The 72,089-nt window shown below is 47.7% G+C and overlaps 1 protein-coding gene across 1 annotated transcript; it reads left to right on the top strand.

The window, feature by feature from the left end:
- Positions 1-16,453: 16,453 nt before the first annotated feature.
- Positions 16,454-60,111, top strand: klhl30 (kelch-like family member 30). The gene is made up of 8 exons (XM_070883328.1): positions 16,454-16,609; positions 17,854-18,683; positions 37,570-37,735; positions 43,961-44,047; positions 46,539-46,694; positions 47,452-47,640; positions 53,082-53,227; positions 56,828-60,111. The coding sequence occupies exons 2-8, from the start codon at positions 17,910-17,912 to the stop codon at positions 57,074-57,076; spliced, it is 1,767 nt and encodes a 588-aa protein (XP_070739429.1). The 5' UTR covers positions 16,454-16,609; positions 17,854-17,909; the 3' UTR covers positions 57,077-60,111.
- Positions 60,112-72,089: the final 11,978 nt, after the last annotated feature.

The raw sequence follows: 72,089 nt of genomic DNA, 5'->3' as shown, positions 1-72,089 counted from the left end.
GTTCATCTCGGCTAACCAGCTCCTCCCCAACAGTGCGGGACCATTGCCCAGGACAATCCAGAGCGGTAGCCGATTCACTACCCCATTGTGTGTGACAGTCAACATTGCACTGCCTAGCACCGGAATGATTTCTTTAGTGTAAGTCCATAATTGTGTCTCAACACGTGCTAATTTGGGTCTACTGGCTTTAAGTGGCCATAGCTTCTCAAATTGCTGAAAGCCCATGAGTGACTGGCTGGCCCCAGTGTCCAGCTCCATGTGTACAGGGATACCGTTTAATAAAACCATCATCATCATTGGTGGCGTTTTGGTGTCTGAACTGTTAACCCGCTGAACCTCGGTGTCCATCGATTTGCCCCAAAGGTCATCCTGCCTCAAAGAACCCTCTTCTGGTCCATCCTCCTCATATATTAATCTGGTTACAGACTTCCTGCACATTCGAGCTAAGTGGCCACTGAGATTGCAGTTCCTGCAGACAAACTGTTGAAATCTGCAAGATCTAGTTGAGTGTTTTCCCCCAAATCTCCAACATGAGTTAAAGTTTCCATTGTTGAGCACAAAGGTACTATGGCCAGGCATTCCATGCTGACTGTCCCTTTGACTGCTCTTAAGTACCTTATTAGTGGGTGTCAATGGCCCCATCCCAGGCAGCATTGTCCACTGTGATGGCTTGAATGTCCGTTCAGCCTGCCATTGCCTCTGTTGAAGTCCTGCTCTGGGGTCTATTGCTTCGGACTGCCCCTGCCTGCCTGCGGGGCTCTGAGTCACATTGATGATGCTGACTCCCTGATCCATCGCCGCGTTAGAGACAGAATTGCGCGCGTATATTATTTTTGTCTCTTCCTCCCCCGCCATGAAAGTTTGAGCCATCAACGCCGCCTCTTCCAAGGTCAAATCCTTGGTCTCAATTAATTTGCGGAAAATTCACGCATGACCGATGCCCTCGATAAAGAAGTCCCTTAGCATCTCCCCCCTGCAGGCATCTGTGAACTTACAGAGGCTGGCCAAACGCCGGAGGTCCGCTACGAAGTCCAGTATGCTCTGTCCTTCATGACGTCGGTGGGTGTAGAATCTGTGTAGGGCCATATGTATGCTACTTGCCGGTTTGAGGTGCTCCCCGATCAATTTGCTAAGTTCTTCAAAGGTTTTGTCTGCCGCCTTTTCGGGTGCTGGTAAGTCCCTCATGAGCACGTAAGTCTTTGGTCCGCAGCTGGTTAAAAGATGAGCCCTTCGCTTGTCGGCCGCTGCATCCCCCAGCCATTCTTTAGTAACGAAGCTTTGCTGAAGTCTCTCGACAAAATCGTCCCAGTCTTCCCCAACACAATACCGTTCCTCTGTGCTACCGCTGGCCATTCTCATGGGTCGTGAATTCTCATTTCTCGACGCCAATGTAAAGTCCTTACTCTACAGTATGAAACCACACGAGGCACATTCTGGGCACAAGGTCACTCTGTGACTCCAAAGACGATGACCCTACGTGGGACCTCCCTTTTTATACTTGTGTGGTCAAGGTGTGCATCTAGGTTGAGTGTATACAGTAATACAGTGGTGTTACATTGTCGTTACATACATGACAATAATCAGCTCGGGTAATGTCCCCTCCCCTAACCTGGTTGCAGTGCCTCCAATCGCTACCCCAGCTGAGGCCATCCAATACCAGCTAGCCATGCAGTCTGGGGACTTCCTGCTCGAAATGGTTCAGTTCCACACCCAGCAGCGCGTTTACCCACTGAGACACTGACCTCATTTAACACCAGTTGACAACTAGGCTACAACAAGATACCGGGGGGGGAGGGAAATTCCATCTGCGCCACCTCGGGTGGGTTGTACGATGGGTGGGCAATCCGCTTCGCCAGGTTTTCGGCCCCGATAGTGATCGATAGTGAAAAATACCCCCATTGTTCCACAGGCTAGAGAAGGAGAGAAGGAAGGAAGAGGAGAATCAGGAGATGAGGGAGCAGTCTGCAATACTCAAGCAGCTCGGATACGATGAAAACCAACTAACGCCATGGCAACGGCATGCCATCCTCATCAACTCCAACATCCTGAAATGGTGAAGATCCCAGGGACGATAATCTTCATCCGAGAGATATGGAACCTGGGAAGTGGACCAATCACTTCCTCATAATGCATTTGTGTTGAGGAAGGGAAATGCCTCCGGACTTTTCTGACTGTTTTTAGGGACCGCTTCCATCTCTATTCCCAGTCAAATCACTGCCAAATGCAGAGTGTCTAATCCAGCATCAGTTCTGATCTGATTGCTCTCTTCGTACTGCTTTCCTCACACTCGGCCTTCCTCACACTCATATCCTCACACTAGGCCTTTCACACAATCAAAGCATAAAATCATAGAATTTTACAGCACAGAAGGAGGTCATTCAGCCCATCGGTCCACACAAGGCCTTCCTAAAACTGCATTTTCACATGAGGCCTTTATTGCACTCATAGAAATCTTCCACTTATATCCTCCCACAATGCCTTCCTTGCACTCCTATCCTCACACCAGCCTTTCCTCACACTCATGTTCTCATGTGACCTTCCTTACACAAGGCCTTTATCACACACACATTCTCACACCGGGCCTTTCTCTCAGTCAGTCCAACAGAACGAATGTACATGAACAAAATATTCTTTGTCTCTCTTTGTCTCCCCTCCTCTCTGGTTCCGAGGGGAGCCTGAAGCCTGTTGGCGTTGCAGTGGTTAAACAATTGTTGTAGCCTTATGTAAATGTGCCAAATTGAGAGTCGCAGCATCTGAACTGAACACCTCTTACATTGTTGCTTGTTGATGAAACCCCAGTAGCATAGTTAATGATTATCATAATAATGCAGTGCTATCATTTTCATGCAAATAAATTAATTTTTGTGATAGCTGATTGTTTAGACAATTTGTTGAATCACATCTGCACCTACCTTGTCTCAATCTCACAGGAAATGCATCTCCCCATAGCACTAGAAGCCATGGAACAGATACATGATTTGTTCAGCAGTCTGTAAAGTGTCCATTTTGGTTCTGTGTGGAATAAGATTGTGTACGGGGGACGAGCCATAGATAATTCCCCAATGATGTAAGCATAGCGTGTCCCTTCCTTACTTGAACGAACAGGCAGCGCGATGGAAGCTGCAGTATTTGTTGAAACTGGGGTATCGTTCTGAAGCAAAGAATATCAGAAAGGAAGTTGGGGGTAATTTTGACTTTGGGTGATAGCTTAAAACGGGTGCTATCGATTCAGTTGCCCGTTATACATCGCTCCCGATTTTTATTTCCATTGGGGGGAGAAATTCGGTCGCGCCTCATTTGGGGCGGTAATCCCCAGGTGGAGCGGTAATTTTATCGCCTTGAAAAAGTTTGCGCCCTCCGCCCAGAAATTCATCAGAGTCGGGCGAGGAGCTGACAGGCGCTAAATCAGTCGTTGCATACCAGAGCTGAGGGGGGTGTGGTAACAAAAGTTTGGTCGGTAAATTTTGCGGACCCATTGCGCATGCGCGGAACTCCGAGTCAGACCCCGAGTCTTAAAGGCGCGGCCTAGTAATGCACCTATTAATGTTTTCAAAATCACTTTTTCTCAAACTGTACTGTTATGTCTGTCTGCCGTTGCAAACTGGGAGGCCCACGCACCGTGCTGTGTGTAAACGTTGCACTGACTGTGACCTCCGAGTAAAGCGCTTCCTCATCCCTTTAAGTAGCCGCCAGTTAATGACCCTGCAAGCCTGTACCGACTGTTTTTCCAGACGTTGTTCTTGGCGGGCGCTCAATGAGGCACACACACTGAATTTACCGACAGGGGCACAAGCGTGTGCGTTGCACCAGGACTGACGTCATGTTGGAGAGATTGTCAACAGCCAGGTGCTAATACTTTGCGCTCCCAGTGAACCTCTAATGAACTTTCGGTCGGGGTGCTAAACGCTGCGCTCCCAGTCGGTAACATCTGTCCCCTCTGGCTGCAAACTGGGACATTAGAAAACCGAAAATCCAGCCCATAGGTTTTCATTGACCTCAATGGAAATGAAAATATAGAGAGATGTATAACGAGTGGCTGAATCGATATTGCCCGTTTTACACTATCACACAAAGTCAAAAACCATTATAGCACCATCTCTGAGCTGTCATAGTCAAGCATGGCCAACCTTTGCAGTTCCCACTCTCGAGGCCTTACATAGTCCTCCTTAAGTGTTGGCACCAAAAAGTCCAAATCAAAAATGCTCAAAATCCTTCGCTCATAATCCACCATTGGAAGCGAAAGGAAGATCTGTTTGTCTGACTATAGTTAGAAGCAACATCACATTCAACACCGCACTGCAAGCTTACAGACTCCATCCTGCAACTAATTGACGCCAGTAGGTCAGGCAGCATCTGTGGAGAGAACACAAGTCAAGGTTTGGAATATTGAGATAATGGGAATGTTAAACATTCCTCAGAAACCCCTGTAGTTCTGGGGCAGGGCTCAATGGCCGAAACTTAGACTTGTGTTCGCTCTCACCCCGCTGAGTGTTTCAGCCTATTCTGGCATGGTTTTAAGCTGTAAAAATTAGCCCATTTCTGCTGTTGAAGGTTTGGAAAAGTACCTTGAAACTAATTTTTACTACAGAGAGAATTCAAGGACCTCAGTGAACGGGATGGCCGGGTATTTTCTCGGAGTCGATCCTGTTACTTCCCCTCATGGTGCAATGGAATCCCCACTCATGCACCGAAACAGGGTCATGGTAATGGAGCACGAGCAGCGCCAAGGAAACTCCAAGGCCTAAGACTTTACACTGTGCTTGAAAGATCACTGGAGCGAAAATACCCTGCTTCCCCTCCCAAAGTGATAGTGAGACTGCAGCCCGTTTTACATCTCTCCCGATTTATATTTTCTCAACGGACTCCCTTTCACCCAATTTACATCAATGCACAAAGCCAAGATCTTTCATTCACTCCTTCAGAAGCATGGCACTGTTGAGTGGCCTCGTGATTGGCTGAGGGAAGCACAGTGAGAGTTGCAGTCCAGTCTCGAATTGCAAACTATGTTTGAGGAGAAACAAAAACTTCAATTTAAGAAGGAACTATTGATCCGAATAAGCAAATCTGGAAAAACCCAATAGGTAGTTCCTTTGTCCTATAGGCGGATGATGTTACAGCATGTTCATGATGCATCCTGTGGCAGTCACAAGGAGATTCGAGCTACTTAAACAAGTAGCATGTTGGCCACAGATGTATCAAGATTTACAGGACTATACAAAAGGTTGCTTATTTTGTTGTAGATTCCAGTCTTCTTTTCCTAAACATAGAGCCCCATTGCACAGTAAGGGAATAGCGATGCCCTGGTCCGTCCTACAAATAGATTGGATAAGAGCAGTTGTCAGATCCTCAAGAGAGAGAGAGAGAGAGAGAACAAATATACGCTTTCAGTTGCGTGCTTATTCACTGAACAGATCGAATGTTAACCAGCACCTAATGACATGGCTGAAACCACTGCCATGCAATTACTGAACCACGTGCTCAGTCATTGGGGTCTGCCAATGAGAGTAGAATCTGATAGAGGTTCTTATTTTACTGGAAAGGTATTTGAGGATGTTCAGAACATACAGAGAGAGCTACATGCATCATATCACTCTCTGGACAAGTGGAACGCATAAACAAAACTATAATAAGTATCCTGAAGAAGCATGTCTTGGCATCTGGAAAAGATTGGGATGTAAAGCTCCCACTGGTCTGAATGGTTATTATAGCAACTCCTAATTGATCTACTGGTGCTACCCCTTTTGAAATGATGATGGATACATCTGCTGCATAAGAGTTATGATATAAATTTAGCAAGTGCTACAAATGCCTCTCAGTATGTAACACATTTAAGACAAACACCTGCAAGATATATTTGCTTTTGCCCAGAAACACAGTGGTAAAGGCCTGAAATCATATTGGGCTAGAACCTCTACTTTTTTTGCATGCTTAACGACCACTTAACGCCCATTTTACCGCTGAAATGATGTATAACGCCCATATATCACCCATTTTGGCACAAAATGGAAACTGGTGGGTATTTTTTGGAAACTTATCACCGAGTGTTACTTTCCCCATGTGTTTAACGCCAAGAAAAAATATTACCACCCGTCCACTTTTTTGGGGCAGAATCAGCAGAATGGACGAATTCAACGCCCATAATATCGCCCAGCGTTACTTTCCGCACGGAATTAATGCTGAGATTCAATATTAACGCCTGCCCACTGTTTTTTGTCGTAAAGAGCATATTTACCCAAACTAGCGGCATGGAGGTCGTCCATCTTCAATTTCACCACCTCGCACACATATCGCCCAGAATATCGCTCGATAAAAAAACCGCCCACAAAAAGTGGAACTAACCGTAACGAACGCCAGTGGTGTGGCTGGCATTTTTTAAATCCTACTCTTACGTGAGGAGCTGAAATCAGAAATATTTGCCTGAAAGAGCACTGATGTGAGGGACAACGCTCACACACTGCTATGTGTGTGCAGCTCAGACATCAATGGTGCCCATCACCTTGGTGCCAGGTAAAATTTACGTTGATTGATGTTAAGTTATATTTAACCCTTTCGTGGTAAGGAATCACCAGTGTGCAATGGCCCAGCTATCTGAGACAATGTGCAACAATGTTATGTTCAATAACAAAAATGTAATACCAACATTGGTCTGAAATCAGAAGTATCACAGCCAATAACACCCAACCCCCGCCCACACTCCACTTTTTCCACCATTGACATAAATCACATGGTCAACATGTCCAGCAACACAGAATACAAAGGCAAAGTAGGAGCGTAGTTCTCAGCCCCCATACATTGCAACAAATTGCATACACCCAGCTGGATCAGCCATCACCTGCGCACATGCACCTCACTCAGCTTCCCCCCTCCCCTTCTTCTCCCCACCTCTACCCCTTCCCCTCCTCGTTCCACGGTACCTGGCCGAGGAACTCCTCAGGCAGTGCCTCATTGGGGGGAGGGGGGGTGGTGACGGCCGAGGCGCTGCTTGGATGGATATGGGAGAGGACAATCCCGAGGTGGGAGCGTGCTCTGAGCCAGAAGCAAGATGTTGCTGCTGGCTCTCTCGTGTGGTTGGCAATGGGGGTGCGGCACCTTGGGGTGTAGTGCGGTGCTCTGGGACCACTGGGAGCCCTCTGCCACCAGTGTTCCTGGCTACCAGCTCCAGGGCCTCCTCTATCCCTTCCATGTTATATCTTATTTGTTGGACAAAAACCCGGTGCCAACTATGTTCTTGGTGCTTAGTAGGCTTTTTGCTACTGGTGAATCTCCGTCGTGCCTCCCACAACAGCCAGACAAGCACACACCACAGCCACACACACTTTCAGTGCCTCTGAGCTCCCTCTCTGTCTCCTCTTCTGCGCATGTCATGATGACCCATGACCCCCATCGCGGGAATCGAGCGTTGCCATGCCGTTGCTAAGGATGGCCACACTTTACGGCAGAAGGTCAAAAAAATTTAACGCTGCTGCCCATTTGATATCGCTTGCGATAATGCCCATTTTCAAAAATGGAAACTAGTTGTTTTGAGAAGCCAGCTATCAGAAAACCCTTTTTTAACGCCCACACCGGAAATAACGCCCATTTTTGGGCAATAAGCACAAAAGTGGAGGGTCTAGCCCACGATTTCAAAATGTTAACAGCAACAGAATATAAGATTAGAGAAAGAGCATTCTATTTCAATTGTAGTAAAAGTAATGAAAAAGTGAAGACCAGTGCACATATTGTAATGTATGCACCTGTGAGGATGCTCACAGGTTTGTAGAGCTGTTGATGGCTGCTCCTCAAATTCTGGTTGAACTTCAGTCCCACACTCCTGATCTTTGGGCACCCTGTGTGGAGGGGAGCAGGCAGGTCGAAAGGCCTTCTCGTAGGACTGCTCCTGGGCACGGCCAAGGGGGCCATCAGCCGGTCCAGGCAGTGGGTGGTAAAGGGGGTCGTTCAGCCCGACTGCCTGCCTCTCTTCCGTGGTCACATCCGAGCCAGGGTGTCCCTGGAGATGGAGCACGCAGTGTCCACCGGTACGCTCGTGACCTTCTGCGAGAGGTGGGCACCGGAGGGACTGGAGTGCAACATCACCCCCGGCAACCAAATTTTAATTTGAACCATGTCCACAGTTACATTTGTTTAAGTTTGTCGGTTTTAGTGCCCCTCCCCTTTTAGCCAGGGGGTATTTGTATAATTTGTGTTTTTAATGCCCTCAAAAAAAAACAAGGGGGCACTTGTTTGAAAGTGTTTGGAGTGTGCCCCCTTTAACCAGGCGGCACGTGATAGAAGTGCACAACTAAAATAGTTGTAGAGCTGTTGAAGGCAGTGGGCAGCCGTGGGGGTCATTCAGCCCGACTGCCTGTCTCTCCTCTGTGGCTACGTTCACGGCAGGGTGCCTGCTCATGGCCTTCCACAAGAGGTGGACACCTGAGGGACTGGAGTGCATCATCACCCCTGGAAACCAAATTTTAATTTGATCGTTTAAAGTTTCAAAAAGTTTTATTTGTTAATTTGTCTGTTCTAGTGCCCCTTTAATAAGGGGGCACTGATTGAAAAGTTTTACACAAAATAGTTGTAGAGCTGTTGAGTGGGAGTGGCTTAGCCAGTCACGTGATGTTCACAAGACTCAATAAAACCCCAGCCAGTTGAATTCGGGGAACCCACGATGTAGCAGGTGGTTGTGAGTCTGGTGGATGAACTGGTAATGTGTAGTGTGATTGTTAAACCTTTTGCTAATAAACCAACTAGTAAATACTTTACACATATCATTGCAGATAAAGTATCATCTGTGTCCTGTCAAATTAAATTCAAGAAACCCAAGGGGTGGGAGAGTTTTTCAATGGGTGCATATAAACCAATCATCTTCAGAGAGAAATCCTGGAGTGAACTGTTACCTGATGTTGTGACTTTTGTAACATTTTGATGTTGAACATTGGTGGAATGCAGCCCTATGTTGATTGTAAATTCCCTTCACTACCTTAATGCATAACCTACTAATGTAACTTGTTAAGTTTGGGATGAAGAGATAAACGCGTTTACCATTGCATCCTAAGAGAGGAATATGTAGTGAAAATTCCTATGTAAGAACATAAGAGCATAAGAATTAGGAACAGGAGTAGGCTATCTAGCCCCTCGAGCCTGCTCCGCCATTCAATAAGATCATGGCTGATCTGGCCGTGGACTCAGCTCCACTTACCTGCCTGCTCCCCATAACCCTTAATTCCCTTATTGGTTAAAAATCTATCTATCTGTGATTTGAATACATTCAATGAGCTAGCCTCAGCTGCTTCCTTGGGCAGAGAATTCCACAGATTCACAACCCTCTGGGAGAAGAAATTCCTTCTCAACTCGGTTTTAAATTGGCTCCCCCATATTTTGAGGCTGTGCCCCCTAGTTCTAGTCTCCCCGACCAGTGAATACAACCTCTCTGCCTCTATCTTGTCTATCCCTTTCATTATTTTAAATGTTTCTATAAAATCACCCCTCATCCTTCTGAACTCCAACGAGTAAAGACCCAGTCTACTCAATCTATCATCATAAGGTAACCCCCTCATCTCCGGAATCAGCCTAGTGAATCGTCTTTGTACCCCCTCCAAAGCTAGAATATCCTTCCTTGTGTAAGGTGACCAAAACTGCACGCAGTACTCCAGGTGCGGCCTCACCAATACCCTGTACAGTTGCAGCAGGACCTCCCTGCTTTTGTACTCCATCCCTCTCGCAATGAAGGCCAACATTCCATTCGCCTTTCTGATTACCTGCTGCACCTGCAAACTAACTTTTTGAGATTCATGCACAAGACCCCCAGGTCCCTCTGCACCGCAGCATGTTGTAATTTCTCCCCATTCAAATAATATTCCCTTTTACTGTTTTTTTTTCCAAGGTGGATGACCTCACATTTTCCGACATTGTATTCCATCTGCCAAACCTTAGCCCATTCGCTTAACCTATCTAAACCTCTTTGCAGCCTCTCTGTGTCCTCTACACAACCCGTTTTCCCACTAATCTTTGTGTCATCTGCAAATTTTGTTACACTACACTCTGTCCCCTCTTCCAGGTCATCTATGTATATTGTAAACAGTTGTGGTCCCAGCACCGATCCCTGTGGCACACCACTAACCACCGATTTCCAACCCGAAAAGGACCCATTTATCCCGACTCTCTGCTTTCTGTTAGCCAGCCAATTCTCGATCCATGCGAATACATTTCCTCTGACTCCGCATACCTTTATCTTCTGCAGTAACCTTTTGTGTGGCACCTTATCGAATGCCTTTTGGAAATCTAAATACACCACATCCATCGGTACACCTCTATCCACCATGCTCGTTATATCCTCAAAGAATTTCAGTAAATTAGTTAACATGATTTCCCCTTCATGAATCCATGTTGTGTCTGCTTGATTGCACTATTCCTATCTAGATGTCCCGCTATTTCTTCCTTAATGACAGCTTCAAGCATTTTCCCCACTACAGATGTTAAACTAACCGACCTATAGTTACCTGCCTTTTGTCTGCCCCCTTTTTTAAACAGAGGCGTTACATTAGCTGCTTTCCAATCTGCTGGTACTTCCCCAGAGTCCAGAAAATTTTGGTAGATTATAACGAATGCATCTGCTATAACTTCCGCCATATCTTTTAATACCCTGGGATGCATTTCATCAGGACCAGTGGACTTGTCTACCTTGAGTCCCATTAGCCTGTCCAGCACTACCCCCCGAGTGATAGTGATTATCTCAAGGTCCTCCCTTCCCACATTCCCGTGACCAGCAATTTTTGGCATGGTTTTTGTGTCTTCCACTGTGAAGACTGAAGCAAAATAATTGTTTAAGGTCTCAGCCATTTCCACATTTCCCATTATTAAATCCCCTTTCTCATCTTCTAAGGGACCAACATTTACTTTAGTCACTCTTTTCTGTTTTATATATCGGTAAAAGCTTTTACTATCTGTTTTTATGTTTTGCGCAAGTTTACTTTCGTAATCTATCTTTCCTTTCTTTATTGATTTCTTAGTCATTCTTTGCTGTCGTTTAAAATTTTCCCAATCTTCTAGTTTCCCACTAACCTTGGCCACCTTATATGCATTGGTTTTTAATTTGATACTCTCCTTTATTTCCTTGGTTATCCATGGCTGGTTATCCTTTCTCTTACCGCCCTTCTTTTTAACTGGAATATATTTTTGTTGAGCACGATGGAAAGAGCTCCTTAAAAGTCCCCCACTGTTCCTCAGTTCTGCCACCGTTTAGTCTGTGTTCCCAGTCTACGTTAGCCAACTCTGCCCTCATCCCACTGTAGTCCCCTTTGTTTAAGCATAGTACGTTCGTTTGAGACACTACTTCCTCACCCTCAATTTATATATTGACGAGAGCCTGATACTAAACCGGCACCAGCACTTAATGAAAAAAAAAGGGCTTTCAAAAGGCCGCTTGAACACCTGCCGACTTAACTTGGTCAATTTGTGGCCACAATGTAAAAGACCACGCAGCGAAGGGTAGGTCACCATAGCAACAAGAGCGGGTCTGGGCTGGCTGGATATCATTGTGAACACCTGCATATATTAGGTCATAGACACAGACAAAATAAGTGTGATAATCAATCTCGGGTGGTATATTTGTAGGAAACAATTGTTGATAAGTCACTGAGGTGTGGGCACAGGTTAAAAAGGACTTTTAAAAAAGCTAGAGAATTCAGAGTGAAAAGAGACCCAGCTCCATCACGACCACTCCAAACTTGTCTTTTGCTTCCCGGCAGTGCCACCTCACCAGGTACCCTCTTGGCTGCTCGCTGCCAACCTTCCCGGCAAGCTTGAGCCTACCATGAGTATATACATTTTGTTGTGAGGTTAGTCTAAGATAGACAAAGGTGCTGCATTTTGGAAATTCAGAATGTGTTTTTGTTAAAGCGACTCGAATTCGAGCATAATCCCAATATGTTGTTTGAATTCTAATGTTAATCTTCTAATGCATTAATAATAAATTATTGTTTCCTTTATGAAGCCACGGTTTATGCACGAAGTTTCTTTAGGAAAAAAAGCCCATTAAACTAAAAATAAACTGTATTGTATGGGGTTAATCACATACTGTTAATGATGATATTTAGACATTTACAGTGTGTCTCTGTCCCATGCCCCGTAGAATGTTGTTGCTATAGAGAGAGAGGAAAGCGACCTTGGGACGCACAACAGCTTGTTATGGGACGGTCGGCGCCTCGAGATCTCATGCTTTGTGGACAAGCAGCTGGGGTCTTACGGATTAGGAGTTGGCCATAAGCCACATGCACCCATGTTTTGTTCAATAGTATGTTTGTTCAATAGTATAAAGGAGTGGCACTGTCCTGTAGCTCTTTGAACTTTACCTTGGACCGTGATTCGCGAGCGGTGCCAGGACCCCCAAGGCTCCTGATCAGCCGTCGTTGTGGAGTTCCCGACGGGCTGAAGGCCGTGAGCTTTGTTGCATCTTATCATACTTCTCTTTTCTTCGTAAACTGTATTATTATATTTCTTTTCTCTCAGTAAACGGAATTTTATTCTTTACTTCATTTGTCTTGTCTCTTATTTAACATTCATCCAGACCCCGAACCTGGGTCTATTATTATTGATCCAAAACATAAACAAAATCATGTGGCGATAAAAAGGAGAATCCACAAATTAAAGTGTTAAGTCACTTTGCAACTTTTGGCTCCTACAGAGTGACCGTGACAGAAGAAAGCAAAATAACACAGGGATGATCCTGGAAGGAGCAGGAGGCTGTAGGTTTGCAATGAAGGGCATGTGCTGCAATGTCCATTGCAGGCAATTTTGACAAAAGGTCCTTCAGTCTGTTTCCAATTATAGCAGTAAGATAGCAACTGAAATACCGCACAGTCCAATGAAGACAGGGCCTTGCGAGGTGAAGAGGGGAGCACTGGAGGAGGGGGAGGGGTGAGGGAGACACTGTAAATGCACCGTTAGAGTTTCTGTCAGTCAGTGCGCCCTTTCCAAAGGCATGTGACATTGTTGACTAGCTAAACAAGGCCGAGATTTAACCAATTCCAAATATGTCACATGTGGAATGAACTGTGGGTTTATTACACTGAGCAGCTGTGAGAATGGAAAGGGCCTGGTTGCCCTGGTAGGCTGGCACACTGACCTTTCACCTCTGGGAGCAGACCTGCCAAATACTCTGGTGCTATTTTGGTGTCCTACTGTTAAAATTAAACCAGCCATTAGGGTCACAATTTCCTCCCCTTCCTGGCGCCATCTTCTGCATCAGGTGGCCATTCTCCGTGTGTGTCTGCAGGCTATGCGACCATGTGGACATCACAGGCAAACCTGATCCTATCCTCAGTCGACATGCTCACAGGCACACCTTCCAGCAGGAGCCACTGGGTAATGGTCAGGATTATAACACTGCAATTGATTTTTTTTACCCTTCATAGCACAGGAGAGGGTGAGCCAATTGGAACGCCCATTTCGGCAACATAGAAACATAGAAAACAGGTGCAGGAGCAGGCCATATGGCCCTTCGAGCCTGCACCACCATTCAATAAGATCATGGCTGATCATTCACCTCAGTACCCCTTTCCTGCTTTCTCTCCATACACCTTGATCCCTTTAGCCATAAGGGCCATATCTAACTCCCTCTTGAATATATCTAACGAACTGGCATCAACAACTCTCTGCGGTAGAGAATTCTACAGGTTAACGACTCTCTGAGTGAAGAAGTTTCTCCTCATCTCTTTCCTAAATGGCTTACCCCTTATCCTTAGACTGTGTCCCCTGGTTCTGGACTTCCCCAACATCGGGAACATTCTTCCTGCATCTAACCTGTCCAGTCCCGTCAGAATTTTATATGTTTCTATGAGATCCCCTCTCATCCTTCTAAACTCCAGTGAATACAGGCCCAGTCGATCCAGTCTCTCCTCAACCTGACAACCATCAACAAACTCAGCACAGAGAACCTGGTGCCTTTACTGACTTTATGTGGCTGAGCACCACACAGGGGCAGGGAACCCCTCGAGCCATCAGGGGAGCTGCCCCTTTTGAACAACGTCAGATGGAGCCCTAAAATGTGCGTTTCTCTGATGCCTTGACAGTTGCCAATTACAGATCATGCTGGAGAACACCTCCATCTTGATCTGATCTGCGGTGAACCCTGTCCGTGATCCCGGGTCCCACACCGGGAATTTCCTGCGGGGGGTGTTTCTCTCTAGCTCCGCTGTTGCAAATTTGCCGGAAGTCAGGGCGCGTTAAACAGGGGCACTAGGGGTCAAACCTGAGCATATTCCCAATCTCCCATTGACTCCAGGAGGAGCTACCTGCTGATGGCTGTCCTGCACACTGCCCGACATACTTCTGTTCTGTCTGGTCTTTGGAGTCATTTTCTTGAAGGGTGTTTAAAGGGTTTCCATTTATTTCTGCAGATCCTGACCCTCACACTCTTAATTCTCCATCACAGGCGATGGTTATCTCCATGATCTTCTCCCAAACAGGCAGACTCGTGCTCGGCTGTGGGTATCACGGGCACCAGATGCCCTCTGGTGCCTCACCTAATCGGCCTTTCTTCATCTGTGAACCCAGACAGTGAGTGTCAGCAGGCTATTCCATCATGGGGGATGTCACAGCTGAGCCCAATACTGATCTTACTCAGCATCCACACATTTGTGCGTCACAGCAGGAGTCACTGGGTAGTGATCAGGATCCTGAATTATTTTTCTTTAGCCCGGGAGCACTGAGTCTCATTGTAGCCCCAGATACTGCCCTGGCGGAGTTCAACTAACTTAGCACAGGCCGGGGATCGCGACTGCCACCTCAGTACCAAGCCGGGAGGTGTGCGGGGGAATCTACCGACTGAGAGACCCATGCGGTTTGATGTTTAAACTTCACTGCCAGGCCCGCTGCTAACAACAACAATGGGTCTTATACACGCCGATCACCAGGGCAACGGCAGTTTTAGTTATACTGCTTCAATGTGACCCAATATTATCATCATAACATTGTCCATCTCTGCCCCTGCTTCAGCCCATCTCCTGCTGAAACCCTCATCCCAGCCATTGTCGCATCCAGACTCGACTATTCCAATTCTCTCCTGGACGGCCTCCCATCCTTCTCAGCTTCAACTCATCCCAAACCCTGCTGCCCAGATCATCCCAACTCGCCCAGCACCCCCATCCTTATATTGGCTACTGCACCCCCCCTCCCCGATCCACCACCCTACCATCCCCCATCCCACCCCCACCCCACCACATCATCCCTCCCCCACCCCACCATTCCGCCCAACCCACCATCCCACCCCCACCCCTTCATCCCTCCCCCACCATCCATCCCCCACCCCACCCCACCATCCCTCCCCCACCATCCATCCCCCCACCCCACCATACCCCTCACCCCACCACCACCCCACCCACCCCACCATTCCCCCCATCACACCATCACCCTCACCCCACCATCCCTCCCCCACCCCACCTCACCATCCCTCCCCACCCCACCATTCCCCCCACCCACCATCCCTCCCCCACCCCACCATCCCACCCCAACCCCATCATCCCTCCCCCACCCCACCATCCCCCCCATCCCATCATCCCTCCCCCACCCCCACTATCCCTCCCCATCCTCCGCACCCCCATTCCCCCTCACTCCACCATCCATCCACCCCCCTCCCCAGTTCCTCCAATTTAAAATTCTCATCCTCATGTTTAATTCCCTTCATGGCCATGCCTGCCCCTCTCTCTGTAAGCTCCTCTAGCCCTACACCACCATTCCCCGAACTCCCCGTGCCTCTGACCCTGACTCTTTGTGAATCCCCCCTCCTTCTGGCTGACCAAAGCTGGCCGTGCCTACCGCCCTCTCGACCCCACACTCCGGAAATCCATCATTAAATCCCTCTTCCTCTCCCCACCTCCCTCAGGTCCTTGAAGAGCCTCTGTAACAGCCTCCTTTTCAACCAAACCTTTGGTCATTCCTCCGAAGATCTCCTCAAAAGCAAAATACTGCGGATGCTGGAAATCTGAATTAAAAACGGAAAATGCTAACATCTCCTCCATTGGCTCAGCGTTGGTTTGTTTCTGATTACTGTGAAGTGTCTACGCTAAGATGCCATACAAATGTAAGTTGTTGTTTGCTGATGATTGTCTGCCCTGAGTTAGTTGGTGTCCCAGGGCTCCTGTTACTCATGGCTATCCAGCGACAGGAGTGTATGAGTGTGAGTGTGGACTGAGCATAGATTAAGGTTGACTGTGATGCCCCCATTGTTGAATGCCATCACTGTCTGGCCTTGCACTGGCAGAATGGTCACTTCGATCCCCACTGCCTGCAGGACTGGAGCCCAAGCTGGCAAAGTAAAGCTATGTTTAGGTCTCTTCGCAATATGGATTTAAATGAGTGGCCTGGGGCTATTTGCTAGTGTTAAATGATATGCTTTGACTGCAGTGTTGCTTTAAGAACAGGTGGCAGGTCGGGAAGGCAGCTAGCCAGGGCAGTGCTCTGTCCCCAGAGAGGATAAATATAGCAGGAGCAGGAGCACCACAGTGTATGTGAAGACACACAGTACCCACGCCAGCCTCCACAGCTCCTCTACAAGTTGTTTTAAGTCAAGTCTCAAAGAGGAATTCATGCAAATGTGTTTTTAAAATTACAAGGAGCCAATCGAAGAGCTGGGGTAAGTTTGAGGCATTTATGCTCAGAGGGAGGGAGAGGGGAGGATTTGGAAAAGGTAAAAGCTGGACTCCTTCAACAGCTAGAGATCTCAAAGAAAAACACAGCTGACCATTACTGGAGCCGAGGATTTAGGAAGTGACGCTAGCCATTGCTGTAGTGTGATGATAGGTGCTGAGTGTGAGCAGCCGGTTATAGTCAGCGACCATCTAGGCCCAAGTGTTGTGCGGGGCGTTCCCCTTCCCCTGCCCTTCACGATCCACTTTCCATCGACTGTATTTGTTTTCTTTATAATATGCTGTCTATCATGCCGTTGCTGTGAGTTAGGACGGTCCGTGAGACAGGACGTTCCCTGAGACGGGACGTTCTGTGAGACAGGAATCTCCCTGAGACGGGACGTTCCCTGAGACGGGACGTTCCGTGAGCTAGCCTGCTACTGTGACAGGATACTCATTAGCCGGCCATTCTATAACAGGCAAATTTTTAAGTGCCACTCTGAAACATGCCATTGCAACTGGTCACTCTGGTGCCATCTACCTTCTAGTCCATCTGCACATGCCCATTCTTCATGTGTGGTCTCACACAGTTCATGGTTACAGTTATTTAACTGTGTGAAGCATCACATCTGTAGTCACCCAGCATGCATTGTCTAACTGGAGTCACTGGGCAGTTATCGTGAGCAGGAACCCTGGCTGATTTGCCTCTCCAGCTTGTGAATGTTGAGGCTAACTATAAAATAAAGACCTTTCTATCGTGCTTTTCATGACCTCAGGACATCCCAAACTGCTTTGCTGCCAATAAAAATGCTTTTGAAGTGTAGTCACTGTTGTAATGTAGTAAACGTAGCAGTAAATTTGCACACAGCAAGCTCCCACAAACAGCAATGTGATAACGACCAGATAAATCTGTTTTAATGATGTTAGTTGAGGCATAAATATGGGCCATATCCTTCGAAATAGTGCAATGGGATCTTTTTCACTGAAATGGAGTGTCAGCAAGGATTATGTGCTTAAGTACCTGTAGTGGGACTTGAACCAGCAACCTTCTGACCCAGAGGTGAGCGTGCTGTCCATAGCTGACACTACTGTAGTGCCCCAAATGCTGCTCCAGCTCAAATCAGCCAACTGAGGACAGACCAGAAATGGAGCCTGGTGCCTCTGCTCAGCTGCCCTACCAATAGCCCAATCTGGGAGCAGAGTCCCCATCCTGAATCTGTATAGTAACGTTCACTTCTCTGCTTTGGTTCAGGGTCAGCTTTGCAAACGTTGCAATGAATCGCTGAAAGCGTGGGACTTCCCAAGACCATGGTGCGGAACGTGGACGACCTTGACTTCTGCCTCCCCTCCCACCCCCAGAGCATGCTGGAGGGGCTGAGATCGCTGAGGTCCAACCCCAGGCTCTCCGACGTCACTCTCCTGGTGGGCGGCCGCGAATTCCCCTGTCACCGCAGCGTCCTGGCCCTTTGCAGCGTCTACTTCCACGCCATGTTCACCGGAGACTTCGTCGAGAGCATCGCGGCGCGGGTGGAGCTCAAGGAGGTTGAGCCCGCGGTGATGGAGACGCTGATAGACTTTGCTTACACGGGCAAGCTGACCATCAACCAGCAGAACGTGGAGTCCCTGACACAGACCTCCAACCTGCTGCAGTTCAGCAGCGTCCAGAAGGTGTGCAGTCGCTACCTCCAGCAACAGATCAACCCCTCCAACTGCCTGGGGATCTATGAGTTTGGAGAGCTGTACGGCTGCCCGGAGGTCATTGCCAAAGCCCGCTCCTTCCTCCTGGAGAACTTCGAAGCGGTGTCCCAAAGCGAGGAGTTCCTGCTGCTGGACAGCGAGCGGCTCCTGGGGTATCTTGGCGCGGAGCTGCTGCAGGTCCAGGAGGAGGAGAGCCTGGTCCAGGCCCTCCTGAGGTGGATCCGATACAATGAGGCAGAGAGGAGTTGCTTTCTTCCTGAGCTCTTTGAGCTGGTTCACCTGCCATTGCTGTCAGTGGAATATCTGAGAGACCAACTCTTGCCCGACAAACTCATCCAGGAGTGCGAACACTGCAGACAACGGATTGAGGGATTCCACAACAAGGTATGGGGGGTAGTGAGCATTGTGCCATTCGATCCAATTATCGATTGATTAATGCTGAATAACTGTTGATTAAACCTGAAAAGAGCAGCAGCTCCAAGACAGACTGCTTTAAATATAGAATAATGGACTATTCCAACGCTCTGCTGACCTGCCTGCCATATTCCACCCTCCATAAACTTAAGGTCATCTGAAACTTTACGACCCATATCCTAACTCGCACCAAGTCCCAGTCACCCATCACCCTGTGCTCGCTGACCTACATTGGCTACCGGTACAGCAATGTCTCAATTTTAAAATAATCATCCTTGTTTTCAAAGCCCTCCATGGCCTTGCTCCTCCCTATCTCTATAACCACCTCCAGCCCCACAACCCTCTGAGATAAGGACATATGTAAGATATAGGAGCAGGAGTAGGCCATTTGGCCCTGGAGCCTGCTCCACCATTCAATAAGATCCTGGCTGATCTGATCTTGGCTTCAACTCCACATTCCTGCCCACTCCCCATAACCCTTGTCTCCCCTATTGTTCAAAAATCAGTCTATCTCCACCTTAAATATATTCAATGACCCAGCCTCTACAGCTCCTGGAAGTAGAGAATTCCAAAGATTCCTGACCCTCTGAGAGAAGAAATTTCTCCTCTTCTCCGTTTTAAATGGGCAACGCCTTATTCCAAAACTATGCCTCCTAGTTTTAGATCCCCCCACGAGGGGAAACATCCTCTCTGCATTTATCTTGTTGAGCCCCCTCATAATCTTATACATTTCAATAAGATCACCTCTCATTCTTCTAACCTCCAATGAATATAGGCCCAACCTGCTCATCCTTTCTTCATAAGACAACCCCTTCATCTCAGGAATCAACCCAGTGAATCTTCTTTGAACTTCCTCCAATGCAAGTATATCCCTCTTTAAATAAGGAGACCAAAACTGTACGCAGTACTCCAGGTGTGACCTCACCAATACCCTGTACAGTTGTAGCAGGACTTCCCTACTTTTATACTCCACCCTCCTTGCAATAAAGGCCAACATTCCATTTGTCTTCCTAATTACTTGCTGTACCTGCATAATAACTTTTTGTGTTTCATGTACAAGGACCCCTAAATCCCTCTGCACTGCAGCATTTTGTAATCTCTCTCCATTTAAATAATAATTTGCTTTTTTATTTTTCCTCCAAAGTGAATAACCTCACATTTTCCCACATTATACTCCATCTGCCAAATTGTTGCCCATTCACTCAGCCTATCTACATCCCTTTGCAGATTCTTTGGGTTCTCTTCATAACTTACTTTCCCACATACCTTTGTATCATCAGAAAATTTGGCTACTTTACACTCGGTCCCTTCATCCAAGTCATTAATATAAATTGTAAATAGTTGAGGCCCCACCATTGATCCCTGTGGCACCCCACTAGTTAGTTTACCAACCTGAAAATGACTCATTTATCCCGACACTATTTTCTGTTAGTTAGCCAATCAACTATCCATGCTAATATATTACCCCCAACCCTGTGAACTTTTATCTTGTGCAGTAACCTTTTATGTGACAACTTATCGAATGCCTTCTGGAAATCCAAATACACCACATTCACTGATTCCCCCTCATCCACCCTGCTCGTTATATCCTCAAAGAATTCTAGCGAAGTTTTCAAACATGATTTCCCTTTCATAAAACCATGCTGACTCTGCCTGACTGTATTATGATTTTCCAAATGTCCTGCTACTACTACCTCAAAAATGGACTCCTGCATTTTCCCAATGATAAATGTTAGGCTAACTGGTCTATAGTTTCCTGCGTTTTGTCTCCCTCCTTTCTTAAGTAGGGGCATTATGTTTGTAGTTTTCCAATCCGCTGGGACCTCCCCAGAATCCAGGGAATTTTGGTAGATTACAACCAATGCATTCACTATCTCTGCAGCCACCTCTTTTAAGACCCTAGGATGCAGACCATCAGGTCCAGGGGACTTGTCCATCTTTAGTCCCATTAGTTTGCCTAGTACTTTTTCTCTAGTGTTAGTGATTGTTTAAAGTTCCCCCTTCCATATAGCCCCTTGATTATCTATTATTGGGATGCTTTTAGTGTCTTCTACCGTGAAGACCGATACAAAATATTTGTTCAAAGTCTCTGCCATTTCCCTGTTCCCCAGTATTAATTCCCCAGTCTCGTCCTCTAAGGGACCAATGTTTACTTTAGCTACTCTCTTCCTTTTTATATACCCGTAGAAGCTCTTGCTGTCAGTTTTTATATTTCATGCTAGTTTACTCTCATAATCTATCTTCTCTCTAATATTTTTTTAGTCGTTCTTTGCTGGTTTCTAAATATCTCCCACTCCTCCAGCCTACCACTAATCTTTGCAACATTGTGTGCCTTTGTTTTCAATTTGATACCATCCTTAACTTCCTTAGTTAGCCACGGGTGGTTCATCCTTCTCTTAAAGTCTTTCTTTCTCACTGGAATATATCTTTGCTGGGAGTTATGAAATATCTTCTTAAATGTCTGCCACTGCTTATCTACGATCTTACCCTTTAATATATTTTCCCAGTCCATTTTAGCCAACTCTGTTTTCATACCTTTGTAATTACCTTTATTTAAGTTCAGGAACTAATTTGAGACCTAAGCTTCTAACCCTCAAACTGAATTTGAAATTCTAACATGCTATGATCACTCTTCGCTAGAGGATCCTTTACTCTGAGATTATTAATTAATCCTGTCTCATTACACGTTACCCGATCTAAAATAACCTCTTCCTGGTTAGTTCCACAAACCATCCCGAATACACTTCCTCAAGACTACCTTTGCCAATTTGATTCGTCCAATCTATATGAAGATTAAAATCACCCATGAATATTGCAGTACCTTTCTTACAAGCCCTCATTATTTCTTGTTTTATACCCTGTCCGACAGTGTAGCTACTGTGACGGGGCCTATAGACCACTCCCACCAGTGACTTCTTTCCCTTATTATTTCTTATCTCCACCCAAACTGATTCTACATTTTGATCTTCTGAGCCAATATTATCTCACTGATCTCATCCTTTATCAACAGATCTGCCCCACCTCCTTTTCCTTTCTGTCTGTCCTTCCGAAATGTCAAATACTCCTGAATATTCAGTTCCCAACCTTGGTCACCTTGCAACCACGTCTCGTAATGGCTATTTACCCATTTATTTCTATTTGTGCCGTGAACTCATCTATCTTGTTATGAATGCTGCGTGCATTCAGATAAAGAGCTTTTAATTTTGTCTTTTAACCTTTGTTCTCTACTCTGACCCCACTTTTTGATGCACTCTGTCCCTTCCTGTCATACTCTGGTTATCATTACCCCCATCGCTACCCTGCACTATTGCCTTCTCCTTTCTCTTTGACTTTTAAAATTTCCGCTCACCTGCATCTCCACCCCACCACTATTTAGTTTAAAGCCCTGTCTACAGCCTTAGTTAGTCAATTCGCCAGGACCAAAGTCCCAGCATGGTTCAAGTGGAGCCCGTCCCAACAGAACAGCTCCCTCTTACTGGTGCCAGTGCCCCATGAATCGAAATCTCTGCGCTCCTCTAATTCTGGCCTCTTGCGCATCCCTGATTTTTATCTCTCCACCATTGGTGGTCGTGCCTTCAGCTGCCTAAGCCTTAAGCTTTGGAATTCCCTCCTCCAACCTCTCTGCCTCTCTCTCCTCCCCTAAGATGCTCCTTATAACCTACCTCATCTGCCCTAATATCTCTTTATGTGGTTCGGTGTCAAATTTTATTTTGATAACATTCCTGTGAAGTGCCTTGGGACGATTTACTACATTTAAGGTGCTATATAAATGCAAATCATTGTTGTTATTGGATCATCATCATCATAGGCAGTCCCTCAAAATCGAGGAAGACTTGCTTCCACTCTAAAAGTGAGTTCTCAGGTGGCTGTACTGTCCAATGTGGGAATTACAATCTCTGTCACAGGTGGGGCAGACAGTGGTTGAAGGAAAGGGTGGGTGGGGACCCTGGTTTGCCGCACACTCCTTCCGCTGCCTGTGCTTGGTTTCTGTATGCTCTCGGCGACGAGACTCGAGGTGCTCAGCGCCCTCCCAGATGCTCTTCCTCCACTTTGGGCGGTCTTGGGCCAGGGATACCCAGGTGCCGGTGGGGATGTCACACTTTATCAAGGAGGCTTTGAGGGTGTTCTTGAAGCGTTTCTTCTGCCCATAGGGGCTTGCCTGCCATGTAGGAATTCTGAGTGCTTGCTTTGGGAGTCTTGTGTCGGGCATGCGGACGATGTGGTCGAGTGTGGTCAGTGCTTCGATCCTGGGGATGTTGGCCTGAGCAAGAACACTGACGTTGGTGCGTCGATCCTCCCAGTGGATTTGCAGGATCTTGCGGAGGCAGTACTGGTGGTACTTCTCCAGCGCTTTGAGGTGTCTGCTGTATATAGTCCACGTCTCTGAGCCATATAGGAGGGCGGGTATCACTACTGTCCTGTAGCCCATAAGCTTGGTGCCAGATTTGAGGTCTTGGTCTTCAAACATTCTCTTCCTCAGGCGACCGAAGGCTGCACTGACCAACCACCTCCAGTGTTATTGGATACCTGGGAGTGAGTTATAAGCTGGAATCTAATCGAGGGCTTCAGATGGTTTATAGAATAATGGATATCCAGCAGTGAGTTATAGGCTATGAAATTAAATTGAGGGGTTCAGATGGTTTATGTAATACAGGTACCAACAGATACCTGGGAGTGAGTTGCAGGCTGGAATCTAACCAAAGCATGGATACTGGAGTTAGTTATGGCCTGGAATCTAATCAGTCTAATCGAGTCTTGATGGCAAAGCTAAGCTACTCAAGTTTTGCTCTGATAGCTTTTGATGTCACCTTAATGACAACATTTGATTTCTTCCTGCAATTACTCCCTGCTGTCTGTGCCTTTATATTATATGGTTTGAATTGATGAGTAACTTTATACTGTTTTGGATCTTTAGTGTCATATGAGAGGGAGGAAAGAACAGTTTGTGCTATTAAATTATAATGAATATTGTGTAACATGCTGGAGGTTTCTTGAAATCATATATGTGTGCACAACACATGACTGGCTGGAAGGTTATGTGGAAAAATCATTAGACTAATCTGGAGAGCACAGTGTAATACACATGCAACCACCAGCTCGAGCAAAACCATGCAAAAAGAGAGCTGGAGTTAGAGCCAGCTGTGACTCAGTGGGTAACACTCGCGCCTCTGAGTCAGAAGGCTGTGGGTTCAAGTTCTACTCCAGGGTCTTAAGCACATAAATCTAGGCTGACACTGCAGTGCTGAGGGAGCCCTGCACTGTTGGAGGTGCTGTCTTTTGGATGAGACATTCAACTGAGGCCCCATCTGCTCTCTCAGGTGGATGTAAAAGATCCCATGGCACTATTTTTTAGAAGAGCAGGGGAGTTATCCCCGGTGTCCTAACCAATATTTATCCCTCAATCAACATAACAAAAACAGATTATCTGGTCATTATCACATTGCTGTTTGTGGGAGTTTGCTCTGCATAAACTGGCTGCCGCGTTTCCTACATTACAACAGTGACTACACTCCAAAAGTACTTCATTGGTTGTAAAGCGCTTTGAGACGTCCGGTGGTCATGAAAGGCGCTATATAAATCCAAGTCTTTCTTTCTGTCGTGTATTCAACTGTTATTGTAATCCATGTATAAACTGACGGTGAGAACACTGACCACTAGGTGGTAAACTTGTGGGAGACACACCTAACCTGGATTTCAGGTATGAAAGGGGAAGCTCCACCCATCTTCTCCACTTCAGTGCTGGAATAAAGGTTACTGGTCACAGAGTGACCTTCTCTCTAGTATGGGCCTCGTGTGCATTTGTACTGTATAATAAGGACATATTACTTTCCATAAAGGCTGGATTTTCTGCCACTATTCAATTTTGGGTGGAATAGCCGTAGAGAAGAGACAAAATTGTGTGATACTCGCCACTACCTCAAAACCGCCTCACCCGCCTGACCTGAGATCCCCTCCTCCCATCTCTGCTGGAACCACCTGTCTGCTAGATGCAAATTGTAAAGTCCTGTCCCCTCAGTACAGATTCACACAAGGCATGTAGTGAAGTCAAGATCACTCTGGACCTGCACCTTTATTTCACAGCTCTGGAATGCTGCACTTGCCTGAGACCTGTGCTTATATACCTGTCTCTTGCAAGTGCACCCCTAGTGGTAAGGTATGCTGGTGGTTACAGGTCATATCTTATTACAGTCATGTATAGCATGTTGGGATACAGTTATATATAATAATGTAAGATACATGACATCACCTTCCCCCAAGGTCTTATTGTCCTTTTATAAGTTCAGTCTCTCAGGTGGTCTACGCTCTCGCGTGGAGCGTCTGAGTTGTGGTTCAGTTATTTGCCTTGGTGTCTGTTTTTCTTTGGGTGTGGTTGCTGGTATCTCGCCTGGGCTGTCTGTTTTGATTGGTGTGATTGTTGTTGACTCGCCTGGGCTGTCTGTTGGGATTGCCCTTAGGTTGTTCCCTCTGTCTGTCCACCAGGTGTGGTGCGAGTTCCACATTGTAGTCTGCCTCTGGTTCCGCAGTGCTGTTGGTAAATCTGCTTTTGACTTGGTCTACATGCCTCCGGCAGGTTTTGCCATTGTCCATTTGTACTACCAGTAGCCTGTTTTCTTCCTTGCCCGTTACTGTCCCTGCAAGCCATTTGGGACCCCTGCCATAGTTTAGGACAAACACTTTGTCCCCTATCTCATTCCATCTCCCCCTCGAATTTCTGTCATGGTACTCAGTCAGCTTACGGCGCTTTGCCTCAACGATTTTGTGCATGTCTGGGAGGATTAATGAGAGCCTTGTTTTTAAAGTCCTTTTCATCAACAGTTGCGCGGGGGGGATCCCAGTCAGTGAATGCAGACAAGATCTGTATGCCAACAGCAGTCGCGACAGGCGACCCTGCAGCGTGGGACCTTGGATTTTAAGCATGCCTTGTATAATGATTTGCACTGCTCTCTCCGCCTGGCCGTTGGAGGCCGGCTTGAACGGTGCCATCTTGACGTGATTTATGCCTTGGTCAATTATAACGTCTTGGAATTCTGCGCTGGTGAAGCACGGACCATTGTCACTGACTAATATGTCAGGGATTCCCTGTGTTGCAAACATGGTTGCGAGGCTCTCCACAGTGGTGGAGGTTGTGCTCGAGTTTAAAATGGTGCATTCGATCCACTTTGAAAATGCATCTACAACTACAAGAAACATTTTGCCCATGAATGGGCCTGCATAGTCTACGTGCACCCGCGACCACGGTTTGGTAGGCCAGAGCCAGGGGCTCAGTTGAGCCTCCCTGGGGGCATTGCTGAGTTGGGCACAAATGGTGCACCTTCAGACGCAGAGCTCCAATACCAGGCCACCAGACGTGGGATCTGGCTCTGGCCTTCATGAGAACGATCCCTAGGTGCTCGCGGTTGAGCTCCCGGACAAATGCCTCTCTGCCTCGCAGAGGCATGACTACTCGGCTGCCCCACATCAGGCAGTCTGCTTGTAGTGATAGCTCATGCATGCGCCTGTGAAAGGGTTTTAATTCCTCGGGGCAGGCATCGCGAGCCTCTGCCCAGTCACCGGTTAGGACACATCTTTCTACTAAGGAAAACGTGGGGTCGCTAGCCGTCCAGGCTCTGATTTGGCGAGCCGTCATGGGCGAACCTGTGGACTCAAAGGCATTGATTGCCATGACTATCTCACAGTCCTGTTCGTCAGACCCTTCCGTGGTCGCCAGGGGTAGCCTGCTGAGCGCGTCGGCACAGTTTTCTGTGCCTTATGGTATAGTCGTAGGACGCCAGCATGAGTGCCCACCGTTGAATTCGCGCCGAGGCATTGACGTTTATTGCCTTGCTCTCGGATAGGAGGGACGTGAGGGGCTTTTGGTCGGTTTCTAATGCGAACTTGGCCCCGAAAAGGTATTGGTGCATCTTTTTCACACCGTACACACATGCGAGCGCCTCCTTCTCTACCATTCCGTACCCGCGCTCCGCCCGCGAAAGTGACCTGGAGGTATAAGCTATGGGTTGTAATTTGCCCGCACTATTGACATGTTGCAACACGCACCCGGCCCCATACGCTGACGCATCGCATGTGAGAACTAGCTTTTTACCTGGATCAAAGAAAGTCAAAACACTGTTGGGACATAGAAGGTTGCGTGCCTTATTGAAGGCGCGTTCCTTTGCGTCCCCCCAAAACCAATCGCACCCCTTCCTGAGTAGCACGTGGAGAGACTCCAGCAGCGTGCTTAAGTTCTGCATAAAGTTCCCAAAGTAATTGAGTAGCCCGAGAAAGGCGCGCAGTTCTGAGACATTCCGGGGCCTGGCTGCCAGGCGAATTGCTTCTGTTTTGGACTCTGTTGGGCGGATTCCATCAGTGGCAATCCTTCTGCCCAAAAATTCAACCTCGGGTGCGAGAAACAGGCACTTGGATTTCTTGACTCGTAGGCCTACCCGATCCAACCGCTTTAGTACTTCCTCCAAATTACGGAGATGGGAGTCGGTATCCCTGCCCATGATAAGTATGTCGTCTTGAAATACAACCGTCCCCGGGATGGACTTGAGCAGACTTTCCATGTTGTGCTGGAATATGGCAGCTGCCGACCTGATGCCGAATGGGCATCGATTGTACATGAAAAGGCCTCAATGTGTGTTGATGGTGGTGAGTAGCTTGGATTCCTCGGTCAATTCTTGCGTCATATACGCAGATGTGAGGTCTAATTTTGAGAAAAGTTTATCTCCAGCCAGTGTGGCAAATAAGTCCTCCGCTCTGGGCAACGGGTACTGGTCCTGTCGGGAGACTCTGTTTATGGTAGATTTGTAGTCCCCACAGATTCATACGGATCCATCAGGCTTCATGACTGGGACGATGGGACTTGCCCAGTCGCTAAATTCCACAGGTGATATAATACCTTCCCGCAGAAGCCTGTCTAGTTTGTGTTCAATCTTTTCCCTCATCACATAGGGTACAGCTCTGGCCTTGTGATGGACCGGTCTAGCATCCTGTGTGATGTAGATGTTGACTTTGGCCGCTTTGAAAGTGCCCGCACCTGGCTGAAAGAGATGTTCAAATTACTTTATAACTGTTGAGCAGGAGGTCCGTTCCTCTAATGACATGGCATGGACATCATCCCATTTCCAGTTTAGTTTTGCCAGCCAGCTTCTCCCCAGCAGTGCTGGGCGGTCTCCAGGGACAATCCACAGGGGAAGTCGGTTCACTGTCCCTTTGTGTGTGACAGAGAGCATGGCGCTGCCGAGGACTGGTACGATTTCTTTGGTTTAGGTCCTTAGTTTGGTGTTGACCCTTGTGAGTTTTGGTCTGTCTCTTTTATGGCCACAGTTGTTCAAATTGTTGAGTGCCCATGACTCGCTCCTGTATCCAGCTCCATGTTGAGAGATATCCCGTTGAGTAGGACCCTCATCATTATTGGAGGCGTCCTGTCGTAGGAGCAGTGGCCATTGACCGTGTTGACCCGCTGTACATCGGTGTCCCGGGTACTGTCCCCACCGTCTTCTGGTCCGCTTTCCGACCCATCCGATTCGTATACCAGCCGAGCTGCTGTTTCTTTGCACATGCGGGCCAAATGCCCTGTATATTCACAGTTCCTGCAAACAGCTTGCTGAAATCGACATTCCCTTGATGAGTGCCCACCCCCACACCTCCAGCACAGACTGCTTGCAAAGAATGAGCTGCGTCTGGCTGATCTCTCTTGAGCTTCTCTCAGTTTGTAGTTGATTGCTCACATTGTGGGTTGATGAGGTGTGAACGGCCATTCCTGTGGCCCTTGATGGCTTCTGTTGCCACTGCTTGCTGTCGAAAGCCTGTTCTGCCGGGTTTGTCTGTGTGTGGGGGTAGCAGCTTTTCTAATGCTGTGAACTCCTTGTTCCATTATTTCGTTAGCTGTCGTACCTGCATTGTAAATGAATCTCGTTTCTTCTTCCCCTACCAAGAATGTCTGTGCAACCAGTGCTGCTGCCTCTATGATGAGGTTCTTGGTCTCTATGAGCTTTCGGAATATGCCTGCGTGGCCTATTCCTTCAATGAATAAGTCTCTCAGCATTTCTCTCCTCAGTTCATCGGAGAACTCACATAAACTAGCCAACCTCCGAAGTTCCGCCACGAAGTCGGGTATGCTCTGGCCCACACAGCGTCTGTAGTTGTAGAACTTGTGTCTGGCCATGTGTAGGCTGCTCACTGGCTTCAGGTGGTCTCTTACCAGTGTGCTCAATTCTTCAAATGACTTGCTTGCTGGTTTCTCAGGTGCCAACAGATCCTTCATTAAAGCGTATGTTTTCGAGCCACAGCTGGTCAAGAGATGGGCTCTTCTCTTGTCTGCCGTATCGTCACCTAACCAGTCTTTGGTTACAAAGCTTTGCTGGAGCCTTTCTATAAAGTCCTCCCAATTGTCTCCCGCATTGTACTTTTCATCTGATCCGTTGTTCGCTATTCTGTGGATTCTGTAATCCCGTAACACATCGCCACAGTAAAGTCCTGTCCCCTAAGTACAGATTCACACGAGGCATGTAGTGAAGTCAAGGTCACTCTGGACTTGCACCTTTATTTCACAGCTCTGGAATGCTGCACTTGCCTGAGACTTGTGCTTATATACCTGTCTCTTGCAAGTGCACCCCCGGTGGTAATGTATGCTGGTGGTTACAGGTCATATCTTATTACAGTCATGTATAGCATGTTGGGATACAGCTATATATAATAATGTAAGATACATGACACAAATGATGGGGGAAGGGGCCAGGTTACCGCAACATTTCCCTCCTGTCTGTCACTGATTCCTGGTCACTGGGACTGCCAGGTCAACCATGCCAGTAGGCCCGGAATAGTGGTGGGAAAAGACCCACATACACCAAATGGAGAGAGAGGGCTCAATAGGAGGCTCCTCACCCTCTGATTGCTTAACTGCTCAAGGCCTCAAGTCTTGGCTGAGACCTCAGTCATTGTGCTGGACCAATCTTTAGGAACCCTGTTGGCTCTTCAATGTTGCTTTCCACTTCTTCTAGTGGTACAGTCCTGTAATGATATATTTGATCATCGAGGATGTCACCCCAAAACCCAATACTGTCCCCAACTGATGTCCACTCACTTTCTAATAGGAGTCACTGGACAGCGATAGGAGCTCGAACCCTGGCCCTCCCTAACCCAAAGATACTTGATACAAATTGTAGAATCACGACTGCTGCCCAGCTGAATTCAACTAACTCAGCACAGACCAGTGCTGAAGCCTAGGGCCTTCAAGGCTGCACAGTTTACTACTACCCTGGGAGGTGGGGGCCATGGTGGTGGTGGTGCTTTCTACTACTAGACCATTGGTGGGGCCAAGGATTTTTCATTGAAGTATCTATAGAGGCCTGTATGTGTGGCATGAGCTTTCAGTAAGAAGCTTATTTTGCATTCTTTCAATTTTAGAAGAGTAAAAAGCAGTTAAAGAGCACGATAATATTCTAACTGGTTAAAGTGCTGATAAAATAAAGATAAAATAGTTGAAATATTGAGGAGGGGAAGATGAACCTGCTGTCCAGTTTTTGCTCTACACACGTGCCTGGAATTTTCCTTGGAGTCCAGTGGAAGATTGGCAGAAACTCCGGACAAATCACGTAAATGGAGTTTTTGCCAATCTTCGAAGTTACCGGGCCAGACAGGAGAACCCCTGAGGGAATTCCTGCTGCCAGTCTCCCAGAGAATTTTCAAATCAGTGCGCAACGTACTTGGTAAGTTAAGAGGACTGAGTATTTACCGATCTCCTAGTGTTCTCTTGTGTTTCCCCACTTCCTTCGCTCCACCATTGGCGGCCTTGCCTATAGCTGTGTAGGCTCCAGCTCTGGAATTCCCTCCCTAAACCTCTCCACCTCTCCACCTCTCTTCTTTTAAAATGCTCATTAAAACCTCCCTCTTTGACCAAGCTTTTGGTCACCTGTCCTAACGTCTCCTTCTTTGGCTCAGTGTCAATTTGTGAAGCGCCTTGGGATGTTCTACTGTGTTAAAATTGCTATATGAATGCAAGTTGTTTTTCTGAAGGAGACCAGAGATTAAATATTTGGGGCTAAAATTGCATGTCCGTTTCCAGTGTCACTACAACCTCGGGTTAATGGCCACTGAAAATGGTCGAAGCGTTAGAGGAAAAAAATTCATGCTGGAGACTAAGGATTTGTAGCCCAGCACTAACTCACCGTGCAACATCCTCCTGGTGGCGTTAGTCCCAGCACCAGAGGCAAGGTTGCTGTCCACAAGTGGTGCTCCATCTTCTAACAGCCTCTGGAGGCAATGAGTTCACTAGGCATTATGGGACATTAAATGGGTAATGCATTAAAAGGGCAACGCCTTCTGACCTAATAAAAATTCAGTTTTCATCCTCCTGTTCTGCACCCCCCGTTAGCACCTCCGGGGGGCACTAATGGAGCGCGAACGTGTTTTTGCCTGGGGAGGGGCACTACCGGCTCCCGCGGAAGATAGCGTGGCTGGAAAACAGTAGCGTTCCGTCCTCACCAGTAGCGCCCCGGACTACTTCGCCTCCACCGATGACGTCATCGCCGTGTGCGGCGACCCCTTTTCGCCCCGTGTGATCCCTTTCTGCCCACAGCGAAAATTCCCCAGCGAGTCGCATCCTGGGCCGGTCACCCACCATGGGGCGAACCTTAAAGGGGAGCTGTGCTGTGCCTCACGCCGCCATCTTTGTTTATCCCCCCATTACGGGGTGGGCCGTTCGTTGTTCCTTTTGCGGGGTCTGGGCCGTGATCGTGCAGCCCAGCATTCTGTCTCAGCACGGCATCCCCAAGCCCTGGTGGCCCAGTGGGGGCCTTCAAAGAGCCTGCAGAGTTTGCAGCGTCCCTCTCCTTTAATGGAAAGGGGAGGGGCATTGAAACACGTCAGCGCTGCGTAGCGCCCTCGAACCCACCCGCATAGCGCCCTCGAACCCGCCCGCGTAGCGCTCCTGAACCCGCCCGCGTAGCGCCCTCGAACCCGCCCGCGTAGCGCCCTCGAACCCGCCCGCATAGCGCTCCTGAATCCGCCCGCGTAGCGCCCTCGAACCCGCCCGCGTAGCGCTCCTGAACCCGCCTGTGTAGTGCCCTCGAACCCGCCTGTGTAGTGCCCTCGAACCCGCCCGCATAGCGCCCTCGAACCCGCCCGTGTAGCGCTCCGGAACCCGCCCGCGTAGCGCCTTCAAACCCGCCCGCGTAGCGCTCCTGAACCCGCCCGTGTAGTGCCCTCGAACCCGCCCACGTAGCGCCTCGAACCTGCCCCAAAGGGACGTGGAGTGTGGGACTTCAGTGCCCAGCGCAAGAAGTCTCACCTCACCTCGATTACCACCTCCAAACGGGCCGGAACCAAATTTCAACCGCACTGTCTTTTAAAAAAAATTAACATTAAAAAGAAATCGCAAATGGGAGTCTTCGGCTCTCTAGGCTGAATTCCCTTGCTCATAAAAAGCAGCCAGTATGGGTTTGATAAGCAACGATCCTGCTTCAAAAATCTTGAGGATGCTACAAGTAGACAGTGGAACTCAGAAGGTTATTGAGGATGCTCCACATGATAGACCACTAATCAAACCAAACGTAACTGGATTCTAGGGTAGAAAATAATCCTGAGTAAGGACTTGATCAAACATTGCAAAACAAAAGTCAGGAATTTCCGCGGAATTATCCCTGCTCCGCTACCGTAGCTTCACCGGGAGTGTAGCGAAAATCCCATTATGCGCATAACTTGGATTTCGGCCCAACTTTTGGTGAAGCTATGCTGCGAAAGCAGGAGCAGGACTAAGGAAGTTACTGGCAAAAGAGTATTTGTGAGCCATAGGCACCGCTATTTACAGGTAGGTGGGGAGGGAGCGGGGGAGCAATGTTTGCTGGAGGGAAATCCCAGGGATGCAGAGGTCCTGATGACTTTAACTGCAGGATCTCATTATCATTTTTTACTCCGTGTCCCATCCAGTAGCCGGCCAGATTGATAGGCTGACCGGTTGCCGGGCAGGAAAGCCAGCGGCAGAAGGCCACAGCTGGGGCCCATTGGGGTCTATCCCCAGCAACCAGGAGAGATCTGGGGCTGATGGGGAGAGGTCGGACCGGCAATTGGGAGGGAGGGAGGGGGGGGATTGGGAGAGAGCGCGGGTTTGGAGTGAGGGGTGGGGGGAGGAGGGGTGAGGCCTATCGCAGAAGAAGATTTGCTTCATGGGTCGGGGGGGGGGCACTCCTGCTCCTCCTGGGCCACAAACCGTGCTATAAAAAGTACTTACCTGCTGGCTCCGGCTAATTCTGCCTCTCCTTAAATGCTGCGTCTCCCGAACCCCGGGAAATCCGTGCAGGAGTGGAGCCTCATTTAAATACAGGCAATTCTTGATTATCCGTACACTAATCTAACGGAGAACCCGCTGCAACAGCATTTTTAAAAACTGTCGCGCATGTGAATATCTCGATAATCTCAATCACACATAAATTGACTCAGGCTTCCACATCTTTCCCACTTCGCAACTGACACAGGCATTAAATAACTGTGAAAATCTCCATCACTTCAACTAGCAAGCACATATAAATTGAAGCAGATGTGGACTACTTTCTCACTTTGCAACTTCACACATTGAAAGCAGTTTAAGCAGTCGGGTACGAAAGGTATTGTGCATTCAGCAGATGTTAGAAATTATAAAGAAGTATGAAGCTGGCAGGAGTGTGCGTATCTTGATGAAGGAATATGACGTTGGATCATCAACAATTTACGGTATCAAGAAGCAAAAGAAAGATCTTGAAAGATTCACCGATGCTTCTGAATCTCCCGTGAAGATAATGGCCCGCAAGAATTTGCGAAAGTCGAAGCTTGCCAAATTAGACCAAGTGCTTCATGAATGGTTTGCTTTGAAGCGGTCTGAAGGTGTGGCAACTTATCGGCATAGTCACCAATAAAGACAAATCTGACGAAGAGATGAGCGATTCAGACACTGAGATTGAAGAAAAAGAAAAAAAAGCTTGGACACATGCTGAAGAAGCAATGAAATTTGTCCTAGGTTCCTTTTGAGGAGAATTCTCATTTCACTTCTCACGAGTTTCTGCAAACTCATATCATCCACAACATTTTAATGAAGAAGAAAATGAATTCATTTAAACAAGTAGATATAAGATCGCTTTTAAAAAAAAAAATCAAGCACACTTTTAACACTTAACTCTTTTAACATAATATAATTTATAATTTTGAGACGATATGAATCCATTGTCATGTATTTTATTACGTTCACGCTATGATAACACGAACTAAGTCTTCGTGGTTGGTTCTATCACCGTCAAATTTCAGCTCTGAGACGTGCACGCGCCCTAGCGGCAAAATCATTTACCCGGAATAGCCTAATCCCCGAGGGACCCGGATAATCGAGAGTTGCCTGTATTATAATTGTGGGATCCACCGAGGAGGTGTTTGGGCAGGTCGGTGAGGAGGTCCTGAGGTAAGGGCAGTGGTGGCGAGGCGAACGGCGGCAAGGCGAGTCCCGTGATCGGTGGGTCCATACTCCGGAACATTTTACGGATTCCAGACGACCCTGCCACCGATCGGTCCGGATTCCGGAACTCTGGATTCTCAATGCTGCACCTGTACTGTATTTATAGTTTGAATATATGTCTGCAATGAATGGAACTGAATTATGACAGAGATATGTGGAAAATGACCAGGAAGTTATAATAGTCTCCTCACTGTCAGTGTCTGGACAATGTGGAGAAGCAATTGAAATGCTAATGGAATACTGGAATATAGAAGCAGAACAGTGCAGTGTAGATCTACAGAGACTATGCTGCAGCTTTATAATGGATGTGTTTATTTGTAACACCTAAATGCTCTGATTGGGTCCCCTTGATCACATGACTGATTGCTGATTGGTCCCCTTGGAAGATAGACCGACCCAACAGTTTCTCTGGAATGTGTAATTAGAACTACCCGGCCTTCGTAATCAGTGACTTTGCAAAGTATAGTTCGAGCCATTCTGACTGCCGACTCCACACAGCATAGAGCTCACTCTCACAGGTTAAGACCATCCTCCACCCCTCAAACAAGTTCCTGCCCCATCCCCCAGCCCAAGTTCCTGACCTAATCACCCCCCACCGTCCAAGTTCCTGATCTTTTTCCTTCACTGCGCACCCCACACTGGCCCGGGTTCCTGACCTTCCCCAATCCCACCGCTCCGTCATAGTGGGCATTGTTAACCAATTTATTGGGTATGAAGTAAATAGTGAGTGTCGGGATTTCTGGATTTTGTCTTGTCTTGCCATCTGGATCATGCTCTCAACATCCCTTTAGTCCTGGATCACATTCTTCTGCCATCTCCACTGTGCTCTCCATACTCTTTACCACCCTCCCCACCGAGTTCCTGACCTCTTCCCTTCCCCCCCGATCCCCCCCTCTCTTCCCCCCCCTCGATCCCCCCTCTCTCTCCCATCCCCCCTCTCTCTTCGATCTCTCTGTCCCCTCTTTCTCTGATCTCCCTTTCGATCCTCTATTCTCGCCACAGATCCAGTGAGGGGCCTTCTCCCACAGAGCTGAGGAAAGCGTGGGCCATGCCACATGGCAGCTGCAACTGTGGGGCACTGCGCATGCGCAGCCGGAACTCGGTGACATCACGCATGCGCATAAAGGGATCGGGTGCGCATGTGCAAATAGGGGCAGAGCCGACCATGCGCATGCACAGAAGGACACACAAATGTTGCTGCAGATAATCATTCCGCTTTATAATACACTGTGCACAAAAGGTATTGTGTTCCGCTCTTATTACCAAGTGGTAGCTTGGCTCAATTACTCTCACTCTTGTGTCTGAGTCTGAGTCAGAAGGTTGTGGGTTTCGGCCCCACATCAGGAGTTGAGTATATAAGTAGGCTGACAGTTCATTATTGGAGGTGCTGTCTTTTGGATGAGCTGTCAAACCAAAGCTAAAGGTGGATTTAAATTCTCCATGGCACTATTCGAAGAAGACCAGGGAGTTGTGCCAGTGACCTGATCAACATTCCTCCTTACAACAAAGACAGATTTGTTGGTTAGACATCTCGTTTGCTGCTTGTGGAGTCTTGCTATGTGCATGTCCACACTTGGAATATGATAAATGCAAGCCTTTCATGCCATGCCACCGGAAAGATATTTATAGACATTGGAGGGGGTGTGGTGATTCAAGTGTAAAGGAGATGAGCTATGAAAACAGGTTAGAAAAGTTTAAACTTTGCAGACCAGCGAGAGGGCAGATAAGGAGGACCTCATCAAAGTATATAAAATATTAAAATAACAAAGTTAGTCAGTAAGTTAGAAGCAGATGAGATGCATGTAAAGTTGTGAACAGGTCATATGAAACTTCACCAGAAACTGCAAGGAAAACTTCACTCAAAGAGTGAGAAATGTTTGGAATCATCTGGTATAAGTAAAAATATAATTGGACCCCAAGAAAGACTTGGATTTATAAAGCACCTTTCACGACCATCGGACGTCTCAAAGCACTTTACAGCCACTGAAGTATTTTTGAAGTTAGTCGCTGTTGTAATGTGGGAAATGCAGCAGCCAATTTGTGCACAGCAAGCTCCCACAAACAGCAATGTGATAATGACCAGATAATCTGTTTCTGTTATGTTGATTGAGGGATAAATATTGGCCAGGACACTGGGAAGAACTCCCTTACTCTTCTTCAAAATAGTGCCATGGGATCTTTTACGTCCACCTGAGAGGGCAGACGGGGCATCAATTTAACATCACATCTGAAAGACAGGAGTGTTACTTTACAAAAGAATTGGATTTCAATGGAAGAGGTAGAATGTTAGACCATGGGCTTTGATGGAACTCTAAATGGATGCATTTCAATGGAAGAGATTATGTACTGGATGGTTGAGCTTCAGTGGGTTAGTGAATGTGCTAAAGGGATGGGATTTGGAGAAAGAGCTGGGATACTAGAAGAATGGTTTCTGAGGGGAGAGTCCGGGCATCAGAAGGATGGATTGCAATGGGGGAGTTAATGTGCAAGAGGGAGGGGCGAGTTAATCCACTGAAGGGATGAGCTGCTGTAACAAACATTGTGTATTTCTGTCTGATTTTGCTTTGGTAGCTGTTACATTCAAACTCAATCATTGTGCAAAGGGAGTTTGGCAGCCAGCCGAAGCAGGGAATTCTGTAGCAGACCTGTTTGTCGTTTTGCTTTTCCCTGGTAAACAACCGTGAGTGAGAATGTAACACAATTTTCAAATACATGGACTTCATGATTAGTTGAGTTTCATTTGACTGAATTTGAGTGGTCAGATATCCAAATGGAGAATGCCCCAGTAACTCGTTTTCAGGATGCTAAAGAAACCATGTAGAGGCAATTAGAAGGTCTGTTAAAGAATGCAGTTAGCTGTTTGAAAATCTCAGAAAACACATTTTGAGAATCCTGAAAAGTAGAAAACGACTATTAGTATTAAAAGTCGGATATAAAAGATTAGATTTGTTCTTAAAGTTGGAATCTTTATTATTACTTTATGTAGCAAAGGAGTTATAGACAATGCTTCCACTGTACATATATATCTAGTAAATCATTGTTAGATTATTTGTTTATTAAATTCATTTTATATTCTTAGTTTTAAATAAGGTTTCTACCACTTTTGAAGAGTGGTGAGATCTTGTAAAAGCACAAGTTAGACCAGTACCGACACCAATGCAGGGTTAGCTGTGCGTTTACCTGGGTACGTAACCAACAGCTTACCTAGTTCTCAAGTCAAGGATAGACAGTCTTGCAGATTTCAGGAATTGGGGTTCAGCCATTAGTGATCTAAGAACTGAAAGCCAAAATAATCGAGGGTAACAAGGATAGAAAAGACTCCAAAAAATTAAAATCTGTCATGGGTGAAATTGCCTTTGTTTTTCATCCCTGACTTTTCTTGTGTTCTGCTTTTAGACTGAAACAGAAGCAACTGTTCGGCAAAGACATGACCCTGGTCACAAGAAGCTTCAGGAGGTCCTGGTGGTCATTGGAGGACGGGCAATGGAGGAGTCAGATGATGAAGATGATGAAGATAACCAGATCCTGTCAAGAAACAGCACTTTTTACAACATCAGGACCAGTGAGTTATACCACGCTGAGCTGCACATTATAGATCAGGATTTTCTGCACTTAGTGTGGGCGATGGTGACTGTCTATTGCGATGAAGCCTGTGAGATGATTTACTCTGTTTGCTACATGTAGCAATATCAGAAGTGTAGCAGGAAGATTTCATGTGTTCACTCTTTATTGTGAGATTGCAAACATGTTCATAATGTCACTAACTCATAATGATCAGAATTATCCCTGCTGATTTCCTTTAGTTCCAGAATGTTCTAATTCGTTGTACGGCTAATTTCTGTTAGTGTAGGTGACTGAGTGTGGAAATTGTGCTCTGAACAATCCTGACACAGAAGCTCTGGGCCCAGTGTGGTTAGTGTGACAGATGTATGGAGCACTAGGAGGAAATCCTGGAAGTCTGGTGACCAAACCCTTATGGGTCTGATTTGATAGTATATAAAGAAAGTCCCTCTGTTTGGTTTAAGCCCTGCACTGTGCACATTTGTGAGAAGAAAAATAATTAACAGAAACAGGAAAACTCATGACAATATTTGCAGCCAATGCAATTATATTCTGTGTAATGATACCTGGAGAGTGAGGGGCTGTGGTATTGTGTGTGTTAGACACTGGGACCGAGTAGTATGGTATATGTTAGACATTGGGATTCTGTAGTGTGGTGTATGTTAGACATTGGGACTGGGTAATGTAGTGTATGTTAGACATTGGAACTGGGTAATGTGGTGTATGTTAGACATTGGGACTGGGTAATGTGGTGTGTGTTAGACATTGGGACTCTGTAATAAGGCGTGTGTTAGACATTGGGACTCTGTAGTGTGGTGTGTGTTAGACACTGGGACTGGGTAATGTGGTATGTTAGGAGGCTGGATTTTCAGTTGTCGATAGCCTCAATTAATGGCCAGAGGGGGCATTAGTGTGAGCGTTAGAGCTTAATGACCGGGAGCGCAGCTTTTAGTGTTCCGATGGAAAATTCATTAGAGGCTCACTGGGGGCGCAAACCATTAGCGCCTGGCTGCTGATGATCACTCCAATCGTGACATAATCCTGGTGCAACGCCCACGTTTGCATCCCGGTCGGTAAATTCAGTGCGTGTGCTTCATTGAGCGCCTGCCAATAACAATGTTTGGAAAAACAGTCGGTACAGGTTGCAGAGTCGTTAACTGATGGCTACTTAAAGGGATGAGGAAGCGCTTTCCTCGGAGGTCACAGTCAGTGTAACGTTTACACACGGCACGGTGCGTGGGCCTCCCAGTTTGCAGCGGCAGATAGACATAACAGTTCAGATTGAAAACTGGTAATGGGTGCATTACTATGCCGCGGCTTTAAGAGTCGGCTTTTCCCGGTATCTGATTCGGAGTTCCGCGCATGCGCAATGGGCCCGCAAAATGTACCAACCAAACAATTGTTAGCCTCCCCCATCTCCCCCAGGTCTGATGTGCAATGGCTGATTTTCGCCCGATTCTGACACATTTCTGGACGGGGCACACAAACTTTCTCAGGGTGCTAAAAGTACCGCTCCGCCTGGATTAATGCCGCAACTGAGGCGCGACCGAATTTCACCCCCAGGGCCTCTGTAGTGTGGTGAGTGTTAGACATTGGGACTGGGTAGTTTGGTGCGTTGGACACTGTGGGGCCGAAATTAAGTCCTGACGGAAAGCTGGCGCTCATACCTTTTTTGAAGAGGTTTTACCGCCATTTCGGAAGACCCCTCTTTCGCGAAATTCACCTCTTTGCCTTTTTTTAATCGGCCAGGAAGCGGGTCATAATGGGGGCGGCGGTGCGGTGGTAAGTGCTAGTGAGGGCGGAAGTGGTGGCGGGATGGATTCTCTGCCACTGTCACTCAGCAGTGGGGCGTTGTTGACATCATCGCACGTCTGCGTCACCATGTCTCTCGCCTCCGTTAAAGGGGAGAGAATCGGCCATCAGTCACGATCGGACACTGGACCACCAGGGAGGGTTTCGGCCGGGCTAGCAGCCTGGCACCCAAGAGGGGATGCTAGGCTGCCCGTTGGCGACCCGGCCGAACCCTGGGGCAAAATAGTCAGCTGACAAAAAAAATAAAACGGCGGTTGCGGCATTGGGCCCTCGCCTTTAATGGCCACCACACAGCCAGGGCAGAGAGAGAGCAGAGAAGGTGCACCGACAGTAAAAGCTGTCGGGGGAACCGCTTGGCGTCAATAAGATTTTGCTCGCTAAATTTTGCGGGAGGTGGGGGTTTCCGGCGGTGCGGGCACTGATGACACACGCACGGCCAATCGGCAGCGGCGGGGCGGAAGTGGGGACCACCAGAAAAACCCCGAGTTGAATTTAACTTGCGGCGGCCATTCGACCAGAAATCAGCGGCCGCTCGACTCCGCTGCATGGCCATCGCAAACGGGCGGGAACGGGCCTTATTAGGGAGCTGAATTTCAGCCCCTGGGGCTCTGTAATATGCTGTGTGTTAGACATTGGGGGTCTGAAATTCACCACCACCCGAAACAGATCCTACCTACCGCTTTTGAAGTGTATTCACCGCCACGGTGGTTGAGCTGGCCTCTTACGCAAAATTTAGCTCTTTGTCATTTTCTTTAGAGCGGATCGCAAGTCGGTCATAATGGGGGCAGAATTGAGGCGGAGAGCAGAAGATCGAACACAAGAGGAATGGAAGTGGAGGCGGGACAGAGTCTCCACCGCTGTCGGACATAAACGGAAAGGTGATGACATCATGACGCTTGTGCGTCACCATGTCTCTCCTCTTCACATAAAGGGTCGGCCGCTGTGAGCTCTGCGATGATTTTAGTTCGGACCACTGGGCCACCAGAGAGGGTTTCGGACGGGCCAGCGGCCTGGCGTTCAAAAGGGGAGCCAGGTTGCCTGTTAGTGGCCGAGCCGAACGCATGATTGTCCGGCCGATCTGGAAGTCGGCCAGCAAAAAAAAATTAAATGGCGGCCGCAGATGTGTGTCCGCCGCACAACCATGTCGCACACACAGCAAAAACTGTCGGGGGCACCGCTCGGCAGCCTGAAGATTGTTATTGGTGAATTTAGGTTGCGGTGCGGGAGATCGGCGGTGCGCGCTTTGATGATGCACTTAGGAGGGGTTGGCAGCAGCGGGACAGAAGTGGGGACCGTCGGAAAAACCACGTAGGAGAATTTCGGCGGCCTTCTCCAAATCGGCGGCCACTCAACTCCGCCGCGTGTCCGCCATTTTCCGGCGGTAAGAGACATTTTCGGGAGGTTGAATTTCAGCTCCTGGAACTCTGTAGTTTAGTGTGTTAGACATTGGGATTGGATAGTGTGGTGCACTGGACACTGGGACTCTAGTGTGGTGTAAGTTTAACATTGGAACTGGGTAATGTGGTGTGTTAGACATTGGGACTGGGTAATGTGGTGTGTGTTAGACATTGGGACTGGGTAATGTGGTGCATTAGACATTGGGAATGGGTAGTTTGATGTATTAGACATTGGGACTGGATAGTGTGGTGTTATTTGTTGGGCATTGGAATTGTATGGTGTGTTTAGACACTGGGGCAGGGTGATGTGTTGTGTGGCAGACATTGGGGCTATGTTGTGCTTTAGACACTAGACTTTCACCTTTTGTTCTATTGTGGATCAAAGTGCCCTGTGCTTGCTGTAAGGATTTGATGAGTGGATTTTCTTGTTTGCTTAACACTCTTTAGTACCAAACTGACATAATTCTGCAGAAATATCGACAGATACCAAACAGGATGGAAATCCAGCAGAACCAGGTCCCGACACACTTTGTTTCCTCCCATGCCCCCTTCCATCCCAAATATGGTATCATTGTGCCAAAATGGACATGGAATTTTAGCACCAGTGTGAATTGAGGATGAGTTTGAAATGAAAACAAATGAAAATTTTGGTCATTATCAGAAAATATTTTTACAGATCAGGAGGCCTGTAAAAAGGACCAGACATTAATCATGGGGAGATTTTTTTCCCCAGATAGTGATCGGGAAAAAACAACAGAAAAACCTACGGTTAGTGTATGTTTCATAGAATCGTAGAATCATGCAACACAAAAGGAGCCCATTTGGCCCATTGTACCGGTGCTGGCTTCTTTGAAAGAGCTACCCAAGTCGCCCCACTCTGCTGCTCTTTCCTCACAGCTCTGCAATTCTTTTTCTTTTTAAGTATATAATCCAATTCCATTGTGTATCTGCTTCCACCACCCTATCAGGGGGAGATGAGGAGAATTTTTTTACACAGCATTCCAGACCAAAAAAACTTGCTTTGTAAAAATGTTCTCCCCCTGGATTTGCAGGGTATCAGGTTTTTACTGGCAATTGAGTAAGGTTGCTAAATTTAGCAGTCTTTTCTGAGGATAAGTAAGTGACTCACAAAATCTCTTTATTTGCAGAAAGGTTAGAGACAAATCTGGAATATATAGATCAGTAAAATTGAGCTTTTGTTGATAAATTTGTTACATAGGATTACATAGGATATATGGCACAGCAACAGGCCCAACTAGTCCATGCCGTTGTTTATGTTCCACTCAAGCCTCCTCCCACATTTCCTCACCTAAACCTATCAGCATAACCCTCTATTCCCTTTTCCATCGTATGTTTCTCTAGCCTCCCCTTAAATGCATCTATACTATTCGCTTCAGCCACTCCCTGTGGTAGCGAGCTCCACATTCTCACCACTCCTTGGGTAAAGAAGTTTCTTCTGAATTCCCTGTTGGATTTCTTGGTGACTATCTTATATTGATGGCCTCTGGTTATGCTCTTCCCCACAAGTGGAAACATTCTCTCTGTATCCGCTCTATCAAAACCTTTCATAATTGTAATCATCATAGGCAGTCCCTCGAAATTGAGGAAGACTTGCTTCCACTCTAAAAGTGAGTTCTCAGGTGACTGAACAGTCCAATACAGGAATTACAGTCTCTGTAACAGGTGGGACAGACAGTGGGTGAAGGAAAGAGTGGATGGAGAGTCTGGTTTGCCGAATGCTCCTTCTGCTGTCTGCGCTTGTTTTCTGCATGCTCTCGGCGACAAGACTCGAGGTGCTCAGCGCCCTCCCGGATGCTCTTCCTCCACTTAGGGGGGGGTCTTGGGCCAGAAATTCCCAGGTGACCTCTATTAGGTCACCCCTCAGCCGCCTTTTTTCAAGAGAAAAGAGACCCAGCCTGTTCATCCTTTCCGGGAGGGCCCGAAATTGGTGGACTTGCCGTCCACTGCCGCCGAGTTTTCTCGGCAGTTTCCTTGGTTTCTGGGCGGTCTCTCCTCTGAGCGAGTTTGGTGGAGGCCTCCCGCCAACGGGGAGGGAAGACCGCTGGGTACCGCCCACTAGCGTGCGCTGGCGTGCAACGCGCAGAAATGTCTTCCCGCCCACCGAGCTGCCAGTTTGGTCCGGGCGGGAGTTGGCTGCAGCAGGGGAAAGGACCGCTGTGTGGAGGCAGGTCTGACCACAACGGTAAGTATGAAGACCTGCAAAAAAAGGTTAGTAACCTTTTCTTTAATTTTTTTTGCAGGGATTCAGGTGAATGGGGTCCCCTGAAGGATTTCTGGTGGTGTTTTTTTATGTATTGAAAATTTTTTATTTTATCAGTTCCCCCCTCCCTGGGCCTGACTCAATCCTTGGCGATACTTTGCATTTGCCGCAAAGAATGGGAGCTACCGCCCGCTGCTGCCCAGAATCGGCGCATAAGTCCCATTTTTGCCGCCGGGCAGTCTTTCCTAGATTTCTCCATGAAACTTCCGTCCAAAGTACTGTCAGGATCTCAGCGGTCCTCTGGACGGTACTTGAGCGGAACTTAACTTTCACCAATTTCGGGCCCTTGATATGTATACCCTCACATTTCTGGTATCATTCTTGTAAATCTTCTTTTGAGAGACCTATTGGGTGGACACTTTGAGAAGAGTTCAGGTCACCAGGGAGCAGTGCATTCGGGTCCCAATCAAGGTTCAGGTCACCAGGGAGCAATGCACAGTGCCCACTTTTCAGTTCTCAGTTCACTTGGGTAGTTGCGTGAATAGGAAGCTGGTGTGTACGACTTGACTAAGAGAAGGGAGCAACTCAAAGCTCTAGGTCCTTACAATTTTATATTTTAGACGTAGAAAAGTTCCCACCTACCAGCAGCAAATGATTGTGTCATTTCTTCCACCCAGTTTCCCAACAGCTGGTTTCTAATTACTGGGAGCAGTTTGTGATTTGAGTGCAGGATCTGCAGCAGCCCCTTGGCTGCCGAGGCTGGTGTCACTGCTAATCTGTTGCCTTACATCCACAGGGCACTGGTCCATTCTGCCAGACTTCCCGGATTACAACAAATGGGGTTTCTCAGTCACAGCCTTAAACAATGACGTCTACATCACGGGTGAGCTATCTGCCGACAGAAATACTCAGGAGAAGCTTGTGAAAGAAAGAAAGAACTTGCATTTGTATGGACATAGTTATTTGCACCAGCAAAATGCTCTGATTGTCTCTGATAGGCTCTCCAAGATCACATGACCTGATTGCCGATTGGTCCCCTTGGAGGATAAGGCATGCCCACAGGTTTCTCTGGAGTGTGTCATTAGAACCGCCCAGCCCAAGTTCTGAGTGACTTTCCAAAGTGTAATTCGAGCCATTCTGACTTCGGACCCCAGAGAGGACAGAGTTCCCCCGTCCCAGCTGAGGACGGGGGGGGGGGGGGGGGGAGTCCAGATGAGCGGTGGTGTGCATGCGTAGTTATCAGGACAGAGTCCAGAGCATGCAGGCGCAGGAGGATGCTTAAAAATCTAGTGCAAATAATCACTCTGCATTCATATATCACCATTCCCATCCTCAGGTTGTCCTAAGGTACTTCACAGCCAATAAATTACTTCTAATTGTAGTCACTGTAGTTTTCTCAGCAAATGCAGCAGCCAGTTGGTGCAGCGAAATCCTACAAATAGCAATGAGATGAATAACCAGTTCATTTGTTTTTGGTGATGTTGGTTGAAGGATGAGTGTTGGCCAGGATTGGTATTGCCATCAGCCGTGTTCTAAGGACCATCTACTGAGTGCAAAGGATTGGTCAGTCACTTATTGGCTGCAGTTGAACGCTGCATTCGTATGAAATGGAAGAAGCTGGATCTTCCATCCCAGGATATTGGGCAAGTAATTTACACAGGGGTTGGCAGCTCAGAGCATGTCACGTGAACTAGGGGCCTCACGTAAACAAAGTCACCCAGTGTGCTAGAATCCTGGCTGGGAGATTGGAAGCTGTGTGAGGGCAACAGTTTGATGTACAGCTAAAAGAGAAAGACTCAGGTCTACACACAAAGACACAAGTCAGATGCCCCATTTGATTCCTGTGTTACCTTAGATGGTGAACAGAGCAGAGCAGGAGGCAGGGACAATGGGAATCTGAGATAAGTTAATGGTTGTTGCATCTTTCCAATTGGCCTCTTGGTGTCTGCGACGGGTTCTGCACAAGTTGCCTAGATAGAGATGTAGAGAATTCTTCAGATATCTTTGTCAATCTCTTGGTGGTAAAAACAGAGAGACAGACTATTATCTGAATGGTGACAGATTAGAAAAAGGGGAGGTGCAACGAGACCTGGGTGTCATGGTACATCAGTCATTGAAGGTTGGCATGCAGGTACAGCAGGCGGTTAAGAAAGCAAATGGCATGTTGGCCTTCATCGCCTTCATTTGAGTACAGGGGCAGGGAGGTGTTACTACAGTTGTACAGGGCCTTGGTGAGGCCACACCTGGAGTATTGTGTACAGTTTTGGTCTCCTAACCTGAGGAAGGACATTCTTGCTATTGAGGAAGTGCAGCGAAGGTTCACCAGACTGATTCCCGGGATGGCGGGACTGACATATCAAGAAAGACTGGATCAACTGGGCTTGTATTCACTGGAGTTCAGAAGAATGAGAGGGGATCTCATAGAAACGTTTAAAATTCTGATGGGTTTAGACAGGTTAGATGTAGGAAGAATGTTCCCAATGTTGGAGAAGTCCAGAACCAGGGGTCACAGTCTAAGGATAAGGGGTAAGCCATTTGGGACCGAGATGAGGAGAAACTTCTTCACCCAGAGAGTGGTGAACCTGTGGAATTCTCTACCACAGAAAGTTGTTGAGGCCAATTCACTAAATATATTCAAAAAGGAGTTAGATGTAGTCCTTACTACTAAGGGGATCAAGGGGTATGGCGAGAAAGCAGGAATGGGGTACTGAAGTTACATGTTCAGCCATGAACTCATTGAATGGCGGTGCAGGCTCGAAGGGCCAAATGGCCTGCTCCTGCACCTATTTTCTACGTTTCTATGTTTCTATGTTTGACATTATCTCAGCTAGGATATTAACGAAAGACTTGCATTTATATAGCATCGTTCACGAACGCTGGACGTCTCAAAGCGCTTTACAGCCACTGAAGTACTTTTGAAGTGTAGTCACTGTTGTAATGTAGGAAACGCGGCAGCCAATTTGCGCACAGCAAGCTCCCACAAACAGCAATGTGATAATGATCAGATAATGTTTTTTTCTTATGTTGATTGAAGGATAAATATTGACCAGGATACCGGGAACAATTCCCCTGCACTTCTTTAAAATAGTGCCATGGGATCTTTTACGTCCACCTGAGAGGGCAGACAGGGTCTCGGTTTAACGTCTCATCCGAAAGACTGCACCTCCGATAGTGCAGCACTGCACTGGAGGGTCAGCCTAGATTTGTTTTTGTGCTCAAGGTCCTGGAGTGCGATCAATCTCTGTCGTGGACACATTCTCTCCCAGTAATTATGTTACATACTACGGTTTAAAAAAAATATACTGATGGTGAGATTCTTAAAAAAATGTTACGCAAAGATCACTTGGCAACTGTTTCCACTCTTGCCTTTCCAGGAGGCTCCAGAGGCAGTAAGACTGACACTTGGTCGACCACCCAGGCCTGGAAATTCCTTTCCAAAGAAGGGGTATGGAAACCCATTGCTTCGATGTTAAAGGCCAGAACCAACCACTCTACGGCAGCGTTAAACGGAGAAATCTACGCCATCGGAGGTAGCAGGCGAGCCATTGAAGAATGAATCTAGTGCAAAGTTATGGGGTGGAGTGCGCATTCAGAATGAAGCATTGTGGCCAAGACGCTTTGTTTTACATTGTTGTGCTAGGTAGATCGTCCCAGAACATGAATTAATTTCTAAGTCAGCTATGTTTGTTCTAGTAGTGAAGTGCTGATGTTCAAAATCAGAAAGGGTTAATGATTAGTGGTAGAGTCTTGGCATCCCATTCAGAGGGCCTAGTGCAGCCTTGGGCCTAGATGTGTGACTTGAGCTGTCCAGCGTAACTCAAACTGATGGAACTGGGAAAACTCTTTGAGACTTTCTAGAAACTGTGAATGTCGAGGATAGCCACAGGTGTAAGAAGTGTCTCCAGTTAGCCTTGACCGAGCTACTGAGCTTCACAAACAGCTGGAGGCACTCTGCACTATATGGGAGGAGGAAGGGTTCTTGGAATTGTAAGAAGGGGTCCTTGGGAAACGAGAGAGGAATAATGAGGCAGAGGATGGAAGTGAGCCATCCTTCCCCAGTTGGCGAGAGAGGAGGACTTGGGCAGAGGCAATGCAGAAAACTTCTCAGAGTCTGTGGTGTTTGATGGAGTTACAGTGCAGGAAACTCCTGGGTCTGGGAGTGTGTGATAGGGGTAGAGTGCAGGAAACTCCTGGGTCTGGGAGTGTGTGATAGGGACATAAAATTCAATGGAAGGGAATCGGGCCACACAGTCCTGTGGTAAAATTCTGACACTTTCTGAATCGCAGGGACGACATTGGATGTCGTGGAAGTGGAACGTTACGACCCATACAATGACAGCTGGGCTCGGATTGGTCCCACAGTGAAGTACGTCACTAACTTCACCGTCACAGGGTGCGTGGGAAAGCTCTACGTGATTGGTTCATGTGCAGCCAAGTACAACGTTCTCACTCTGCAGTGTTACAATCCTGTCATAGGTAGGTACTGATGTTTGACTCTCAGGAAAGGGATGAGAATGTAGTGCAACTTTGCATTTGATGAGCGCCTTTAACTGATGTGCCCTGTGATCCCGGCCAACGCTCTGCGTAGAGCTGGAAAATTCCCGCGCTTAGGCCGCTGGTCCCAATCCCCGAGAGGAAGTGGAGCGCCCGACATTGAGCTCCACGTCCTCTCGGGGGTGGTACCCCCATCTCACGGCTGGGGCGGGACCTCCGCCTCGCCTCGGTAACCGAATTTCCACCCCAGTGTCTTACCCTAAAGTTATTTATTTTAATTTAGTGCCATGCCAATATTCTGCCAACAGATGCTGCAAGCATATTGGGAAAGAATTATTAACACAATCCACTTGAGACATTTAGGAGCCAAACACCAATACTAATGCTGGATTCCCAACCGGGCTGTACATTTGGCTACAACTCAATCCCATTGTCCTGTATGGAACCAAAAATCTGATCTTTTTGTTACCACTGGTTGGTTCTGTGATGTATTTGCAGCCATACTCTGTACCATGCATTGTACCTTGTAATTACATGTAACAGCCAGCAGATGGGGAGAGCCCGGGAGGCACACATTACTGCACCTCGTGCTGCCTCCCTATATAAAGCAGGCTCCCCCTGCAGTGCTCACTTTTGGAGTTTACATTAAATCTAAAGGTCACAAGGTGATCAGCTCCAGCATGGGCCACGTGTGATTTATTATAGTGATAAGCATACATATCAACTGGCGACGAGAATTGGATACTAACAGCTATGGCCACCATTAATTACATTGAGCAATATTGCATCGGGGAAGACTGGGATGACTTCATTGACTGGCTGGATCAATGCTTTGTCGCAAAAGACTTAGAGGGAGCCGCGAATGCCAGCACACACAGGGCCGTCCTCCTCACGGTCTGCGGATCATGGACATACGCATTGATCAAGGATCTACTGGTCCCGACGAAACCCACTGAGAAAAGTTATGTAGAACTGTGCGAGCTAGTTCGAAATCACCTAATGCCGAAACACAGTGCGCTCATGGCGAGGTACCATTTCTACACTCACCGGCACAGGGTAGGCCAAGACATGGCAGCATTCATCGCTGATCTTAGGCGTCTTGCTGGGCCATGCAAATTCGGTACAGTTCTTGAAGAAATGTTGAGAGACTTCTATGTTTTGGGAATCGGGCACGAAGGGATTTTCTACAAAGTGTTAGCGGAGGAAGACTTAGACCTAGCCAAAGCCACCCTAATTGCTCAGGCATACATGGCCAGAGAGGAAGAAACAAAGCTATTTTACTCACAACTTTGGAATCACCCGGGGCCAAACAACGTGAATAAGCTAAATTCATCGGCAGACAGGAGAAGTGCCCCCAGCTGGGCTAATGCGACCTCTGCTTGTCCTGAGATGACTCACTCACCACAACAGTGGACTAATGCGAAGAGATCAGTACCTGTGAATGCAAGTCCATCAGCAAGCTGTTGGCGCTGTGGAGGGGCTCATCGCGCAAACCAGTGCAGGTTCAAACAATATGTCTGCAAGAATTGCTCAATGATGGGGCACCTCCACCGAATGTGTAAACGTGCTACAACTCGATATGTAGCGGAGGATGGGAGGTCAAGCGTAGGTCCTGAGAATCGCGCAGAGACGACTGAGGAGGAAGAGGTACATGGGGTGCATGTGCATGAAGTGCACACCTTTACCAACAAGAGTCCCCCGATTATGATGAACATTAAACTGAACGGCATACCAGTACCGATGGAACTGGACACGGGTGCGAGCCAATCGATCGTGAGTCAGAAGGCCTTCGAGAAGCTTTGGGCAAACAAGGCACACAGGCCCAAGCTGAGCCCGATCGACGCGAAGCTGCACACCTACACTAAAGAGATTATCCCGGTCCTCGGAAGTGCAATGGTTCAGGTGCTATATGATGGTTCTGTGCATAAATTGCCACTATGCATTGTTCCCGGTAACGGACCCACGCTGCTTGGCAGAAGCTGGCTACGGAATTTTAACTGGAAATGGGGCGGTGTAAAAGCATTATTGTCGGTGCAGAAAGCCACGTGTGCGTAGGTCTTAGACAAGTTTCCGTCACTTAGCCAGCCTGGCATTGGCAGCTTCACAGGGGCCAAGGTGACAATTCACCTCAACCCAGACACGAGGCCCGTTTACCACAAGGCCAAAGCAGTCCCTTACATGATGCGAGAGAAAGTAGAAATTGAGCTAGATCGGCTTCAGCGCGAAGACATCATATTGCCAGTGGAATTTAATGACAGCCAGTCCCATTGTCCCTGTTCTTAAAAGTGATGGGACAATTAGAATCTGTGGAGATTATAAAGTAACCATAAACTGAGTATCGTTACAGGACCAGTACTCACTACCCAAGGTGGAGGATTTGTTCGCGACCCTGTCGTGCGGAAAGCTGTTTTCGAAATTGGATCTCACCTCAGCGTACATGACCCAGGAGCTGACGGAATCGTCCAAGAAGCTGATGTGCATAAACACACAAGGGGCTGTTCGTATACAACCGGTGCCCCTTCGGTATCTGTTCAGGGGCTGCGATCTTCCAACGAAACATGGAGAGCCTGTTGAAATCTGTCCCGGGAACGGTCATCTTCCAAGACGACATTTTGAAAACCTGACACTACACCGATGACCACCTCCATAACCTGGAAGAGGTGCTACGCCGACTAAATCGAGTAGGTCTAAGATTGAAACGAACCAAATGTGTCTTCTTGGTACCAGAGGTGGAATTCCTGGGAAGGAGAATCGCAGCAGATGGCATCAGACCCTCAGACTCCAAGACGGAGGTGATCCAGAAGGCCCCCCGAGACCACGCAACACGATGGAGCTGCGCTCGTTCCTAGGACTACTGAACTACTTTGGTAACTTTCTGCCTGGGCTGTGCACTTTGCTTGAACCATTACATGTACTGCTCCGTAAGGGTGATGACTGGGTCTGAGGTAAAAATCAAGAAACTGCCTTCGAGAAGGCCAGAAACTTATTGTATTCAAACAAACTACTGACGCTGTATGATCCCTGTAGGGATCTTGTTTTAGCGTAGATCGTCCTACGGGATTGTCATCCTACGGGATCGGGTGTGTGGTTCAGCAAGCGAACGTGTCGGGTAAGCTCCAACCTGTAGCGTATGCGTCCCGCAGCCTTTCCAGGGCTGAAAGGAGGTACAGCATGGTCGAAAAGGAGGCCCTAGCTTGTGTGTACGCAGTAAAAAATATGCACCAGAACCTATTTGGCTGGCGGTTCGAACTAGAAACCGACCACAAGCCGCTCACGTTGTTATTCTCTGAGAGCGAAAGCATTAATACCAACGCCTCAGCTCGCATTCAGAAGTGGTCATTAACACTGTCCGCTTAAGACTACACGATGCGCCACAGACCAGGCACCTATAACTGCGCAGATGCACAGAGCCGGTTCCCGCTCGCCACCACCGAGAGTGAAGCAGAGCAGCCCGTGGAACTGGTCATGGCCATGGAAGCCTTTGAGGGTGAAGGGTCACCCGTCACGGCGCGCCAGATAAGAATCTGGACCAGCCAAGACCCACTGCTGTCCCAGGTGAAAAACTGTATATTAAGTGGAAACTGGGCAACCACGTATGGATAAATACATGCCGATTTTAAGCCGTTTCACCGGCGCAAGGACGAGCTATCCGTCCAGGCTGACTGCATTTTGTGGGGAAATCGCGTAGTCCTGCCCAAGAAGGGCAGAGATTTATTTGTCAAGGATCTCCATAGCACATACCCCGGCATCATAATGATGCAAGCCATTGCGAGATCGCACGTGTGGTGGCCCGGCATCGACGTGGACTTAAGAGTCGTGCATACGCTAGTGTAACACGTGCACGCAACTCAGCAACACAACCAGGGAAGCCCCCCTGAACCTGTGGTCCTGGCCCTCCAAACACTGGTCCCGTATCCACGTAGACCATGCGGGTCCCTTTCTGGGAAAAATGTTCCTAGTTGTAATTGATGCTTATTCGAAATGGATCGAATGTGTTATAATGTCGTCCAGCACATCCACTGCCACAATAGAGAGCCTTCGGACAATGATCGCCACCCATGGCCTGTCCAACGTCCTTGTTAGTGACAATGGACCATGCTTTACGCGTTCCGAATGTCGTGAATTTATGTGCTGTCATGGCATAAAGCATGTCAGGTCGGCCCCGTTCAAACCAGTCTCCAACGGCGAAGCTGAACGGGCAGTACAGATCATAAAGCAGGGCATGCAGTGAGTGACGGAAGGCCCCTTGCAGACCCGTCTATCTCGCGTGCTGCTTGCATATCGGACGAGGCCCCACTCACTCACAGGGGTTCCGCCCGCTGAACTCATGAAGAGGACCCTCAAGACAAGGTTGTCCCTCGTGCACCCGGTTTTAAGTGAGATTGTCGAAAGCCTGCATCTTAAGCAATGTACATATCATGACTGCAACTCTGTAACGCGTTGTATCAATGTCAATGACCCTGTTTTCGTGCTGAACTTTGGTACGGGCTCCAAGTGGCTCGCAGACACTGTCGTAGCTAAAGAGGGGAGTTGGGTATCCGTGGTAAGACTCACTAATGGCCAAACCTGCAAGAAGCACATCGATCAAACCAAATTGAGGTTCACCGATGATCCAGAACCGCTGGATGATACATCGACTTCCAACCACAAGCAACAGAACCAGCGGTTCACCAAGAGACAGAACCCATCGCACCGGACAGTCCGACCAGAGTCATAGCACCGCAAGGCAGCGACACTCCGGTCAGGCCGCCCACACTCAGCGTCCAACTCAGACGCTCAACCAGAGAGCGCAGACCCCCGGTCAGGCTCGACTTGTAAACCGCATCTCAGACTTGAGGGAAAGTGTTGTGATGTATTTGCAGCCATATTCTGTACCATGCATTGTACCATGTAATTACATGTAATAGCCAACAGATGGGGAAAGCCCGGGAGGCACACATTACTGCACCTTGTGCTGCCTCCCTATATAAAGCAGGCTCCCCCTGCAGTGCTCACTTTTGGAGTTTACATTAAACCTAAAGGTCACAAGGTGATCAGCTCCAGCATGGGCCACGTGTGATTTATTATAGTGATAAGCATACGTATCAGGTTCCTACTCTGTAAGTTCCTGAGGCTCGTTACCTTTAATATGCTAAAGTATTGAGTCATTACCTGAACAGATCTCAATATTCTCAAACTCCTCAGAAGTCGTGTTATTGGAGGTCACTGTGGACCCAGCCAGCCACCAGCACTCAGTGATATCTTGGATGCTTCTATGTTGCTCCCAGAATCACAACCCTCTTACCTCCCTTCCAGGACAATGTTCCTTTTAATGCCATACTTCAAACCTTGTGAACTTCACTGTTCAGATCCGGGGCTTTAAGTGATTGGAATTTAAAACCCTTCTCTCCACCTCTCTTATACCTTTCATTTTGTCTCTACAGATAACTGGAGTGTTATTGCCTCTCCCTTCATTCCAAAGTACCTGTCAGCTCCCCGGTGTGTCTCTGTGGATGGAGTGATTTATTTAATTGGAGACAACACAAAGAAGGTCTATGCCTACGATTCTGAGGCCAACATGTGGCAGAAGGTAAGGGTGGGGGAAGCTGAGACTGATGTTACACTTAATATGCCAATCACATCACACTGACTCTTAAGTTATCAGTAATTCTACATTAACCCTTAACGTAATCTCTATGGCTGGAATTTTGGGTCTTCTGCACTCCGGTTTTCACCCCGGAGCGGCGGCAATGGCGGCGGTGAGGTGTTCTGGGCAGGCGGTCAGCCTCCAGCGCCCCACAACGATCATCGGGTTCGGTTTAGCAGCGGTGCGGAGCAGTACCGCCCGGAAGTGCAACGCCCCTGGTTGCGACACCGGCGCGAGTTTGAACTTCAACCTGACCCGTCCACCCCACAGTGCGCCTTGCACTGACCGCCTGGGAAATCAGGTGGTCCAACCATCCTGACAGCGGAGAGATAGGTAATGGACTCTGAAGGTAAGTGTTACTGGTTTTTCTTTTAATTTTTTTGCGATTTATGTTGTGGTGGGATGGGCAATGTTTTGGGAATGTTTTTGTGGGGGTTTTTTTTTCCTCCCCAGGCATCTCTTGGAGCGCTCCCGGCCCGACTCTCTTGTTCAGGAGTTTACCGTCCTCACGCCCCAAGAGAGGTATTCAACGCCTCCCTTAGCACTGCGCCCCCTGACTCGGGGCCCAGCTGCCGAAACTTACTTTACTGAGGCGCTAACTGTTCCCGGGCGCTAACTTTCCCACCCCGACACTATTATCACCCCAAAAACTTAAGTCGAAAATTCAGCCCTAAATGTTTACAGCACGGAAGGAACCCCAATGTGTCTGTACCAGGTCTTTGCTCAGGCAAATCTAAACAAATCCCACTTCCCTGCTCGCTCCCCCTAGTCCTATATACTCCTCTGCTTCAATAGTTTATCTCCTCTTCCTTTAAATGATGGAATTGCTTCACATGAACCACGTCACGTGGCAAAACGTGTCCTGCTTGAACAGCTCTCTGTGTGAAGACATTTCTAATCTCTCTTAGCGATGATTGTAAATTGATGATCCCAAGTTATGGCGGGAGATCGAGACAACCCCTGAGGAAATTCCAAGCAGTTAATTGTAATCAGGAACATAGATCCTTCAAACCTGCAGTGTGCTGCATTGGTGCGTCAGACCCTGGGGCACATCACTGAGCACTGCCCTCAGAGGAAATTTGCAGGCTGCCTGCAAGATATCCACGCTGCTACACCGGAAGCTTTGGCCTGGATATCTGACTTGGATATTGACATTTGATTTGCTTTGCTACTCCCATACAAAAGAAGAGAAAGTGCATCAAAGTCTGTCTGCTGTAATTTCCGCACATAAATATCAATAAATTAATAGCTTCCCCCTTCCTTCCTTTTAAGAATCAGTTTAGACCATTTCCTTTGGTGATTCAACAACAACAAATTGCATTTATGTAGGAGCTTTAACGTAGTAAAACATCCGAAAACCCTTTACAGGCGTGTCATCAGGCAAGATTTGAAACCGAGCCACATAGGGAGATATTAGGACCAGTGACCAAAAGCTTGGTCAAAGAGGTAGGTTTTAAGGAGCCTCTTAAAGGAGGAGACAGTTGTAGAGAGGGGGGAGAGGTTTAAGGAGGGAATTTCAGACAGGGCCTTGACAGCTGAAGGCACGGCCGCCAATGTGGAGCGATTAAAATCAGGGATGCGCAAGAGGCCAGAATTGGAGGAGCACAGAGATCTCTGAGGGTTGTAGGGCTGGAGGAGGTTACAGAGATAGGGAGGGGCGAGGCCAAGAAAGGATTTAAACACCAGGATAAGCATTTTTAAATCAAGTTGATAAAAGTAGCGTGTAACCGACCCTAAAAACCAGAGGCTCCCTGCATCTGTTATTGGTCTGGATTCAGTTCGCTGATCAGCTTTGGGTGGCATTAGAGAAAAGTGTATGTATCTGGCATGCATCTGGCAGTATGGATGTGGACATTCAGTGAGGCCTGGCTGTAATCTCCCCTAGAGTTGAATACCATGTCTACACTCGCTGTCTGGACTCACACAGAAAGAAGGGTCAATGGGTGAGGGAGTGGAGGGCGAATGGCACCTGTGGAACCCGCATCCTGGAGTGAGTGTCGGAGTCCAGGGGAGGAGAGGGGGAGAGGGGGAACTAGAAAGAAAAGAGAGAACAAATGTAGTTTGAGGTTTTATTTAGTAGAGAGTGTTATGTATGAATAAAGAGTCTGACTGTATACTGTGAGCTCAAAGTAAAGTGTGACCTTAGTCTTTTAATGCAGGTCTCCAGAGTGCCTCTCCAGCCTGGGAGGCCTCCTTAAGTACCTGTGCTCCCAAGGGATTATGGGATCACTTGGGACTCCAGAGGATGAGCCCTCTGGTGGTTGTACAAGGTATATACAAGGTTACATATATAACTGAGAGTGTGTGACCTGTCAGAGGAGAAATGCGTGAAAGAGACGTCTGATCTGTGACACTGTCATGCCTGCCCCCGAGTTACATACTGATCAGATAACTCTGAATTAAAAGTCCAGTGGATGACCCCTGAGTCACATTGAAACTGTCACCTCAGAGTCTCTTTTTTGTTTCGTTCCCATGGCACCAGCACCCCTGGTCACACAGTGCCACGAGTTGATCAGGTTGACACGGTTTGACAGTTTGATGCTTTTACTAAGTGCCAAGGCTTGACAGATTTGCATAAGTGTTGTTGATGGTTTCACCTGTTTGCATGTTTCAGGTTATTTTTGGAAATATATACACATGTGAGCCCAGTCTCTGGGGTGTGTTGGCCTCCGTTATATGGGAGAACGTTTTCCAAATAGGCATGGTCCCCGAGAAAGCTCACCCTGCCCCCAGTTTTCCGATCGGTGTTGGCAGTAAACGAGGTTCTTCACCATCAGCATGTACACTGAAAGTTTACGGCTCTGGCGTCTACCTACGGAATATTAAGCTGCTTCCTCCTGCTCCCAAGTGCTGTTTTTGCAGCAGCATTAATTTAACTTGCTTGGTAACTGCTGCACACAATTCTCTCCCTCCACTTTTAAGTTTAACGTTTCACAGCCTTGCTTTTCTGCGGCTCTGCACTCAACATCCATTTTCAAGGTAGAAGCAAGTTTTTGATTTTCAAAAAGGGTTTCCATTGGCTGAAAAACGGTTCTGAAAAACTTGTTCTCCTGTCAATCAAGAGCTAGGTTCTGCAGCTTGCCATGGTTGCATCATATGGGTTTGTCTCTGACAGCATACCAGAACATAGAAGGTCCACAGACAACGAATATGCTCAGGGGTGACCCCTGCAGTCTGAGCCAATGTGCTAATGCACTTTGAAAGACAGTCACACTGTATCAGAGCATTTCTGAAGCAGGTCAGAATAATACTGGTATCCCATGATTCATTGTACTGGTAGCCCACGATGTATTCTCCTGGTATCCCACAATTCATTGTTCTGTCATGCAAGGAGTTCTGCAACTGACATCCCATAATCCATTGCACTGACATCCCATAATCCATTGCACTGGCATCTCATAATCCATTGCACTGACGTCACTTGATCCATTGCACTGATGTCCCATAATTCATTGCATTGATGTCCCATGATGCATTGCATTGATGTCCCATGATGCATTGCATTGATGTCCCATGATGCATTGTTTTGTTCTCCTCTTTCAGGTCCAGCTGCTCCATAAGTTACATGAGAATGGGGGTATGGTGGTGATTGCTGGGAAGATCTATGTTACTGGCGGCCACTGGAAGGGGATGGAAGGAGACTACAGTGTGGAGTTGGAGGTATACGATTGTGCCAAGGATGTGTGGACTATCGAAGGTTTCCTGCCACGCCTCTGGTTTTATCATGGGTCTTGCTCCATTTTCATTGACACATCCAGATGGACTGAACAATTTCCAGACAGCGACACCTAGAGAACACTCTGCAACTCTTCCTAGTCTGCGCGCCGATTGAGAGCACTGCTTGCACAGCACAGCACAGCTCGCACGATGAACAGTTAGTCAAAGACAGCGGGATGGACCCCACTGTCCAAAGGAATTTATCTGCTGCACATGCTCATTTTTAGCAGCTTCACCTTCTTTAGTCTGAGAAGTTTTTTCTAGAAAAGCCCCTGGAGGCTTGATATTCAATGAAGGGAATGGACTGTAGTTACAGGAATACCCATGGGTCCTGTCCAGCACCCAACATGTGTGCCATCCAACGTGGTTTTGAACAAAACTCAGTCAGTCACAAGCTGTGCTTATTAACTGTGGTTTCAGTGTTCAGCTAGAACATGGGAAGGAAGTGAGTTATTGATTTGATATAAATGGCTGCCTAGCATCCTGGAAACATGCCAACAGTGTTATCTGACAGTGGGAAGTGAAGGTGCAGCCTGTTGTCTCTGGAGCAGGACATTGTCGTTCATTTTGAGCAGTCATTCACTGACAACACATCTCTCTAAACAAGGAAAAAGCACTCCACATTAAGAGTGGCAAATAACTGACATCACTCTCCCCTTTTTAACTGTATATTATGCTCTGCTGCCTTTAGGTATGATATTCCCATCCCTCCAGTGCCAGCAAATTAACCTGTATTAAAGTTATCCTCCCAGCCACTTTAACAGCTGCTTCAGTGACAGGGACCCGCCATTTAATGGAAATCCCTTTTAAAAACCCAGCATGAAATAGTGGGAAATGGGACAATTTTTGTGTAAAGGGGATGAAAACCCAATATTACCTTTTTCAAGGAGAGTATGAAATCGAAATTGCTTCCTCATCTTTAATTAAGGAACAAGAAACTAAAGTTATTCCTCTGTCCTTTTAACATCGGGTTGTCATCCTTTATATAAAATTGATCTTCAAACTAAAAGAACGTTTTTGTCCATAAGAACATAAGAAATAGGAGCAAGAGTAGGCCATTTGACCCCTCGAGCCTGACCGAATAAGATCATGGCTGATCCGATCATGGACTCAATTCCACTTCCCTGCCCGCTCCCCATAACCCCCTTATTCTCTTATCGCTCAAAAATCTGTCTATCTCCACCTTAAATACATTAAATGACCCAGCCTCTACAGCTCTCTGGGGTAGAGAATTACAACCCACTGAGAGAAGAAATTCCTCCTCATCTAAGTTTTAAATGGGCGGCCCCTTATTCTGAGACTATGTCCCCTAATTTTAGTTTCCCCTATGAGTGGAAATATCCTCTCTGCATCCACCTTGTCGAGCCTCCACCTTATTTTATATGTTTCAATAAGATCACCTCTCATTTTTCTGAACTCCAATGTGTATAGGCTCAACCTACTCAACCTATTTTCATAAGTCAACTCCCTCATCTCCGGAATCAACCTAGTGAACCTTCTCTGAACTGCACATGGCAAGCAGGCACTGAAAAACCACACCATCTCCTGGCCCAAGCTGGAACTGCAGCAACAACACAAAATCACTTTGGGGCTTTGAAAAATTATACGACTTTGAAAACCTGCACTGTGCTCAGGGCACATGGTATGCTCTCGGGGCGGGGAGCCGGTTACACCAGGTCTCTCCTCCCCATTAGTTTCCAAGTGTGACGGGGCGGGGGGGCTTCCTCAGGCAAGAGGGGGTGGGAACGTATTGCGCTCACCCTGCTGCTGGACCTGCCGACTCCAGCTTCAGCCGTTGGCCGATGCCACTAATTCTGGCCCCACCCACTGCCGGGCATCCCACCTCTGCTGACACTGGCGCGGGTGACCCCGGGGGTCCCAATGGGGGTCTGGTACGTAACTGTGTAGCGTTATCGGGAGCCCCTCTCCCTCACCCTGGTTACAGTACAGTTGCCAACTCCGGTTGGAAATATTCCTGGAGGTTTCATCACATGACCTCCAGCCACCCCGCCGAGTCAAACAGCCTTTTTTTCCCCCTGTCTTCGATATTTTTATAACTAATAAATGAAAGTGTTAAAAGAAAATGAAAAAAAACACTTTTTTAATACACGTATGATTTCTTTCTACCAGGTCTCTTGTAGGAGTTTTTCTTTTATTCATTCCTGGGACATGGGCGTCGCTGGCAAGGCTGGCATTTATTGCCCATCCCTAATTGTCCTTGAGAAGGTGGTGGTGAGCCGCCTTCTTGAACCACAGAGGGCAGTTAAGAGTCAACCACATTGCTGTGGGTCTGGAGTCACATATAGGCCAGACCGGGTAAGGACAGCAGATTTCCTTCCCTAAAGTGAACCAGATGGGTTTTTACAACAATTCGGTAGTTTTACAGTCACCATTACTGATGCTAGTTTTTCCTTATACCAGATATCAGATTTATTTAATTAACTGAATTTAAATTCCCCAGGTGCTCCAGTCAAATTTGAATTCACAACTCTGGATCATCAGTCCAGGCCTGTGAATTACTGATCCATTAACATAACCACTGTGCTATCGTGTCCAGGAGATTAACCTTTCATTCCTTGGCAATCCTGCAGGGTCAGCAACTGACGTTCCCTCTAATTATTTTCCGTGCACAGTCCCTTTAAAATTGTGGCCGGGCGAGCACCGTATCTCCCAGCGGCAGCAGCTTGTGAGCGGGCTAGGTGGGACCTCCCGATTGGTGAGTGGCCGAGCCTGCGCTCCTTCGGGGGAACATTGCTCATAACCCTAGGTTACAGCGGCAGAGTAGGGGTCTCGATTTTTTACAGCCTAAATGTTTGCGACCAAAATCCTCGAGAGTTGAAGTGGTGTCAGTGCACCTGCAGAGAGGGGCAGGATAAATACCTGTGACTGGCATCGAGTTTACTGGTATAGCGATAGACTGAGATGGATAAACACTGCATCGGACAAGAGCAGGACTACATCTGGAGGGCAGCAGACCAGAGTTCGATATGAGAGGAAATCAATGGTTGAAGATTTATATGATTACCTTTGGGGATTAGAGAGTATCTCCCCTCAGGAGATTAAATGGGTGGGATAGAGTCTGTCATAGGATAGATTGTGCAGGGCTGGTGGGGAGAGAGGGGATGGGGTAGGGTCTGTGGGGATAGACTGTACAGGGATGGTGGGAAGTGAGTGGGTGGGGTACGGTCTGTGGAGATAGATTGTACAGGGGTGATGGTAATAATGAGTAAGGTAGTGTCTGTGGGGATAGATTGTACAGGGGTGGTGGGGATAGTGAGTGGGGTTGGGTATGTGGGGAAAGATTGCACAGGGTCGGTGGGGAGTGAGTGGGGTGGGGTAGGGTCTGTGGGGATAGATTGTACAGGGGTGGTGGGGATAGTGAGTGGGATAGGGTGTGTGGGGATATATTGCACAGGGTCGGTGGGGATAGTGAGTGGGTGAGGCAGGGTCTGTGGGGATAGATTGTATAGGGGCGGTGGGGATAGTGGGTGAGGTAGGGTGTGTGGGGATAGATTGCACAGGGTCGGTGGGGATAGTGAGTGGGTGAGGCAGGGTCTGTGGGGATAGATTGTATAGGGGCGGTGGGGATAGTGAGTGGGGTTGGGTATGTGGGGAAAGATTGCACAGGGTCGGTGGGGAGTGAGTGGGGTGGGGTAGGGTCTGTGGGGATAGATTGTACAGGGGCGGTGGTGATGGTGAGTGAGGTAGGGTCTGTGGGGATAGATTGTATAGGGGCGGTGGGGATAGTGGGTGGGATAGGGTGTGTGGGGATAGATTGCACAGGGTCGGTGGGGAGTGAGTGGGTGAGGTAGGGTCTGTGGGGATAGATTGTATAGGGGCGGTGGGGATAGTGGGTGAGGTAGGGGCTGTGGGGATAGATTGTATAGGGGCGGTGGTGATAGTGAGTGAGGTAGGGTCTGTGGGGATAGATTGTATAGGGTTGGTGGTGATAGAGTGGGTGGGGTATGGTCTATGACGTTGCTGAAGTGTGGCAGCCAGAGGCCCTGTTTGTGCGTGTTGACGGGTTTTCCACAGCTCTCCCACTGTAGTTACAACTGCTGAGTGGGAGTAACTCTAAGGAAATATAAACAGAAAATGCTGGAAATACTGAGTAGGTCAGGCAGCATCTGTGGAGAGTGAAACAGAGTTAATGTTTCAGGTCATAAAATCATAGAAACATTTTAGAAACATAGAAAATAGGTGCAGGAGCAGGCCATTCAGCCCTTCTAGCCTGCACCGCCATTCAATGAGTTCATGGCTGAACATGAAACCTCAGTACCCACTTCCTGCTTTCTCGCCATACCCCTTGATCCCCCGAGTAGTAAGGACTTCATCTAACTCCCTTTTGAATATATTTAGTGAATTGGCCCCAACCACTTTCTGGGGCAGAGAATTCCACAGGTTCACCACTCTCTGGGTGAAGAAGTCTCTCCTCATCTCGGTCCTAAATGGCTTACCCCTTATCCTTAGACTGTGACCCCTGGTTCTGGACTTCCCCAACATTGGGAACATTCTTCCTGCATCTAACCTGCCTAAACCCGTCAGGATTTTAAACGTTTCTATGAGGTCCCCTCTCATTCTTCTGAACTCCAGTGAATACAAACCCAGTTGATCCAGTCTTTCTTGATAGGTCAGTCCCACCATCCCGGGAATCAGTCTGGTGAATCTTCGCTGCACTCCCTCAATAGCAAAAATGTCCTTCCTCAAGTTAGAAGACCAAAATTGTACACAATACTCAAGGTGTGACCTCACCAAGACCCTGTACAACTGTAGCAACACCTCCCTGCCCCTGTACTCAAATCCCCTCGCTATGAAGGCCAACATGCCATTTGCTTTCTTAACCGCCTGCTGTACCTGCATGCCAACCTTCAATGACTGATGTACCATGACACCCAGGTCTCGTTGCACCTTCCCTTTTCCTAATCTGTCACCATTCAGATAATAGTCTGTCTCTCTGTTTTTACCACCAAAGTGGATAACATCACATATATCCACATTATACTTCATCTGCCATGCATTTGCCCACTCACCTAATCTATCCAAGTCACTCTACAGCCTTATAGCATCCTCCTCGCAGCTCACACTGCCACCCAACTTAGTGTCATCCGCAAATTTGGAGAACTACATTTAATCCCCTCGTCTAAATCATTAATGTACAATGTAAACAGCTGGGGCCCCAGCACAGAACCTTGCGGTACCCCACTAGTCACTGCCTGCCATTCTGAAAAGTACCCATTTACTCCTACTCTTTGCTTCCTGTCTGACAACCAGTTCTCAATCCACGTCAGCACACTACCCCCAATCCCATGTGCTTTAACTTTGCACATTAATCTCTTGTGTGGGACCTTGTCGAAAGCCTTCTGAAAGTCCAAATATACCACATCAACTGGTTCTCCTTTGTCCACTTTACTGGAAACATCCTCAAAAAATTCCAGAAGATTTGTCAAACATGATTTCCCCTTCACAAATCCATGCTGACTTGGACCTATCATGTCACCATTTTCTAAATGCGCTGCTATGACATCCTTAATAATTGATTCCATCACTTTACCCACTACTGAGGTCAGGCTGACCGGTCTATAATTCCCTGTTTTCTCTCTCCCTCCTTTTTTAAAAAGTGGGGTTACATTGGCTACCCTCCACTCGATAGGAACTGATCCAGAGTCAATGGAATGTTGGAAAATGACTGTCAATGCATCCGCTATTTCCAAGGCCACCTCCTTAAGTACTCTGGGATGCAGTCCATCAGGCCCTGGGGATTTATCGGCCTTCAATCCCATCAATTTCCCCAACACAATTTCCCGACTAATAAAGATTTCCCTCAGTTCCTCCTCCTATACTAGACCCTCTGACCCCTTTTATATCCGGAAGGTTGTTTGTGTCCTTAGTGAATACTGAACCAAAGTACTTGTTCAATTGGTCTGCCATTTCTTTGTTCCCCGTTATGACTTCCCCTGATTCTGACTGCAGGGGACCTACGTTTGTCTTTACTAACCTTTTTCTCTTTACATACCTATAGAAACTTTTGCAATCCGCCTTAATGTTCCCTGCAAGCTTCTTCTCGTACTCCATTTTCCCTGCCCTAATCAAACCCTTTGTCCTCCTCTGCTGAGTTCTAAATTTCTCCCAGTCCCCAGGTTCGCTGCTATTTCTGGCCAATTTGTATGCCACTTCCTTGGCTTTAATACTATCCCTGATTTCCCTAGATAGCCACGGTTGAGCCACCTTCCCTTTTTTATTTTTACGCCAGACAGGAATGTACAATTGTTGTAATTCATCCATGCGGTCTCTAAATGTCTGCCATTGCCCATCCACAGTCAATCCCTTAAGTATCATTCGCCAATCTATCCTAGCCAATTCATGCCTCATACCTTCAAAGTTACCCTTCTTTAAGTTCTGGGCCATGGTCTCTGAATTAACTGTATCATTCTCCATCCTAATGCAGAATTCCACCATATTATGGTCACTCTTCCCCAAGGGGCCTCGCACAATGAGATTGCTAATTAGTCCTCTCTCATTACACAACATCCAGCCTAAGATGGCCTCCCCCCTAGTTGGTTCCTCGACATATTGGTCTAGAAAACCATCCCTTTTGCACTCCAGGAAATCCTCCTCCACCGTATTGCTTCCAGTTTGGCTAGCCCAATCTATGTGCATATTAAAGTCACCCATTATAACTGCTGCACCTTTATTGCATGCACCCCTAATTTCCTGTTTGATGCCCTCCCCAACATCACTACTACTGGTTGGAGGTCTGTACACAACTCCCACTAATGTTTTTTGCCCTTTGGTGTTCTGCAGCTCTACCCATATAGATTCCACATCATCCAAGCTAACGTCTTTCCTAACTATTGCATTAATCTCCTCTTTTTAACCAGCAATGCTACCCCACCTCCTTTTCCTTTTATTCTATCCTTCCTGAATGTTGAATACCCCTGAATGTTGAGTTCCCAGCCCTGATCATCCTGGAGCCACGTTTCCGTAATCCCAATCACATCATATTTGTTAACATCTATTTGCACAGTTAATTCATCCACCTTATTGCGGATACTACTTGCATTAAGACACAAAGCCTTCAGGCTTGTTTTTTTAACACCCTTTGTCCTTTTAGAAATCTGCCGCACAGTGGCCCTTCCTGTTCCCCGCCCCGGGCCTCTCCGCCCCCCACACCCCCCCCCCCCCCATCTCCCCTCCGTCTCCTGCCTCTGCCTCCCTTTTGTCTCCCTCTGTCTCCCTGCGTTGGTTCCCATCCCCCTGCCATATTAGTTTAACTCCTCCCCAACAGCACTAGCAAACACTCCCCGTAGGACATTGGTTCCGGTCCTGCCCAGGTGCAGACCGTCCGGTTTGTACTGGTCCCACCTCCCCCAGAACCGGTTCCAATGCCCCAGGAATTTGAATCCCTCCTAACTTCCCTGCTCTTGTATTCTATACCTCGGCTAATAAAGGAAAGCATTCCGTATGCCTTTTTAACTACCTTATCGACCTGTCCTGCTACCCTGAAGGATCTGTGGACATATACTCCAAGGTCCCTCCGTTCCTTCACACCTCCAATTTATTGTGTATTCCCTTGCCTTGTTGCCACTCCCAAATGCATTACCTCACACTTTTCTGCTCATCGATATCTTCCTGCAATCTAGAGCTTTCCTCCTCACTGTCAACCACACGGCCAATTTTTGTATCATGTGCAAAGTTCTTTATCATGCCCCCTACATTTAAGTCTAATCATTAGGTCGCTGACCTTCCGTCAGAACTGGAAAAAGTTACAGATGTAACAAGATTTAAGGAAGTACAGAGGCAAGGAAGGGGGGTGGGGAGGAAAGGTTACACTTCCTTCCACCCTGCTTTCTATGTTAACTCTATTTCATTCTCCCAGTTGCACCACTGCTCAAACCACGTATTCATCTGAGCTATCCTGCGATTCCTACTCTGACTAGCACGTGGCACTGGTAGCAATCCCGAGATTACTACTTTTGAGGTCCTACTTTTTAATTTAGCTCCTAGCTCCTTAAATTCGTTTCGTAGGACCTCATCCCTTTTTTTACCGATGTCATTGGTACCAATGTGCACCACGACAACTGGCTGTTCTCCCTCCCATTTCAGAATGTCCTGCACCCGCTCCGAGACATCCTTGACCCTTGCACCAGGGAGGCAACATACCATCCTGGAGTCTCGGTTGCGGCCGCAGAAACGCCTATCTATTCCCATCACAATTGAATCCCCTATCACTATCGCGCTCCCACTCTTTTTCTTGCCCTCCTGTGCAGCAGTTCCAGCCACGGTGCCATGAACTTGGCTGCTGCTGCCCTCCCCTGATGAGTCATCCCCCCCAACAGTACTCAAAACGGTGTATCTGTTTTGCAGGGGGATGACCACAGGGGACCCCTGCACTACCTTCCTTGCACTGCTCTTCCTGCTGGTCTTCCATTTCCTATCTGGCTGTGGACCCTTCTCCTGCGGTAAGACCAACTCACTACACGTGATACTCACGTCATTCTCAGCATCGTGGATGCTCCAGAGTGAATCCACCCTCAGCTCCAATTCCGTAACGCGGACCGTCAGGAGCTCGAGGCGGACACACTTCTCACACACGTAGTCGTCAGGGACACCGCAAGTGTCCCTGAGTTCCCACATGGCACAGGAGGAGCATATCACGTGACCGATCTCTCCTGCCATGCCTTAACCCTTAAATACCCTTAAATTGGTAATAACAATGTTACAGTTCACTTACTGATATAAAAAACTAAAAGAAAAGCTACTCACCAATCACTTACCCCGTTGGCTGTGACGTCACCTTTTGATTCCTTTCTACTTCTATTTTGCTTTCTCTCCCGCTGTAGCTGCACCGGTATGCCTTTATAGGCCGCTCCGACACTGCTCCCGCCTCTCCCCAACTGCCGCTGACCCTCGAGCTCCCGCTGGGCCTTTATAGGCCGCTCCGACGCTGCTCCCACCTCTCGCCAACTGCCGCTGACCCTCGAGCTCCCGCTGGGCCTTTATAGGCCGCTCTGACGCTGCTCCCACCTCTCGCCAACTGCCGTTGACCCTCGAGCTCCCGCTGGGCCTTTATAGGCCGCTCCGACGCTGCTCCCGCCTCTCGCCAACTGCCACTGACCCTCGAGCTCCCGCTGGGCCTTTATAGGCCGCTCCGACGCTGCTCCCACCTCTCGCCAACTGCCGCTGACCCTCGAGCTCCCGCTGGGCCTTTATAGGCCGCTCCGACGCTGCTCCCACCTCTCGCCAACTGACACAGAAGGAGGCCATTCGACTCATCGTGTCCGTGCCAGTCAAAAAAGAGTTACCCAGCCTAATCTCACCTTCCAACACCAGGTCCATAGTCCTGTAGATTGCGGCTCTTTAAGTGCACATCCAAGTACTTTTTAAATGTGAGGATCTCTGCCTCTACCACCCATTCAGGCAGTGAGTTCAAGACTCCCACCACCCTCTGGGTGAAGACATTTTTCCTCATCTCCCCTCTAATTCTTCCATCAACTACTTTAAATCTATGCCCCCTGATTATTGACCCCTCTGCCAAGGGAAATAGGTCCTTCCTATTATCATCATCATCATGGGCAGTTCCTCAAAATCGAGGAAGACTTGCCTCCACTCTAAAAGTAAGTTCTTAGATGACTGAACCATCCAATACAGGAATTACAGTCTCTGTCACAGGTGGGACAGACAGTTGTTGAAGGAAAGGGTGGGTGGGACTGGTTTGCCGCACGCTCCTTCCGTTGCCTGCACTTCTTTTCTGCATGCTCTCGGTGACGAGACTCGAGGTGCTCAATGCCCTCCCGGATGCACTTCCTCCACTTAGGGCGGTCTTTGGCCAGGGACTCCCAGGTGTCAGTGGGGATGTTGCATTTTATCAAGGAGGCTTTGAGGGTGCCCTTGAAACGTTTCCTCTGCCCACCTTGGGGCTCGCTTGCCTATCCACTCTATCTAGGACCCTCATAACTTTATACACCTCCAATAAGGTCTCCCCTCAGCCTTCTCTGTTCCATGGAAAACAATCCCAGCCTATCCATTCTTTCCCCATAGCTAAAGTTTTCCAGTCCAGGCAACATCCTCTGCACCCTCTCTAGTGCAGTCGCATCCTGTAATGTGGTGACCAGAACTGCACGCAGTACTCAAGCTGTGGCCTAACTAGTGTTGTATACAGTTCTAGCTAACTTCCCTGCTCTTGTATTCTATACCTCGGCTAATAAAGGAAAGCATTCCGTATGCCTTTTTAACTACCTTATCGACCTGTCCTGCTACCCTGAAGGATCTGTGGACATATACTCCAAGGTCCCTCCGTTCCTTCACACCTCTCAGTATCCTCCAATTTATTGTGTATTCCCTTGCCTTGTTGCCACTCCCAAATGCATTACCTCACACTTTTTTGCTCATCGATATCTTCCTGCAATCTAGAGCTTTCCTCCTCACTGTCAACCACACGGCCAATTTTTGTATCATGTGCAAAGTTCTTTATCATGCCCCCTACATTTAAGTCTAATCATTAAGGTCGCTGACCTTCCGTCAGAACTGGAAAAAGTTACAGATGTAACAAGATTTAAGGAAGTACAGAGGCAAGGAAGGGGGGTGGGGAGGAAAGGTTACACTTCCTCCCACCCTGCTTTCTATGCTAACTCTATTTCATTCTCCCAGTTTCTCCGTCTCCGTCGCATCTGTTCTGATGATGCAACCTTCCATAGTAGTGCTTCTGATATGTTTTTTTCTTCAACCAAGAATTCCCCTCTACTGTGGATGGCACGGCCCTCGACTGTGTCCGTTCTATTTCCCATACTTCTGCCCTCATCCATTCCCCTCCCTCCCAGAACCACGAGAGGGTTTCTCTTGTCCTCACCTTTCACTCCACCAGCCTCCACATTCAACAGATCATCCTCTGCCATTTCCGCCACCTCCAGCATGATCCCACCACCAAACGCATCTTCCTCTCCCCTTCCCTTTCAGCATTCCAAAGGGACTGCTCCCTCCACGATACCCTGGTCCATTCCGCAGTCACCCCCAGCACCCCCTCCCCTTCCCATGGCACCTTCCTGTGCAAGCATAGGAAATGCAACACCTGCCCTTTCATCTCCTCCCTTCCCACTATCCAGGGCCCCAAACTCTCCTTATAGGTGAAACAGCGATTTACTTGTACTTTTTAAAATTAGTATTGTATTCGCTGCTCACGATGTGGTCTCCTCTACATTGGGGAGACCAAACCCAGATTTGGTGACCGCTTTGTGGAGCACCTCCGTTCAGTCCGCAAGTGTGACCCCGAGCTTCCGGTGCCTGTCACTTTAAATCTCCACCCCACTCTGACTTCTGCCCTCAGCCTCCTACACTGTTCCAACGAAACTCAATGGAAGCTTGAGGAACAGCACCTCATCTTTCAGTGAAGCACTTTACAACCTTCTGGACTCAAATCATAACCACTGCTCCCATTTTTTCGGACAGCGGCTGTTGGTAATGTTCCCACTATTGGCGTTTACACCTCCTCTAGACCCATCTTTTGTTTCTTTATCTGTCCCACTACCACCCCCTTTGCCTCGCCCCATCATCCCTTTTGTCATTTAATCTCTCCTGCCTTCCACCCTATCACAGACCTTCCCTTTTGTTCTTTCCTCCCCTTTCCCTGCCCCTGTACTTGCTTAAAACCTGTTATATCTGTGACATTTTCCAGTTCTGACGAAGGGTCATTGACCTGAAACCTTAACTCTGTTTCTCTCTCCACAGATGAGGCCTGACCCGCTGAATATTTCCAGCATTTTTGGTTATATTTCAGATTTCCAGCATCCGCAGTATTTTGCCTTTTGTATTAGTCCGAAGCACACTCCGGGCACATTATAGGATCGGTTGTACTGGGACTGTGAGGGAGATTAACTGGCTGAAATATATCTCGTTACTGGTTTTCATGCTGTCTCCAAGGTGTTCAGTCTTTTTGTAGCCCCTCCCACCCTCCTCAGCCTAATTCACCCGAATCCCTTCTTTCCATGCCTTGCTCACCTGTGCCTTTACCTTCTTTATTCCCAGACAATCAATCACTGTCCTATGACCCTTAAAAAAAGACAGACATGCATTTATATAACTGCTTTCATGAGCACCGGAGTGCATGAAGTACTTTTTTTAAAGTGTTTCCTACAGTAATGTAGCAGCCAAGGTGCACACATCAAGCTCCCACAAACAGTAGGTGATAACGATCAGATCATCTGTTCTAGTGATATTGATTGAGGGATAAATATTAGTTAGGACATCTCCTCCTCTCTTCGAAATAGTGGCATAGGATCTTTTACATCCACCTGAGAGAGCAGATGGGGCCTCAGTTTAACGTCGCATCTGAAATACGGCACCTCCAACAGTGCAGCACTCCCTCAGTACCGCACCTAGACTTTTGGACTCAAGTCTCTGGAGTGGGACTTAAACCCACAACTTTCTGATTCAAAGGCAAGGGTGCTACCCACTGAGCCACAGCTGACACCTTGTCAGGGACCTGTCAGTAAAATGAACAACCGCGGGAGATTCTCCTCTGATGATAAATCTCCTGTAAAATGCAGCTCTATCTCAGAGAACAGATTCAAAGGGTAGCCCCGGTCACCCTGCACATAAAATAAGCAACTAAAACACAACCTCAACAAAGCAAATGAAATTCAAAAGGAACACAAGACTGAACAGCACTTTTTCAGCATAAAATAAAAAATGCTGGTAATATTCAACAGGTCAGGCAGCATCTGTGGAGAGAGAAACAGAATTAATGTTTCAGGTCGATGATTCTTCGTCAGAACTTGAAAAAGTTAGCAATTTGACAAAAGGCAAAAGGAGGTCATAATGGAACAAGTATAGAAACAAAAGATGGGTCCAGAGGAGGGGTAAATAGTTACGTGGATAGCAGAGGGGGAGGGAAGATTGGAAAATCTGGCAAAGAGGAAACTTCCTCTTCAACATAGGATCATAGAAATTTACAGCACGGAAGGAGGCCATTTCGGCCCATTGTGTCCGTGCCAGTCGACAAAGAACTATCCAGCCTAATCCCACTTTCCAGCTCTTGGTCCGTAGCCCTGTAGGTTACAACACTTCAAGTGCATATCCAGATACTTTGTAAATGTGGTGAGGGTTCTGCATCTATCACCCTTTCAGGCAGTGATTTCCAGACCCCCACCACCCTCTGGGTGAAAACATTTCCCTTCAAATCCCCTCTAAACCTCCTACCAATTACTTTAAATCTGTGCCCCCTGGTTGTAAACCCCTCTGCTAAGGGAAATAGGTCCTTCCTATCCACATGCTCGGATTTTGTAGCATTGGCCTCGCAATGTGTTAGATACTGGAAAGAACTGACTTCACATTACATAAATCGAATGTAAGCAGATGTTTCAAAGTGTGCTATTTTATTTGTTTTCTTATTTAAAGCTGCGAACTGTTAGAAATATTTAAATGAATAAATATTGAAAATCGAAGTCCTACTTTACCTTACACCTGCAGTGAGATTATTTCCGTAGGAACATTTGTTGAACCCATTGGTAAAACCATAAATTCTTCAAATGACCCTGTGAGGTATTGGATTGGCCTCCTCCCAACCAGCCCCATCCCACCTACCCCTCCCCCTCAGCCCCCTTACCCTTCCCTCTTACCCCACCCCCCCACCCTACCCCTCCCCATCGGCTCCCTTCCCCTTTATCCCTCTCCCCCACCCTCCCCCCTCCGCCTCGACTCCCCCCCCTTTAGCAACACTGGAGGCTGTTGCTTGCGTGCATACGGAGGAAAATATATCGTATGACAGATTTCCTCATCTGCATCTATCAATATTTGCCTGGCTACACTCCTGCAAAGAGCTCTGGAACGTTTTTACTACAGTAAAGGTGCTACTTAAATGTGAGTTGTTGTTGCATAAAATGGCTGCTCTGCAAATCCACAGGAGTTTCTGACGGGCAGAAAAAGGTTGGGGACCTCGGCATAGCCAGGCCCCCCCCAGATTCCACCGTCAAAGGCCAGAAAGTGATCCACGATGCGGAATTTCAGGGCCAGGAATGTTCCATTATTTCCCACTCAAGGTCGTTTAGGATTACTGTGAATATGTAAGTGTAGCATCTGACTGTTGGCTTCTGCTGATCATTTTTTGTTAAATAAATGTCCTTAATGGCTTTAAAGTTAAACTGAGGTCTGAAGGCGTGAAGTTCTGCCGCTCTCGAAGACCTGTGGCGATATGGGATTAGTCCAACAGCTGACAACAGTTAACAGACAGGGTTTACTGTTTGTCACCCCGGGTGTGTTACCAAGAGCTTACCAAGGTCTCACGGCAACAATCGATAGTCTTGTAGGTATGGAGCATTGGGAATCAACAAGGAGATATGAGATATGAGAGCTGAAATGAGCTAAACTAGGAAGGGTAGAAAAGAGCCCCAAAAACACAACATATCTGTGTTCACCTCACATCCTCAGAGTTCCTAGAGGTGTCCTGAGCCATGACTGCAGGTGATGGCATTGACTGTTCAGATACCAACCTGATACTTGCCTTTATGGGGCCAAATATCGGTGGAATGGTGGACTGCCTCAAAATGAAGGCATTGTGACCGATGCCTTGGAAGCGAGCACTGCCTTGTGGAGGGGGGTTGACAATGAGCAGAACTGTTCATGTCTGGAATGGCATTATGTGAGGGAACATATAGGGGGTGCAATCTTCAACTTTGGGATCCTTCTATCCTGTAGAATTGCATCGGCTTCTCATGCTACTGTCCATTGCCTGTGTGGAGCAAGATAAGGTGGTTTGCTGTAATGAGAGCCTGGATGGAACCTGAAGCATAAAAGTTAAGGACTTTCAGGAACTCTGGCAGGTGTGCATTGGTTGAATACTTTGGTTGCAGCGAGCATGCACACAACTGGTGTGGCCCTTGTACTTGATGCCCACCCCTGTGAAAAATGGAGGTGCCTCGGTGTAGATTCTGGTGTAGGGGGTACTGGCAGGCGGGCACAGAGCACCTCTGGTGCAGTCTGACCTGCCAGGCAACTCCATTGGTCCTTGTCCTTCCAAATAAAAACCCAAGTTAAGGGGTATTCGCATGGGAAAACACGACTGTAGATTTTCCTCCTCTTTGCGCCTGGGGAATGTTCA

This window comes from Pristiophorus japonicus, chromosome 6, assembly GCF_044704955.1.
Source record: "Pristiophorus japonicus isolate sPriJap1 chromosome 6, sPriJap1.hap1, whole genome shotgun sequence".
Taxonomy (NCBI): Eukaryota; Metazoa; Chordata; class Chondrichthyes; family Pristiophoridae; genus Pristiophorus; species Pristiophorus japonicus.
This window is presented reverse-complemented; position numbering and strand designations above follow the sequence as displayed.

Bases quoted from the DNA above. Each gene is read 5' to 3' on its own strand.
- klhl30 (XM_070883328.1), top strand. From the start codon at position 17,910: ATGGTGCGGAACGTGGACGACCTTGACTTCTGCCTCCCCTCCCACCCC. The intron at 37,736-43,960 runs GTGAGTTATACC...TTACATCCACAG, and splicing joins TTTTTACAACATCAGGACCA to GGCACTGGTCCATTCTGCCA. The intron at 46,695-47,451 runs GTAGCAGGCGAG...TCTGAATCGCAG, and splicing joins AGAAATCTACGCCATCGGAG to GGACGACATTGGATGTCGTG.